This window comes from Molothrus aeneus, unplaced genomic scaffold (genome assembly GCF_037042795.1).
Source record: "Molothrus aeneus isolate 106 unplaced genomic scaffold, BPBGC_Maene_1.0 scaffold_30, whole genome shotgun sequence".
NCBI lineage: Eukaryota > Metazoa > Chordata > Aves > Passeriformes > Icteridae > Molothrus > Molothrus aeneus.
In genome coordinates, this window is record NW_027098964.1 from 2,485,691 (window position 1) to 2,546,638 (window position 60,948).

At 60.8% G+C, this 60,948-nt stretch overlaps 6 protein-coding genes across 9 annotated transcripts in view; 1 reads left to right on the plus strand and 5 right to left on the minus strand.

Annotated features, from left to right (window-relative positions):
* Positions 1-3,168, minus strand: part of MTA2 (metastasis associated 1 family member 2) — a 15,504-nt gene extending 12,336 nt beyond the window's left edge. For both annotated transcript variants that reach the window (XM_066570296.1, XM_066570295.1), the window contains exons 1-5: positions 2,941-3,168; positions 1,862-1,929; positions 1,669-1,762; positions 200-317; positions 8-71 (exon numbers count right to left, since the gene is read on the minus strand). In XM_066570296.1, the coding sequence (XP_066426393.1) occupies positions 8-71; positions 200-317; positions 1,669-1,762; positions 1,862-1,929; positions 2,941-2,968 (372 nt within the window). In that variant the 5' untranslated portion in view covers positions 2,969-3,168. The remainder of the gene's footprint in view (positions 1-7; positions 72-199; positions 318-1,668; positions 1,763-1,861; positions 1,930-2,940) is intronic.
* Positions 3,169-3,454: 286 nt separating this feature from the next.
* EML3 (EMAP like 3) lies at positions 3,455-22,069 on the minus strand. The gene is made up of 20 exons (XM_066570435.1): positions 21,988-22,069; positions 20,652-20,680; positions 20,147-20,173; positions 19,657-19,771; positions 17,744-17,893; positions 17,073-17,142; positions 16,178-16,288; positions 15,550-15,645; positions 13,608-13,742; positions 12,129-12,249; positions 10,668-10,819; positions 7,687-7,812; positions 7,481-7,612; positions 6,777-6,844; positions 5,907-5,995; positions 5,397-5,494; positions 5,237-5,324; positions 4,617-4,715; positions 4,416-4,546; positions 3,455-3,774 (listed from the first exon to the last, which is right to left on the minus strand). The coding sequence occupies exons 4-20, from the start codon at positions 19,752-19,754 to the stop codon at positions 3,631-3,633; spliced, it is 1,908 nt and encodes a 635-aa protein (XP_066426532.1). The 5' UTR covers positions 19,755-19,771; positions 20,147-20,173; positions 20,652-20,680; positions 21,988-22,069; the 3' UTR covers positions 3,455-3,630.
* Positions 22,070-24,968: 2,899 nt separating this feature from the next.
* Positions 24,969-29,585, minus strand: B3GAT3 (beta-1,3-glucuronyltransferase 3). The gene is made up of 5 exons (XM_066570504.1): positions 29,277-29,585; positions 28,612-28,726; positions 27,616-27,946; positions 26,041-26,331; positions 24,969-25,196 (listed from the first exon to the last, which is right to left on the minus strand). The coding sequence occupies exons 1-5, from the start codon at positions 29,356-29,358 to the stop codon at positions 25,098-25,100; spliced, it is 918 nt and encodes a 305-aa protein (XP_066426601.1). The 5' UTR covers positions 29,359-29,585; the 3' UTR covers positions 24,969-25,097.
* Positions 29,586-30,581: 996 nt separating this feature from the next.
* GANAB (glucosidase II alpha subunit) lies at positions 30,582-48,716 on the minus strand. 3 transcript variants are annotated; one of them, XM_066570348.1, is made up of 25 exons: positions 48,686-48,716; positions 47,749-47,844; positions 47,545-47,653; positions 47,070-47,197; positions 46,130-46,309; positions 45,223-45,276; positions 44,666-44,750; positions 44,465-44,549; positions 44,284-44,380; positions 43,324-43,504; positions 42,191-42,311; positions 40,237-40,472; positions 38,829-38,955; positions 38,101-38,180; positions 37,492-37,635; positions 36,450-36,546; positions 36,236-36,337; positions 35,447-35,690; positions 34,765-34,829; positions 34,565-34,641; positions 34,410-34,484; positions 33,818-33,931; positions 33,252-33,364; positions 31,471-31,571; positions 30,582-30,756 (listed from the first exon to the last, which is right to left on the minus strand). In XM_066570348.1, exons 1-25 carry the CDS (start codon positions 48,703-48,705, stop codon positions 30,647-30,649), a joined length of 2,841 nt encoding a protein of 946 aa, XP_066426445.1. In that variant the 5' UTR covers positions 48,706-48,716; the 3' UTR covers positions 30,582-30,646. The 3 variants fall into 3 exon arrangements, with proteins under 3 accessions (XP_066426445.1, XP_066426444.1, XP_066426446.1); XM_066570347.1 differs by having other exon boundaries at positions 42,191-42,344; XM_066570349.1 differs by lacking the exon at positions 45,223-45,276 and having other exon boundaries at positions 42,191-42,344.
* A 626-nt stretch (positions 48,717-49,342) lies between these two features.
* On the plus strand, positions 49,343-51,386 carry ZBTB3 (zinc finger and BTB domain containing 3). The gene has a single exon (XM_066570566.1). The coding sequence runs from the start codon at positions 49,768-49,770 to the stop codon at positions 50,878-50,880; it is 1,113 nt and encodes a 370-aa protein (XP_066426663.1). The 5' UTR covers positions 49,343-49,767; the 3' UTR covers positions 50,881-51,386.
* A 569-nt stretch (positions 51,387-51,955) lies between these two features.
* On the minus strand, positions 51,956-57,331 carry RCE1 (Ras converting CAAX endopeptidase 1). The gene is made up of 8 exons (XM_066570559.1): positions 57,159-57,331; positions 56,548-56,650; positions 56,365-56,448; positions 55,623-55,701; positions 54,541-54,708; positions 53,606-53,677; positions 53,300-53,362; positions 51,956-52,263 (listed from the first exon to the last, which is right to left on the minus strand). Exons 1-8 carry the CDS (start codon positions 57,329-57,331, stop codon positions 52,052-52,054), a joined length of 954 nt encoding a protein of 317 aa, XP_066426656.1. The 3' UTR covers positions 51,956-52,051.
* Positions 57,332-60,948: the final 3,617 nt, after the last annotated feature.

Genomic DNA, 60,948 nt, shown 5'->3' on the forward strand with positions numbered 1-60,948 from the left:
AGCTCACCTCCTTCTCCAGGTACTGGCCCAGGATGTCGGTCTCGTTCAGCAGCGTCACGCTGCACTTCCCCCTGCAGGGAACAATCGGGGAGGGGGTCACCCCAAAACCCCTCGCCATGCAAGGGAACCCCCCCAGAGCCTGTTCCCACACCCCCAGCCCCCTTTCCCAGCCCTCCAGGGGGGTTTTGGGGCCCGGTACCGGATGTGGGTGGCCGGCAGGGACTCGAACTGGCGGGACAGGAACAGCTCCCGGTGCTTGAGTTGGTGCCGCTGCTGCTCCGTCATCGGCGGCTGCTTCGACTCCTCCTCGAACTCGCCTTGGGGGGGCCGGGGGGGTCACACCGGGGTGTCCCCCTCCCCCCCAAAATCCAGCTGGGAGGGCCATTGTTCTCCCAAAAAGCCCAAAAAACCCCTCCGGGATTTTGGCAACGGCCCCGAGGAGAGGGAGGGGCAAAAGGGGGAGGGAGGGGCTGTGAGAGGGTGGGGACACCCCAGGAAGGGCAGGACCCCCCCAAGAAGGGCAGGACCCCCCCAGTTTGATGGGAGGGGTGGGTTGGGGTTCAATCCTTTACCTGTGACCCCCCCCCCCCCGAGAATTGGCAAAGCCCCCCCCAAATCAGCCCAAAGCTTCTCAAACAACTCCACACCCCCCTCCCTTTCAAACTGGGGGTGTCTCTATGGGAAGGTTCATGGACACCCTCCCCCCCCCAGCACCCCCAAATTTCCCAAGTAATGTCAAAAAAGCTCTCCCCAAAATTTGGGGGCACCCCATTGCGATGAGGGGGTCAGAGACAACCCCCTAAAATTCCTGAACCCTCAAAGCAGGAGCAGCACTAAGTAGGGATCTACCCCCCACCCCCTCCAAAACCCCCCAAAAAACCCCCAAAAATTCCTTCAAAACCCCCAAAATTCCTGAACCCCAAAGCAGGAGCAGCACCAACACCGCTCCACTCCCCACCCCTCTCAAAAGTCCCCCAAAACCCCCTAAAAACCCCTCAAAAGCCCCCAAAACCCCCCACCCACGGGCACTGCTGTTGGCCTGGCTTTTAGGGTTGCCCCCCAAACCTCCCAAAATCCCTCAAAAACCCCCAAATCCCCCCCAAAAACCCCCCAAAAGCCCCCAAAATCTCCCACCCATGGGCACTGCTGTTGGCCTGGCTTTTAGGGCAGCCTCCCAAACCCCCTCAAAAACCCCCAAACTCCCCCCAAAACCTCCCACCCACAGGCACTGCCGTTAGCCTGGCTTTTAGGGCTGTCCCCCAAACCCCCAAATCCCCCCCAAAACCCTTCAAAAACCCCTAAATCTTCCCCAAAACCCCCCACCCACAGGCACTGCCACTGGCCTGGCTTTTAGGGCTGCCCCCCAAACCCCCAAATTCCCCTGAAAACCCTTCAAAAACCCCCAAAACCCCCACCCACGGGCACTGCCACTGGCCTGGCTTTTAGGGCTGCCCCTCAAACCCCCAAATCCCCCTCAAAAACCCCCAAATCTTCCCCAAAACCCCCCACCCACAGGCACTGCCGTTGGCCTGGCTTTTAGGGCTGCCCCCCAAACCCCCAAATTCCCCTGAAAACCCTTCAAAAACCCCCAAAACCCCCACCCACAGGCACTGCCATTGGCCTGGCTTTTAGGGCTGCCCCCCAAATCCCCCCAAGCCCCCCACTCACGGGCATTGCTGTCGGCCAGGCTGTTGAGGCTGCTGGAGATGTCGCGCCGCCGGAACAGACAAACCACCTTGGCCTCCACATTGCCATTGGCTGTCTGAGGGGGGGGCACAGGGGGTTAGGGGGGGCCCCCCGGGCTTGGGGACCCCCCTCAGGGCTTGGGGACCCCCCCAGGAATGAGGGGGGGGGGTCTCACCTTGTTGAGCTCCTCGATGCGCCGCACCAGGTAGGGGTTGCTGGAGGAGTTCTCGAAGTAGACGTAGTCTGGGGGGGGGGGAAAAAGGGGGAGCAAAAATGAGGGGGGCATGAGGGGAAACCCCCTCCCCAAAAATCCCTTTCCCCAAAAACCCCTTTCTTTGAATGTGGCAGAATTCCTATTTTATCCTCCCAAAAACCAAAAAAAAAAAAGTCTCGGGGGGTTTTCACAGCCAGATGTTCCCCTCATGGAGGTGGGGGGGGTTCTGGTCCCAAAGCCCCCCTCCCTCCCATTTCGCCCCCATTACAAACCTGGGGTCCCCCCCCCAGCTCAGACCCTCCCCTCACAGATGGGGGGCACAGGACCCCCCCAAGAAAAATTTAGGGTTCCCCATTATGGAGCTCTCCTCTCATCCAAGGCTCCCCCCCCTTTTTTCTTTAGATTTTGCGGGGGGACATCTCCCACCTCCACGCCTCAGGATTTGGGGGTCCCCCCCCTCCATGGACCCTTCCCCATTTCTGGGACCTCCTTTTCCTCACAGAGCCCCAGTTCCCCTCAAAAACACCCCAAATCCCCTCAGGGACCCCCTTAACACCCTCACGGGACTCTTTCGTCTTCGGGACCCCCCAAAATCCCCTCACGGGACCCCCCTCCCATTTCCGGGACCCCCAAATTCCCGCACGGGACCCCCCCGCCCCGTTATTACCTCACAAGACACCCCCGCTGTTCACGGGACCCCCAAATCCCCTCACAAAACACTCTCCCCCTTTCCGGGACCCCCAAATCCTCTCACAAAACCCTTTCCCTCTTTCCAGGACCCCCGAATTCCCTCACAGACCCCCCCCTTTCCGCTGTGGGACCCCCCACTCCCCTCACGCCTCCTCCTTTCCGGGACCCCTCACGGACCTCCCTTAACTCCTCACGGGCACCCCCCAAATCCCCTCACGGCCCTTCCCGCGCCTCAGGGAACCCCCAAATCCCCTCACAGACCCCCCCCCTTGCTTTCCGGGACCCCCTAAATCTCCTCAGGGCCCTCCTGGCCGTCCCTCCCGGAGGTCCGCGACCCCCGGCCCGCTCACCGCCGACGCGGTACATGTTGGCCGCCATGGCCGCTCGTTCGGCCGCGCTACCCCCGGGCCCGGCCCCGGCCGCGCTTCATCGCCGCTCCCGCCGCCTCCGCGCCGGCACGGCCGGTTCGGAGCCCTTCGGGCACCTCCGGAGAGGCTTCGGGCACCCCCGGAGACGTTCGGCAACCTCCGGCAAGGCCTTTCGGGCACCTCCGGAGACTGTTTGGGCACCTCCGGAAAGGCTCGGGTATTGCCGGATTCGTTCGGGCACCTTCGGCACGGCTTCGGCGCCGCCTCGGGCGCTTCCGGCGCGAATTCGGCACTTTTCGGCTCGGCTTCGGAGAAGCCTCGGCTTAGCCTCGGCTCTCTCCGTCACTCCTCGGCTCAACCTCGGCTCTTTCCGGAAGGCGCTCGGCGAGTTCCGCCAGAACCGGAAAGGCGCCGAGGGCGGCCAGGAGGAAGAACCCGCGGCGCTTCCGGGAAGCGGCGGCGGCGATTCCGGGGCGCGGAGGAAACGGCGAGGCCCTACCCTGACCCCAAGGCTTTTATTGACGCCTCTCACAGTGCAGCGCGAAAAACGCGGCCGGGGATGAAGGCTTTCACCGACCCCCGAGCCGCTCTTTGGTCCCAGGAAGGAAGGGGAAAAGGGAAGTGGAGGATGCAGCGAGGAAGAGGAGGAGGAAGAAGAGGCGCGGGGCCTCCTCAGCCGCTGTCGCCGCCGGGCAGGACGCGCCACTGGAAGACGCTGGTGTCCTTCCCGCCCAGCGACACCAGGTGCCCGTCGTCGTGCGTGAAGCGCACGTTGGTCACGTGGCTGCCGTGCCCGCCGTACACGTGACTGGGAGCCTGTGAGGGGAAGGGGGGGGGGGGGGGCCCACACGTGAGGGAGGGGTCACGTGGTCTCACACCCCCACACAGAGCCACGCCCACCTCAAACTGGGGACACCTCCCCCCCCAAATTTGGGGTCTGGACCCTCCCCCCGATACCCCTAAATTGGGGTGTGGAACACACACCCCCCCCCTCCAGTATCCCTAAATTGGGGTCTGGACCCCCCCCAATATCCATAAATTGCCATCGTGGATCCCCCAAAACACTCAGCCTGTGGGTCTGGAGACCCCTGACCTCCAAATCAGAGTCTGGGACCCCCCAAATCAGAGTCTGGGACCTTTCCCCAGCCCCCCCAGCGCCCCCTGCCCACCTTGGGCCGGGCACAGAGGCTTTGGAACAGGTGAACCTTGCACAACCAGGACCCTCCTGACCCCAAACTGGACTCCAGGACCCCCCAAATCAGCGTCTGGGACCCTTCCCCAGCCCCAAGAGCCCCCCAGAGCCCCCTGCCCACCTTGGGCCGGGCACAGGGGTACTGGAACAGGTGAACCTTGCACAACCAGGACCCTCCTGACCCCAAACTGGACTCCAGGACCCCCCAAATCAGCGTCTGGGACCCTTCCCCAGCCCCAAGAGCCCCCCAGAGCCCCCTGCCCACCTTGGGCCGGGCACAGGGGTACTGGAACAGGTGAACCTTGCAGAAGTCGTCGGCCACGGCCACCACGCGCTCGTGGTGCGAGCGGCACAGGGAGTTGATGTCGGTGCCGTCAGACCCGTCCGGCCACACCCCTGGGACAAAGAGGGGGTTCAGGGGGACCCCCAAACCCCCCCCGGGCACCCCCCGAGCCCCCAGACCCACCGAAGACGTGGAAGCCCAGCACGCAGGTGTAGGACGCCCACTCCCGGTCCCGGCTCTCGAAGCGGTTCCGCAGCAATTTGCAGCCCCCGGCCACGTCCCCTGCGGGGGTGAGCGGGAGAGACCCCCAAAATTTGGGGTTTGGGGATGGGAGAGGTTCACCCCAAAATGTGGGGTGGGGGGGGCGGTGAAATCGCTTCGAAATTTGGGGGTGTGGGGCAGTGAAAGGCACCCAAAATTTGGGAGGGGGGGAGAGAAGGAGAAACCCTGAAAATCTGGGAATGGGAAGGGAAAATGAGACCCCCCCCCCAAAATCTGGGAATGGGAAGGAAAAATGAGACCCCCCCCCAAAATCTGAGCAGGGAAGGGAAAATGAGACCCCCCAAAATCTGGGAATGGGAAGGGAAAATGAGACCCCCCCAAAATTTGGGGAGGGGCAGGGAAAGTGAGACGACCAAAATCTGGGGGGGAGGAATCAGTGAGACCCCAAAATTTAGGGGGTTCCAGTGGGGTAAGGGGGTCCTGGCAGGGCCAGGAGGGCCTTGGAAGGATCAGGAAGGTCCTGGCAGGGCCAGGGGGGTCCCGGCAGCCCCAGGAGGAGCCCCCCAAGCCCCCAGACTCACAATAGAGGATCTCATAATCCCCCGAGTTGGACATGATGAAGCGCCCGTCCTTGGACCAGTCCAGGTGGGTGATGAAACTCGAGTGACCCTGGCGGGGGTCAGGAGGGGTCAGGAGGGGTTTGGGGACCCCCGGAGCCCCCCCCAGCGCCCCCAGACTCACGGTGCAGCGGCCAAAGCGGCTGAACTTGCGGCCGCCCTCGGCCACACTGTAAATGTAAATGAAATTGTCGTGGGAGCCGATGGCCAGGAAGGTCCCATCTGAAATAAACGGGGGGGAACGGGGGGGTCAGGGGGGGTCTCACACACATTGGGGGGGTCTCACACACACTGGGGGGATGCAGGGTTGGGGGGGTCCCACACACTGGGGGGGGCCGCACAGGGGGGGTTTGAGGGGGAGTCAGGGGCAGTTTGGGGACAGGGAGGGGTCGGGGACAGTTTGGGGACAGCTGGGGACACTTTGGGGACAGTTCAGGGACACTTTGGGGTCACTCTGGGGACACTTTGGGGACAGTTGGGGACACTTTGAGGTCACTTTGGGGACAGTTGGGGACACTTTGGGGACAGTTCAGGGACACTTTGGGGTCACTCTGGGGACACTTTGGGGACAGTTCAGGGGCTCTCTGGGGACACTTTGGGGACAGTTGGGCCCGGAGGCACGCGCGGGGCTCACCGGGGGAGAAGCGAACCACCGAGAGCTGCTCGTTGCCGTCAGAGCCCCCGGCCAGGAGCTGCCGCGTGCCCGTGTCCAGCACCAGCCACCTGAGGGACACGGGACAGACAGGGGGACACGGGACAGACAGGGGGACAGCGGACAGACAGGGGGACAGCGGACAGACGGGGGGACAGCGGACAGACAGGGGGACATGGGGACAGACAGGGGGACACCGGGACAGACAGGGGGACAGCGGACAGACAGGGACACGGGGACAGACAGGGGGACAGCGGACAGACGGGGACATGGGGACAGACAGGGGGACACGGGGACAGCAGGACAACACAGGGACATGGGGGGACATGGGGACATCAGGGGGACATGGGGGACAGCAGGACATGGACATGAGGACGGGGGACATGGGGGGAGATGGGGGGATACAGGGACGTGGAGGGACATGAGACACAGGGGGGGACAGGAGGGACACAGGGACACGAGGGGACAGCAGGACAAGGACATGGGGACAGGGACGACCCAGGGAAACGAGGAGATGGGGACACAGGGACACAGCCCATGGTCACCGTGTCCCCCCTGTCCTGCTGTCCCCATATCCCCCTCCATGTCCCTGTCCTGTCTTGGTGTCCCCCCATCCTGGTGTCACCCCTGTCCCCGTGTCCATGTCCCCATGTCCCCCCTGTCCCTCCATGTCCCCCTGTCTGTCCCCCCTGTCCCCCTGTCTGTCCCCCCCTATCCCTGTGTGTCCCCCTGTCTGTCCCCCCCTATCCCTGTGTGTCCCCCTGTCTGTCCCCCCTGTCCCCCCTGTCCCTCCATGTCCCCATGTCCCCCCTGTCCCTGTCTGTCCCCCTGTCTGTCCCCGGGGTCACTCACCTCCCGGTCAGCAGCCCCACGGCCACCACGTGTCCCCCGGGGTGGAAATCGGCGCAGAGCCCGGTGTCCTGGGGGGGGGGGGGGACACAGGGGACCCCAAATTGGGGGTACCGCCCCCCCCCCCCGCACCCCAAACCAGGCTCCTGCGCCCCCAGCCCCAATTCGGGGCTCCCCAGCCTGGGCGTGCTCCTGGTCCCCTGTCCCCAGAGCCCCCTGGGACCCCACAGAGCACCCCCTGAACCCCCCAAACTGCCCCCAAGCCCCCCAGATCTCACTCCTGACCCCCCCCACGGGGTGTCCCCCTCCCCAGTTTGGGGGGGTCCCACCCCCACCTCCAGCCAGGGGTGCTCCTGGTCCCTGCTCAACCCTTCTGTGCCCCCATTACCGACCCCAAACCCCCCCAAACCCCCCCAAATCTGACTCCCGCCCCAATTTTGGGGTCCCCGCCCACCTCCAGCGCCAGGCTCCAATCAGGGCTGACCCTGGTCCCTTGTCCCTTGTTCCCAGCCCTTCTGTGCCCCCATTACCGACCCCAAACCCCCCCAAATCTGACTCCGGCCCCAGTTTTGGGGTCCCCCCCCACCTCCAGCGCCAGGCTCCAATCAGGGCTGACCCTGGTCACTCCCCAGCCCTTCTGTGCCCCCATTACCGACCCCAAACCCCCCCAAATCTGACTCCCGCCCCAATTTTGGGGTCCCCCCCACCTCCAGCGCCAGGCTCCAGGCCAGCGCGTGCTCCCGGCCGTCCCACAGGCAGAGCTGCCGGTCGTGGCCGCAGGTGAGGAAGCGGCAGCAGTTGGGGTGCGTGGCCAGGCCCCAAACCTCGTCCGTGTGGCCCTGGGGGTGCCCGGGGAGGGGTCAGCGCCCCGGACACCCCCCCCGGGACCCCCCCCCCGCCCCCCAAATCCCACCTGGACGATGGGGGTGAAGCCGGAGCCCAGCGTGCCCCGGAGCAGCGCGTTCCGCGTGGTCCCGACCAGCAGCTCCTCGCCGGGGCCCTCCGCGATCGTGCGGACGGCGCCGAAGCTCTCGGGGAGCTGGGGGAGCCCCAAAAACCCCGTCAGAAACACCCCAAAGGGTTCAGGGAACGGGGGACCCCAAAAACCCCGTCAGAAACACCCCAAAGGGTTCAGGGAACGGGGGACCCCAAAAACGACCCCAAAAACCCCGTCAGAAACACCCCAAAGGGTTCAGGGAACGGGGGACCCCAAAAACCCCGTCAGAAACACCCCAAAGGGTTCAGGGAACGGGGGACCCCAAAAACGGCCCCAAAAACCCCGTCAGAAACACCCCAAAGGGTTCAGGGAACGGGGGACCCCAAAAACGACCCCAAAAACCCCGTCAGAAACACCCCAAAGGGTTCAGGGAACGGGGGACCCCAAAAACGGCCCCAAAAACCCCGTCAGAAACACCCCAAAGGGTTCAGGGAACGGGGGACCCCAAAAACCCCGTCAGAAACACCCCAAAGGGTTCAGGGAACGGGGGACCCCAAAAACGACCCCAAAAACCCCGTCAGAAACACCCCAAAGGGTTCAGGGAACGGGGGACCCCAAAAACCCCGTCAGAAACACCCCAAAGGGTTCAGGGAACGGGGGACCCCAAAAACCAGCCCCAAATACCCCCTCACAACCACCCAAAGCTCTTGGGAAGCTGGGGACCCCAAAACCAGCCCCAAAAACCCCGTCAGAAACACCCAAGGGAGATTTTTAGGGCGCTAAAAGAGATTTTTGGCTACCCAGGGACATTTTTAGGGCACTAAGGGACATTTTTGGGGTCCCTGGGCTGGTTTTTGAGGCACTAAGGGAGATTTTTGGGGTTCTAAAGGAGATTTTCGGGCACTAAAGGAGATTTTGGGGCTCTAAGGGAGATTTTGGGGCACTATGGGAGATTTTGGGGCCCTAAAGGAGATTTTGGGGCTCTAAGGGAGATTTTGGGGCCCTAAAGGAGATTTTGGGGCTCTAAGGGAGATTTTGGGGCACTAAAGGAGATTTTGGGGCCCTAAAGGAGATTTTGGGGCTCTAAGGGAGATTTTGGGGCACTATGGGAGATTTTGGGGCTCTAAAGGAGATTTTTGGGGTTCTAAAGGAGATTTTCAGGCACTAAAGGAGATTTTGGGGCACTAAAGGAGATTTTGGGGCACTATGGGAGATTTTGGGGCCCTAAAGGAGATTTTGGGGCTCTAAGGGAGATTTTGGGGCACTATGGGAGATTTTGGGGCCCTAAAGGAGATTTTGGGGCACTAAAGGAGATTTTGGGGCCCTAAAGGAGATTTTGGGGCTCTAAGGGAGATTTTTGGGGCCCTAAAGGAGATTTTGGGGCACTAAAGGAGATTTTGGGGCTCTAAGGGAGATTTTGGGGCCCTAAAGGAGATTTTGGGGCACTAAAGGAGATTTTGGGGTTCTAAGGGAGATTTTGGGGCCCTAAAGGAGATTTTGGGGCACTAAAGGAGATTTTGGGGCTCTAAGGGAGATTTTGGGGCCCTAAAGGAGATTTTGGGGCCCTAAAGGAGATTTTTGAGTCACTAAAGGAGATTTTGGGGCCCTAAAGGAGATTTTGGGGCACTAAAGGAGATTTTGGGGCTCTAAGGGAGGTTTTGGGGCACTAAAGGAGATTTTGGGGCTCTAAGGGAGGTTTTGAGTCACTAAAGGAGATTTTTGGGGCACTAAAGGAGATTTTGGGGCCCTAAAGGAGATTTTGGGGCTCTAAGGGAGATTTTGGGGCACTAAAGGAGATTTTGGGGCACTAAAGGAGATTTTGGGGCTCTAAGGGAGATTTTGGGGCCCTAAAGGAGATTTTGGGGCCCTAAAGGAGATTTTGGGGCACTAAAGGAGATTTTGGGGTTCTAAGGGAGATTTTGGGGCCCTAAAGGAGATTTTGGGGCACTAAAGGAGATTTTTGAGTCACTAAAGGAGATTTTGGGGCCCTAAAGGAGATTTTGGGGCACTAAAGGAGATTTTGGGGCTCTAAGGGAGGTTTTGGGGCACTAAAGGAGATTTTGGGGCTCTAAGGGAGGTTTTGAGTCACTAAAGGAGATTTTTGGGGCACTAAAGGAGATTTTGGGGCCCTAAAGGAGATTTTGGGGCTCTAAGGGAGATTTTGGGGCACTAAAGGAGATTTCGGGGCCCTAAAGGAGATTTTGGGGCTCTAAAGGAGATTTTTGAGTCACTAAAGGAGATTTTGGGGCCCTAAAGGAGATTTTGGGGCACTAAAGGAGATTTTGGGGCTCTAAGGGAGATTTTGGGGGCACTAAGGGAGGTTTTTAGGGCACCAAGGGAGATTTTGGGGCTCTAAAGGAGATTTTGGGGCCCTAAAGGAGATTTTGGGGCTCTAAGGGAGATTTTTGGGGCACTAAGGGAGATTTTGGGGCACTAAAGGAGATTTTGGGGCACTAAAGGAGATTTTTGAGTCACTAAAGGAGATTTTGGGGCCCTAAAGGAGATTTTGGGGCTCTAAGGGAGATTTTTGAGTCACTAAAGGAGATTTTGGGGCCCTAAAGGAGATTTTGGGGCCCTAAAGGAGATTTTTGAGTCACTAAAGGAGATTTTGGGGCCCTAAAGGAGATTTTGGGGCACTAAAGGAGATTTTGGGGCTCTAAGGGAGGTTTTGGGGCACTAAAGGAGATTTTGGGGCTCTAAAGGAGATTTTGGGGCCCTAAAGGAGATTTTGGGGCACTAAGGGAGATTTTCAGGGCACTAAGGGAGATTTTCGGGGCACTAAGGGAGATTTTGGGGCACTAAGGGAGATTTTGAGTCACTAAAGGAGATTTTGGGGCACTAAGGGAGATTTTGAGTCACTAAAGGAGATTTTGGGGCACTAAGGGGGGTTTTTAGGGCACCAAGGGAGGTTTTTAGGGCACCAAGGGGGGATTTCGGGGCTCTGGGGCTCTGCCCACCTCAACCTCGTGCAGCAGCTCCAGGCTGGGGCTCCAGCTGAGCACCCTGCGGTCCTTCCCGCCCCCGCTCAGCACGGTCCCGTCCCGGCGGCGGCACAGGGCGAACACGCTGCCCTCGTGCGCCCGCGTCTGCTGCCCGATCTGGTACATCTCTGGGGGGCTGGGTCAGCCCAAAACAGCCCGAAATACCCCAAAAACAGCCCCCGAAATATCCCAAACCCACCCCAAAAACAGCCCCCAAAATACCCCGAATCCACCCCAAAAACAGCCCCCGAAATACCCCAAACCCACCCCAAAACAGCCCCTAAAACCAGCCCCAAATCCACCCCAAAAACAGCCCCCAAAATACCCCGAATCCACCCCAAAAACAGCCCCCAAAATACCCCAAACCCACCCCAAAAACAGCCCCCAAAATACCCCAAATCCACCCCAAAAACAGCCCCCAAAATACCCCAAAAACAGCCCCCGAAATACCCCGAATCCACCCCAAAAACAGCCCCCAAAATACCCCAAAAACAGCCCCCAAAATACCCCAAATCCACCCCAAAAAACAGCCCCCGAAACAGCTCAAACCCACCCCAAAAACAGCCCCCAAAATACCCCAAATCCACCCTGAAACCAGCCCCAATTCCACCCCAAAACCAGCCCCAAACACAGCCAAAAACGAGCCCCAAAATACCCCAAAACCAGCCAAAAACCATCCCCCAAAACCAGCCCCAAATCCATCCCAAAATCACCTCAGACTCCCCCAAACCCCCCAAACCCCAAACCCCAAACCCCAATCCCATCCCAAACCCATCCCAAACCCCCCAAACCCCAAACCCCAATCCCATCCCAAACCCCAAACCCCCCAAACCCCAAACCCCAAACCCCAAACCCCAAACCCCAATCCCATCCCACCTTTGCCCCCTTTGCCCGGGGTGCGGGTCCAGGTGAGGATGTTCCCCTTGAAAACCCCACCCCAAAACCCCACCCCAAACACCCCTAAATCCCCCAAACCCACCCCAAACACCCCCAAACCCCACCCCAAACACCCCTAAATCCCCCAAACCCATCCCAAACACCCCCAAACCCACCCCAAACACCCCTAAATCCCCTAAATCCCCCAATCCCATCCCACCTTTGCCGCCCTTGCCCAGGGTACAGGTCCAGGTGAGGATGTTCCCCTTGAAAACCCCACCCCAAACCCACCCCAAACCCACCCCAAATCCCCCAAACCCACCCCAAACACCCCTAAATCCCCCAAACCCATCCCAAATCCCCCAAATCCCCCAAACCCCAATCCCATCCCACCTTTGCCCTCCTTGCCCAGGGTACAGGTCCAGGTGAGGATGTTCCCCTTGAAAACCCCACCCCAAACCCACCCCAAACCCACCCCAAATCTCCCAAACCCCACCCCAAACACCCCCAAACCCACCCCAAACACCCCTAAATCCCCTAAATCCCCCAATCCCATCCCACCTTTGCCCCCCTTGCCCGGGGTGCGGGTCCAGGTGAGGATGTTCCCCTCCGAGTCCCCGGTCAGCAGCGCCCCGGCCGCGTCGAAGATGAAGCACTGGATGAACTTGGGCTTCTTGTACTTCTAAAATGGGGGAAAAGGGCTCAGCCACCCCAAAAAAAACCCCAAAAAAACCCCCTGATCCCCACAAAACCACCCCGAAAACCCCAAATCCCCACAAAGCCACCCCAAATCCACCCTGGAAAACCCCAAATCCCCTAAATGCCACCCCAGAGATGCCGCGTGTCCTGGTGAGCGCGTCTCGGCTCCAGGTCCGGATCCCCAGACCCCAAAGGATCCCAAAACCAAACCCCAAATGACCCAAATGACCCCAAACCCAAACCCCAAATGACCCAAACGACCCCAAATCCCCCATATCTGACCCCAAATATCCCGCGTTTCTTGATGAGCGCGTCTCGGCTCCAGGTCCGGATCCCCAAACCCCAAAGGACCCCAAACCCAAGCCCCCAGACCCCAAATGACCCTAAATCCCAATCCCAAACCCCAAATCCCCCAAACCCAAATCCCCAAACCCCAAATCCCCCTATCCGACCCCAAATATCCTGTGTTTCTTGGTGAGCGCGGCGCCGCTCCGGGTGCAGATCCCCCAAACCCAAATGACCCGAAATGACTCCAAATGACCCCAAAATGACCCCAAATCCCCCAAATCCCCCAATCCCCCATATCCGACCCCAAAAATCCCGTGTTTCTTGGTGAGCGTGGTGCCGCTCCAGGTCCAGATCCCCCAAACCCAAACCCCAAATCCCCCAAACCCCAAACCCGAAATGACCCGAAATGACCCCAAATCCCCAAATCCCCAAATCCCCCCTATCCGACCCCAAAGATCCCGTGTTTCTTGGTGAGCGCGGCGCCGCTCTGGGTGCAGATCCCCCAAACCCCAAATGACCCGAAATGACCCCAAATGACCCCAAAATGACTCCAAATGACCCCAAATAACCCCAAATCCCCCAAATCCCAAATCCCCCTATCCGACCCCAAAAATCCCGTGTTTCTTGGTGAGCGCGGCGCCGCTCTGGGTGCAGATCCCCCAAACCCCAAACCCCAAAATGTCCCAAAATGACCCGAAATGACCCCAAAGGACCCCAAATCCCCCAAATCCCCAAATCCCCCCTATCCGACCCCAAATATCCCGTGTTTCTTGGTGAGTGCGGCGCCGCTCTGGGTGCAGATCCCCCAAACCCGAAATGACCCGAAATGACCCCAAATGACCCAAAATGACCCCAAATCCCCCAAATCCCCCAAACCCCAAATCCCCCATATCCGACCCCAAAGATCCCGTGTTTCTTGGTGAGTGCGGCGCCGCTCTGGGTGCAGATCCCCCAAACCCCAAATGACTCAAAATGACCCCAAATGACTCCAAATGACCCAAAATAACCCGAAATGACCCCAAATCCCCCAAATCCCAAATCCCCATATCCGACCCCAAAGATCCCGTGTTTCTTGGTGAGCGCGGCGCCGCTCCAGGTCCAGAAGAACACGTGGGATTTGCCGCTGCTGACGATGCTGCTGCTGTCGCGGGGGTTGAACTCCACCGTCAGCACCGACTCGTTCGTGCTCTGCGCGTTCGGGGTTTTGGGGCGGCATTTGGGGTTTTTTTAGGGAGTTTTAGGGGGTTTGGGACAGTTGGGGGTTTTTGGGGTATTTCGGGTGGGATTTGGAGGTTTTGGGGGGGGGTTTTGGGGGGAATTGGGAGGGTTTAAGGGGGTCAGGGGTTTTTTGGGGGATTTTAGGGGATTTGGGGGGTTTTGGGGTGGGATTTGGGGTTTTTTTGGGGGGATTTTAGGGGTTTGGTGTGGGTTTGGGGTGGGATTTCGGGGGATTTGGGGTGGGTTTGGGGTGGGTACCAGGTGGGATTCAGGGGTTTGGGGGTATTTCAGGTGGGATTTGGGGGGGGTTTTATGGGTTTTTTGGGGAGACTTGGGGTGGGATTCAGGGTTTTTTGGGGGGGATTTTAGGGGATTTGGGTTTCTTTGGGGGTTTTGGGGTGGGATTTGGGGTTTTTTTGGGGGATTTTAGGGGTTTGGTGTGGGTTTGGGGTGGGATTTCGGGGGATTTGGGGTGGGTACCGAGTGGGATTCGGGGGTTTTGGGGTATTTGGGGGGGGGTTTATGGGTTTTTTGGGGAGACTTGGGGTGGGATTCGGGGTTTTTAGGGGGTTTGGGGGGTTTGGGTTGAGTTTGGGGCAGGATTTGGGGTTTTTGGGCGGGTTTAAGGTGGGGTTTGGGGGATTTGGGCTGGGTTTGGGGTTTTTTGGGGGATTTTAGGGGATTAGGGTGAATTTGGGGCGGGCTTGGGGTGGGATTTGGAGTTTTTAGGGGCTTTTGGGGTGGGGTTTGGGGTATTTTGGGCGGGTTTTGGGGTGGGTTTTGGGGTATTTTGGGGTTGTTGGGGTATTTTGGGTTTTTGGGGTGGGTTTTGGGGTATTTTGGGTTTTTGGGGTGAGGTTTTGGGTTATTTCGGGTTTTTGGGGTGGGTTTTGGGGTTTTTAGGGGCTTTTGGGGTGGGGTTTTGGGGTACTTTGGGGTTTTTGGGGTGGGTTTTGGGCTATTTTGTGGTTTTGGGGTGGGTTTTGGGTTATTTCGGGGTTTTTGGGGTAGGTTTTGGGGTTTTTTGGGGTTTTTGGGGTGGGTTTTGGGGTTTTTTGGGTAGGTTTTGGGGTTTTTTGGGGTTTTTGGGGTGGGTTTTGGGTTATTTCGGGGTTTTTTGGGGTGGGTTTTGGGGTATTTTGGGGTTTTTGGGGTGGGTTTTGGGGTTTTTTGGGTTTTGGGGTGGGTTTTGGGCTATTTTGTGGGTTTTGGGGTGGGTTTTGGGGTTTTTTGGGTTTTGGGGTGGGTTTTGGGATATTTTGGGGTTTTTGGGGTGGGTTTTGGGTTATTTTGGGTTTTTGGGGTAGGTTTTGGGGTTTTTGGGGGTTTTTGGGGTAGGTTTTGGGGTTTTTTGGGGTTGTTGGGGTTTTTGGGGGTTTTTGGGGTGGGTTTTGGGGTTTTTTGGGGTTGTTGGGGTGGGTTTTGGGGTATTTTGGGGTTTTTGGGCTGGGTTTTGGGGTATTTTGGGGTTTTTGGGGTGGGTTTTGGGTTATTTTGGGGTTTTTGGGGTGGGTTTTGGGTTATTTCAGGGTTTTTTGGGGTGGGTTTTGGGGTACTTTGGGGTTTTGGGGGTGGGTTTTGGGCTATTTTGTGGTTTTTGGGGTAGGTTTTGGGGTATTTTGGGGTTTTTGGGCTGGGTTTTGGGGTATTTTGGGGTTTTTGGGGTGGGTTTTGGGGTATTTTGGGGTTGTTGGGGTGGGTTTTGGGTTATTTCGGGGTTTTTGGGGTGGGTTTTGGGTTATTTTGGGGTTGTTGGGGTGGGTTTCGGGGGTCCCACCTTGACCTCGGCCTGTTTGGTGCCGCGGGCGCAGTCCCACACCGACATCATGTGCTCGTTGGAGTCATCGACCACGCACAGGAACGCGCCCTGGTCCTGGGGCACCCCAAAAAAACCCCAAAATGTGGCTGTTTGGGAGGTATTTGGGGTATTTGAGATGTTTTCGGGGGGTTTTGGGTGTTTTGGGGTGGTTTTGGGGTGGTTTTGGGGGGGTATTTTGGGGTGGTTTTGGGGTATTTTGGGCGGGGTTTTTTTGGTGTTTTGGGGTGGTTTTGGGGGTGGTTTTGGGGAGGTATTTTGGGGTGGTTTTGGGGGTGGTTTTGGGGAGGTATTTTGGGGTGGATTTGGGGTATTTTGGGGCGGGTTTTTTTTGGTGTTTTGGGGTGGTTTGGGGGGTGGTTTTGGGGGGTATTTTGGGGTGGTTTTGGGGTATTTTGGGGTGGTTTTGGGGGTGGTTTTGGGGTGGTTTTGGGGGCGTATTTTGGGGTGGTTTTGGGGTATTTTGGGCGGGGTTTTTTTGGTGTTTTGGGGTGGTTTTGGGGGTAGTTTTGGGGGAGTATTTTGGGGTGGTTTTGGGGGTGGTTTTGGGGGGGTTTTGGGGTATTTTGGGGTTTCTGGGATCCCTCACAGCCGTGGAGAAGGCGAGCGAGCCCACGCCGCGCTCGAAGGAGCCGAGGCCAATCTGCTGCAGGGTCTGGAGCGTGGCCGAGTCCCAGATGTGCACGATCGGCTGCAGGGGCTGCGCGTTTGGGGGATTTGGGGCCATTTTAGGGGATTTTGGGTGATTTTAGGGAGATTTTAGGGGGATTTTTGGGAGGATTTTAGGGGGATTTTTGGGAGGATTTTAGGGCATTTTTTGGCCGATTTTGGGCGATTTTAGGGAGATTTTTAGGGGGAGTTTTGGGAGGATTTTGGGGCATTTTTGGGAGGGGTTTTGGCGTTTCACATCATGGTGGGGAGGGGGTTTGGGGGCCTGTCCCCTGTCCCCAGGGGTGTCCCCAAGGTCCCAGAGGTGTCCCCAATGTCCCCAAGGTGTCCCCGGGGGTGTCCCCAGGGGTGTCCCCAAGGTGTCCCCAGGGTGTCCCCAGGGTGTCCCACAGGTCCCAGAGGTGTCCCCAATGTCCCCAAGGTGTCCCCAAGGTGTCCCCAGGGTGTCCCAAGGGTCCCAGAGTGTCCCCAGGGTGTCCCCAGCGGTGTCCCCAAGGTGTCCCCAATGTCCCCAAGGTGACAGGTCCCAGAGTGTCCCAGGCTGTCCCCAGCGGTGTCCCCAGGGGTGTCCCCAAGGTGTCCCCAATGTCCCCCAGGTGTCCCCAGAGGTGTCCCAAGGTTCCAGGGGTGTCCCCAATGTCCCAGGGGTGTCCCCAGGGGTGTCCCCGAGGTGTCCCCAATGTCCCCCAGGTGTCCCCAGGGGTGTCCCCAAGGTGTCCCCAGAGGTGTCCCAAGGTTCCAGAGGTGTCCCCAATGTCCCCCAGGTGTCCCCAGGGGTGTCCCCAATGTCCCCAATGTCCCCCAGGTGTCCCCACCTTGCCGTCCTTGTCCACTCCGGCCGCCTGCCCAGTGGCCACACGGAGCCGGTCGGGGTGCACGGCCAGGCTGGGGGGACAGGGGGGACACAGGGGGGGACAGGGGGGGACACAAATTTGTAGAGAATTCCTCGAGTCTGATCGAAGGGGATTTGGGGATTTGGGGGTTTTTGGGGGGATTTTTTGGGGTTTTTTTAGGGTCGCTCACCACCTGGCCAGGCAGTGGCACAGGGGGCCTATGGGGTGGTACAGGGGTGCTTCCAATGGGGGTTTTTGGGGGGATATTTTGGTATTTTTGGTTCTTTAGGATTATTTTAGGATTATTTTAGGATTATTTCAGGACAATTTGGGGTCCCTCACCACCGGACGCAGTCGCTGTGCCGCAGGCAGTGGCGCTGGCACAGTACAGGGGCAGCACGGGGTTGTACGGGGGTGTTTCCAACGGGATTTTTGGGGGATTTTTTGGGGATTTAGGATTATTTCAGGACAATTTGGGGTCCCTCACCACCGGACGCAGTCGCTGTGCCGCAGGCAGTGGCGCTGGCACAGTACAGGGGCAGCACAGGGGGTGCACGGGGTTGTACGGGGGTGTTTCCAATGGGATTTTTTGGGGATTTTTTGGGGATTTAGGATTATTTTAGGATTATTTCAGGACAATTTGGGTCCCTCACCACCGGACGCAGTCGCTGTGCCGCAGGTAGTGGCGCTGGCGCCGCGCCGGCAGCTGCAGCAGCACCACCACGCAGGCGATGAAGTAAACGAGCTCCCCCGAGCCCAGCACGTGCAGGTTGGAGCGAGAGTCACGGCCCCGGTAGCCGTAACTGGGAGGGTCAAGGAAACTGGGGGGAAACTGGGGAAACTGGGGGGAACTGGGGGGAAACTGGGGGAAAACTGGGGAGAAACTGGGAGGGAACTGGGGAAAAAACTGGGGGGAAACTGGGGAGAAACTGGGGGAAAAACTGGGGGGAAACTGGGGAGAAACTGGGGAAACTGGGGGGAAACTGGGGGAAAAACTGGGAACAAACAGGGGGGAAACTGGGAACAAACTGGGAACAAACAGGGGGGAAACTGGGGGGAAACTGGGGAGAAACTGGGGAGAAACTGGAGGGGAAAACTGGGAACAAACTGGGAACAAACTGGGGACAAACTGGGGGAAACTGGGGGGAAACTGGGGGAAAACTGGGGAGAAACTGGGGAGAAACTGGGGGGAAACTGGGGGGAAACTGGGGGGAAACTGGGGGGAAACTGGGGAAACTGGGGGGAAACTGGGGGGAAACTGGGGAGAAACTGGGGGGGAAACTGGGGGGAAACTGGGGAAACTGGGGGGAAACTGGGGGGAAACTGGGGAAACTGGGGGGAAACTGGGGGGAAACTGGGGGGAAACTGGGGAGAAACTGGGAATAAACAGGGGGGAAACTGGGGGAAAAACTGGGAACAAACTGGGAACAAACTGGGGAGAAACTGGGGACAAACTGGGGGGGAAACTGGGGGGAAACTGGGAACAAACTGGGAACAAACTGGGGACAAACAGGGGGGAAACTGGGGGGAAACTGGGGGAAAAACTGGGAATAAACTGGGAATAAACAGGGGGGAAACTGGGAACAAACTGGGGAGAAACTGGGGGGAAACTGGGGGGAAACTGGGAACAAACTGGGGGGAAACTGGGGGGAAACTGGGGGGAAACTGGGGAGAAACTGGGGAGAAACTGGGGGGGAAACTGGGGAGAAACTGGGGGGGAAACTGGGGGAAAAACTGGGAATAAACTGGGAACAAACTGGGAACAAACTGGGGACAAACAGGGGGGAAACTGGGGGGAAACTGGGGGAAAAACTGGGAATAAACTGGGAATAAACAGGGGGGAAACTGGGAACAAACTGGGGAGAAACTGGGGGGAAACTGGGGGGAAACTGGGAACAAACTGGGGGGAAACTGGGGGGAAACTGGGGGGAAACTGGGGAGAAACTGGGGAGAAACTGGGGGGGAAACTGGGGAGAAACTGGGGGGGAAACTGGGGGAAAAACTGGGAATAAACTGGGAACAAACTGGGGACAAACAGGGGGGAAACTGGGGGGAAACTGGGAACAAAGTGGGAGAGCTGGGAGAGCTGGGAATTTTGGGCCCTTTCTGGGATTTTTGGGATTGCCCAGGATTTCTGAAAATCACCTGGATTTTTGGGGTAGGTTTTGGGTTTTTTAGCAGAGGATACACCCAGTGTCCCGGATCCCCCAGGATTTTGGGATTTTGGGGCAGTTTTGGGGCGGTTTTGGGGCAGTTTTGGGGCAGTTTTGGGGTGTTTTTTGGCAGAGGATACACCCAGTGTCCTGGATCCCCAGGATTTTGGGATTTTGGGGCAGTTTTGGGGCAGTTTTGGGGCAGTTTTGGGGTTTTTGGCAGAGGATACACCCAGTGTCCCGGATCCCCAGGATTTTGGGATTTTGGGGCTATTTTGGGGCTGTTTTGGGGCTGTTTTGGGGTTTTTGGCAGAGGATACACCCAGTGTCCTGGATCCCCAGGATTTTGGGATTTTGGGGCTATTTTGGGGCTGTTTTGGGGCAGTTTTGGGGTGTTTTTTGGCAGAGGATACACCCAGTCGAGCTGCAGGCGCTCCGGGGGCAGCTCCGCCCTGAGCGGGCCCAGCCCCGAGGGCACGTACATGGTGATGGGGCGGCCCCGCAGGAACATCTTCACCGACACCCCCTCTATGGGGGAACGGGGTCACCCCAAAAACCCCGGGGTCACCCCAAAACCCCCGGGGTCACCCCAAAACCCAGCAACCAACGGGGTCACCCCAAAAACCCCCAAAAAACCCGGGGTCACCCCAAAAACCCAGCACCAACCGGGGTCACCCCAAAACCCAGCAACAAACGGGGTCACCCCAAAAACCCCGGGGTCACCCCAAAACCCCCGGGGTCATCCAAAAACCCCCAGCACCAACCGGGGTCACCCCAAAAACCCCCGGGGTCACCCCAAAACCCCCAGCACCCCCAAAAACCCCAAAGTCACCCCAAAACAACCAGGTCACCTCAACACCAACCGGGGTCACCCCAAAACCCCAAAACCCCCACGAGCCTCACCCAGGTTGTAATTCCCACGGCGAGAGGCTGGAAAGGAGAAAAATGGGAAAAAAATTGGGGAAAAATGGGGGGAAATTGGGAAAAATTGGGGGGGGAGGGGAGGAAAAAATGGGGGAAAAGGGGAAAAAGGGGGGGAAATTGGGGGGAAAAGGGGAAATGGGGAAAACGGGGTTCCAGCCCCAAAATGAACCCACTGAACCCCCAAAATAAATCCCCATAAAGAACCACCCCAAAGTCATCCACAGAACCCCCAAAATGGAGCTGCTGAAACCCCCAAATGAACCCCAAAACGGATCCTCTGAACCCCCAAAACAAACCCCCAAAATAATTCAGTGAACCCCCAAAAGGAACTCCAGAACCCCCCCAAAAAAACCCCAAAATAAACCCACTGAACCCCCAAAAAAACCCTCAATGAAGCCCCAAAATGAAGGCCCTGAACCCCCAAATTTCCCCCCTGAACCCCAAATTTCCCCCCCCGAACCCCCCAAATTTCCCCATCCCCCACCTGGGCTCAGGGTCGGCTCCTTGGGGCGGCTGCGGGAGAGGAGGAGATCGGGGGGGTTGGGATTTGGGGGGAAGGTTTTGGGGATATTTGGGGGATATTTGGGGATATTTGGGGGATATTTGGGGATATTTGGGGATATTTGGGGATATTTGGGGATATTTGGGGGATATTTGGGGGAATGTTTGGGGAATATTTTGGGTATATTTTGGGGATATTTTGGGGATATTTGGGGAATATTTGGGGGATATTTTGGGGGATAGTTGGGGGAATGTTTGGGGGATGTTTTGGGGATATTTGGGGGATATTTGGGGGATATTTTGGGGGAATGTTTGGGGGATATTTTGGGGGAATGTTTGGGGGATATTTTGGGGATATTTGGGGAATATTTTGGGGGAATGTTTGGGGATATTTCAGGGATATTTTGGGGGATATTTGGGGAATATTTGGGGGATATTTTGGGGATAGTTGGGGGATGTTTGGGGGATATTTTGGGGATATTTCAGGGATATTTTGGGGAATATTTGGGGGATATTTGGGGGAATGTTTGGGGAATATTTTGGGGATATTTTGGGGATATTTTGGGGACTATTTTGGGGATATTTGGGGGATATTTGGGGGAATGTTTGGGGGATATTTTGGGGATATTTCAGGGATATTTTGGGGAATATTTTGGGGATATTTGGGGGAATGTTTGGGGGATATTTTGGGGGATGTTTCAGGGATATTTTGGGGATATTTTGGGGATATTTCAGGGATATTTTGGGCATATTTGGGGAATATTTGGGGAATATTTTGGGGGATATTTGGGGGAATGTTTGGGGGGATATTTTGGGGGATATTTCAGGGATATTTTGGGGATATTTTGGGGGATATTTTGGGGGTGTTTAGGGGATATTTTGGGGGATATTTCAGGGATATTTTGGGGGATGTTTGGGGGATATTTAGAGGAAATTTTGGGGGATGTTTTGAGGATATTTTGGGGAATATTTCAGGGATATTTGTGGATATTTTGGGGATATTTCAGGGATATTTTGGGGGATGTTTTGGGGATATTTCAGGGATATTTTGGGGAATATTTGGGGGTATTTTGGGGATATTTTGGGGGATATTTTAGGGATATTTTGGGGGATGTTTTGGGGATATTTCAGGGATATTTTGGGGAATATTTGGGGGATATTTTGGGGATATTTTGGGGGATATTTTGGGGGTGTTTAGGGAATATTTTGGGGGATATTTTGGGGGATCTTTTGGGGGTGTTTGGGGGATATTTTGGGGGATATTTCAGGGATGTTTGGGGGATCTTTTGGGGGTGTTTGGGGGATGTTTGGGGTCCCACCTCTCGGGGCTGCCCTGCAGCAGGTTCGCTGACGACGCCGCTTTGCGGCTCAGGCGCTGCCGGGGGCTGGGGGGGCCCGAGGAGGAGCTGTGGCGGCGCAGCCTGGGGGGGAGGGGGGGTTTGGGGGGGTTTGGGGAGGTTTGGGGGTCCCGGGGGGTTTTGGGAGGGGTCAGGAGAATTTGGGGGCAATTTGGGATTGGGGGCGTTTGGGGGGGGATTTGGGGAAAGGGGGGGGGGATTGAGAGGTTGGGGGGAAAGGATGAGGAAATTTTGGGGTGGGGAAATTTGGGGGGGACACAGGGGATGGGGGGGGAGACACCATCAGTGAAGGGGGGGGGGACAGCCCCAACCTCCCCCCCCAACCTCCCCCAGCCCCCCCAAAATCCCACCCAGGCACCCCCAAACCCTCCCGGCCCCCTCCCCCCATAAGGACCCAAGTTCCCACGGGGGGGTCCTGGGTGGGGGGGTCCCAAAAGGTTTTGGGGGGTTCTGGGGGGGTCCTGAAGGATTTGGGGTGGTTTTGGGGGGTCAGGGGGGTGGATCTGGGGGTCCCGGGGGGGTTTTGGGGTGTCAGGGTGACCTAGGGGGGTCCCGAGAAGTTTTGGGGTGACCTGGGGGGGTCCTTGAGGATTTTGGGGGGGCTCCTGGGGGGGTCCTTGAGGATTTTGGGGGGGGTCCTGGGGGGGGTCAGGGGGTTGATTTGGGGGTCCCGGGGGGGTTTTTGGGGGGGGTCCCCGCAGCCCTTCCAGGGGTCCCAGGGGTCTCTCCCGCCCATCCCAGCCCCCTCCCCACCCCCCCACGCCCCCTCCCCAATTTGGGGGTGCCCCCCCGCCCCCCCCACTCACAGCTCCTTGCGGGGGCCCCTCGGGGCCGGGCTGGGGGGCGCCGGGGGGGTCTCGGGGCTCGGGGGGGGCTCCGGGGACCCCGGGGCGGGGGGCACGGGGGGGACCCCGGCGGGGGCGGCTCCGGGGGGGCCCCGCCGGTCCCGGGGGGCTCCTGGGGGGGGCTCGGGGGGCGCGGGGGGGGCTCCTCCGTCTGGGTGCCCACGCTGATGCCGCGGGGGGGCTCCGGGGGGGGCTCCGGGGGGGCTCCGGTGGGAGCTGGGGGGGAAAGGGGGGGTCAGGACCCCAAAAAGCCCCCCCGGAACCCTGAGACCCCCCAGGAGCCCGAGCTGGGGCGGCAGGGGGACCCCAAAAAGGGACCCCCAGATGGAGACCCCAACCCCATTTCGGGGGTCCCAGACCCATTTGGGGGAGTCCCAGCCCCACTTTGGCGGGGGGGGGGGGCTCGCAGCCCCATTGGATGGACCCCAACCCCATTTGGGCGAGACCCCAGCCCTATTTCAGGGGGTTCCAGACCCTCTCGGGCGGTCCCATCCCCATTTCGGGGGGCTCCCAGCCCCATTTTGGGTGGTCCCAGCCCCATTTTGGGGTCCCAGCCCCATTTTGGGGTCCCAGCCCCATTCCGGGGGGCTCCCAGCCCCATTTTGGGGTCCCAGCCCCATTTCGGGGTCCCAGCCCCATTTCGGGGTCCCATCCCCATTTTGGGGTCCCAGCCCCATTTCGGGGGACTCCCAGCCCCATTTCGGGGTCCCAGCCCCATTTTGGGGTCCCAGCCCCATTTCGGGTTCCCATCCCCATTCCGGGGGTCCCAGCCCCATTTCGGGCTCCCAGCCCCATTTCGGGGTCCCAGCCCCATTTTGGGTGGTCCCAGCCCCATTTTGGGGTCCCAGCCCCATTTCGGGGTCCCGCCGCCCCTCCCGGGGGGTCCCCGCGCTCACCGAGCCCCCCGGGGGGGTCGCACCCCCCCAGCCTGCGCAGGGTCTCCCCCAGCGCCGCCTTGACCAGCGCCAGCTCCTGCTCCACGCGGCGCAGCCGCGGCTCCAGCGGCCCCGGGGGGGGGGGCCCGGCCTCCCCGGGGGGGGGTCCCGCCTCACCTGGGGGGGGGCAGGGTCACATTGGGGGGGGGGGAGGGGGCGGGGCCGTCCGAACATGGGGGGGGAGGGGGGAGGGGTCACCCCCAGCTCAGCGCCCCCCGCACTTTGGGGACCCCCCCAGGTGTGACACGCGACCCCCCCCAACTCCTGTGACCCCCACACCCCCCCGTGACCCTCAGGGACCCCCCCCGGGACCCCCCCCAACTCCGGGGACCCCCCCGTGCCCCCCCCAGGGGTTGGGACCCCCTCAGATGTCACACGGGACCCCCCCCAAAACAGCCGGGACCCCCCCAAAAACAGCCGGGACCCCCCCCAAAACACCTGGGACCCCCCCCGAAACATCCGGGACCCCCTCAAAAACACCCGGGACCCCCCCGTGCCCCCCCCCCCCCCTTCCCCGTCCCGTTCCCGGCTCCGCCGCCGCCGCCCCGGCCCGGGGGGTTCCGGGGGGGTTCCGGGGGTTTCCCGGGGGGGGTCCCGGGGGGGGCAGTCCCGGGGGTCCCCCCGCCCCCCCGGGGGTCTCACCGCGTTCCGGGGGGGGCTCCATGGCCGGGCCCGCGGCCGCTCCGACACCGCCCCAGGAAGCGCGGCCGAGTCACTTCCCCCGCGGGGGGGGCGGCCCGGGGGGGCCCGGACACCCCGAAATGGGGGGGGGGGGAATCCCCTGGGGGGGGCGAGACCCCCAAAATTGGGGTTTTGGGGAGGGGGGGGCAGCGCAACGCCCCCAAATCAACGGGGACACCCCTAAATCGCCCCCCCCGCCACCCCGAAATGAGGGGGGGCTGTGACCTGACCCCCCCACCCCAAATATTGGGGGGTTCTGCTGCCGCCCCCCCCCCAAAATTCTGCGGGACCCCCCCCCAAAATCCCACCGGGGTCCTCAGTGCTTCCCCCTCCCCAAAATTGGGGAGTGGGTGACCCCAAACCCCCCCAGTTCCCCCCCCCCCCCCCCCAGTTCTGGGGTCCCCCAAAATTTGGGGTGACCCCCCCCAATGGAGACACCCCCCCCCCCCCAAAAAACAACAGACGAGGCTGGGAGGGAGATTTTATTGCAGAGAGGGGACCAGGGGGGGCCCCCAAAAAACGGGGGGGTCCTGGTGATAAATAAAGGTCTGGGGGGGTCCCGAGAGGGTCCCGGGGGGTTTGGGGTGGTCCCGGGGGGGTCGGGGCCCCCCTAAACTTCAATATCGGGGTCGGAGCCGCGGCCCTGGCGCTGCAGCTGCTCCTCCTGGCGCAGCTTCGGCTTCTCGGTGCGCGTGTGCCACACCAACACCTGGGCGAAAAACACCCCAAAACCAGCCCTAAAACACCCCAAAATCACCCCAAAATCATCCCGTGTGCCACACCAACACCTGGGCGAAAAAACACCCCAAAACCAGCCCTAAAACACCCCAAAATCACCCCAAAATCACCCCAAAATCATCCCGTGTGCCACACCAACACCTGGGCGAAAAACAACCCAAAAACCAGCCCTAAAACACCCCAAAACCAGCCCTAAAACACCCCAAAATCACCCCAAAATCACCCAATAATCGTCCCACGTGCCACACCAACACCTGGGAAAAAAAACGCCCCAAAACCAGCCCTAAAACACCCCAAAACCAGCCCTAAAACACCCCAAAATTATCCCATGTGCCCCACCAGCACCTGAGTGCCAAAAATACCCCCAAATCACCCCAAAACCAGCCCTAAACCAGCCCCAAATCATCCTGAAATCAGCCCAAAATCATCCCGTGTGCCACATCTGTACCTGTGCCCCAAAAGCAGCCAAGATCACCCCAAAAACCCCTCCAGGACACCCCAAAATTCCCCCAATCCCCACCCGTGTGCAGTTATCAGCCCCCCAAACCCCCCAGGACACCCCAAATTCACCCCAATTCCCACCTGGGTGCAGTCGTTGGCCCTCGGCTCCAGCTGCCCGGGGGTCACCAGCCCCAAAACACCCCAAACCCCTCCAGGACACCCCAAATCCCCCCAGGACAGCCCAAATCCCCCCCAAACTCCCCCATTCCCCACCTGTGTGCAGTTATCAGCTCCCAAACCCCCCAGGACACCCCAAAACCCCTCCAGGACACCCCAATCCCCCCCAAACCCCTTTATGACACCCCAATCCCCACCTGGGTGCAGTTATCAGCCCGTGGCTCCAGCTGCCCGGGGGTCACCAGCCCCCCCAGGAAGGAGCTCTCCAGGAACCCCCTCTCGGCGCGGGGGTCGAAGCGGGCGCGGGGGTGGGCGAGGAGCAGCCTCAGGGCCACGGCGAACCCGGCCATGTCCAGCGGGAAGGGGCGCTCGGGGCGCCAGCCCGTGTGGAACCCGACCACGCGGCCCCCGGACACCAGCGGCCGCTCCAGGCGCAGGCCCCCGACCAGCCCCACGGGCCAGACGGAGACGCCGCGGGTGCTGCGCATCTGGGCAGGGGAAAAATTAAATTTATTGGGGATTTATTGGGGATTTATTGGGGATTTATAGGGGATTTATTGGGGATTTATTGGGGATTTATAGGGGATTTATTGGGGATTTATTGGGGATTTATTGGGGGTTTATAGGGGATTTATTGGGGATTTATTGGGGATTTATAGGGGATTTATTGGGGATTTATTGGGGTATTCCAGCCCCACGGGCCAGACGGAGACGCCGCGGGTGCTGCGCATCTGGGCAGGGGAAAAATTAAATTTATTGGGGATTTATTGGGGATTTATTGGGGATTTATAGGGGATTTATTGGGGATTTATTGGGGATTTATTGGGGATTTATAGGGGATTTATAGGGGATTTATTGGGGATTTATTGGGGATTTATAGGGGATTTATAGGGGATTTATTGGGGATTTATTGGGGATTTATACGGGATTTATAGGGGATTTATAGGGGATTTATAGGGGATTTATTGGGGATTTATTGGGGATTTATTGGGGTATTCCAGCCCCACGGGCCAGACGGAGACGCCGCGGGTGCTGCGCATCTGGGGGGGAAAAATGGGAGAAAAACAGGGAAAAATAGCATTTTATAGGGCATTTATTGGGGATTCACTGGGGCATTCCAGCCCACAGGCCAGACGGAGACGCTGCAGGTGCTGCGCATCTGGGGGGGAAAACGGGGAAAAATGGGGAAAAATTGGGAAAAAACGGGGGAAAAATGGGGTTTTATAGGGGATTTATAGATCGGATTTTTTTGGGGATTTTTGAATTTTTTCGGGGATTTCCTGGCTGGCTCGGGGTGGCTCAGGTGAATTTGGGCTTTCCCAGGTCGTATTTTTTTCAGGATTTTTGGATTTTTTTGGGGTTTTTTTTTTGTCTTTTTTTCCAGGGATTTTTTTTTTGGGGGGGGATTTCAAGCCCCACCTCCTCGAAGAGCCTCAGGCTGTGGATGTTTAGGAGAATTTGAACAATTTTGGGGGAATTTGGCTGAGTTTAGGATGGCTCGGGGTGGCTCAGGTGAATTTGGGCTTTCCCAGGTCGTATTTTTTTCAGGATTTTTGCATTTTTTTGGGGTTTTTTTTTGGGATTTCAAGCCCCACCTCCTCGAAGAGCCGCAGGCTGTGGATGTTTAGGAGAATTTGAACAATTTTGGGGGGAATTTGGCTGAGTTTAGGATGGCTCGGGGTGGCTCAGGTGAATTTGGGCTTTCCCAGGTCGTATTTTTTTCAGGATTTTTGCATTTTTTTGGGGTTTTTTTTTGGGATTTCAAGCCCCACCTCCTCGAAGAGCCGCAGGCTGTAGGTGTTGTCATCATCAGCGAAATAAACCACGCCGGGCTCGTCGCCGCCCCGCGTGTCCCGCAGCCAGCGCAGGGCGCGGTTCCGCTGCTCCGCCCCCCTCGGGAACAGCCAGGACGGGGCCTCGGGACCCCCCCTCAAATCCGGGGGGGTCTCGGCGTTCAGGTGCGTGAACGAGACCCCCGAGGCCGCCAGGACCCCCCCCACCAGCGCCGAGGGGGCGGCGGCGTCCTCGACCACCACCCAGTGCAGGGCGGGGACGTGGAGCAGGGTCTGGGACAGGCGAACCAGCTCCGCCTTCTGCACCGGCCTGCGGGGAACGAGGGGTTCAAATGGGGCTGGGGGCGGCCCGGGGGTCCCAGGGGCTCGGGGGGGATCGGGGGTGGTCGGGGCAGGGGGCTCAGATCGGGTTAAGGGGGGTAAATGGGGCTGGGGTTTGGGGCGGCTTTGCCTTGTGCAGCAGAACGGGGGGAAATGAGGGGGTCAAAATGGGGCTGGGGGCTTTGGGGGGGTTAAAATGGGGCTGGGGGCTTTTGGGGGGTTAAAATGGGGCCGGGGGCGGCCTGGGGGTCTCAGGGGATCCAGGGGGTGGGGAGGAGTCGGGGGAGGGGGGCTCAGGTCGGGTTATGGGGGTAAATGGGGCTGGGGGCTGCAGTAGCTCTGCCTTCTGCACTGGCCTGGGGGGTCAAAATGGGGCTGGGGGCTTTGGGGGGGTTAAAATGGGGCTGGGGGCTTTGGGGGGTTAAAATGGGGCTGGGGGCGGCCTGGGGGTCTCAGAGGAGGAGAAATTGGGGCTGGGGGAACCCAGAAAGGATTTGGGGTCTGGGGGCTGCAGCAGCTCTGCCTGGGGGGAAGATGAGGGGCTGTAAATGGGTCTGGGGGCTCTGGGGGGGGTGTAAATGGGTCTGGGGGCTCTGGGGGGGTTATTTTGGGTCTGGGGGCTCTGGGGGGGTTATTGTGGGTCTGGGGTCTCACCTGGCGTAGGTCGGGGTCACCACGTAGATCGGGGGCAGCCCCTCCCCCCCCGCGCCCCCCCCGGGGCGGCCCCGGCGCCGCTCGGGCTCGGGGGGGGGGCAGGGACAGGGCCGGCCTGGGGGGGAGGGGGCGTCAGGGACCCCCAAAATCCTCCCCAAATCACCCCAAAATGGCCCCCAGAGCCCCCAAATCCCCTCGGACCTCCCCAAATTCCCCTCAAATCCCCCCGAACCTTCCAGATCCTCCCTCAGAGCTCCCCCCAGACCCTTCTGGACGCCCCCAATACCCCCCAGACCCCTCTGGATCCCCCCAAAATTGCCCCCAGACCCCCAAAATCCTCCAGATCTTCCCCCAAATCCTCCAGATCTTCCCCCAAAATCGCCCCAGATCCCCCCAAATTCTCACAAACCCCTTTAGAACCCCCAGATCCCCCCCAAAATCACCCCTAGAACCCCAAATCCCCCCCAAACCACCCCAAATTTCTCCAAATCGTCCCCAGAGCCCCCAAACCCTCCAGATCCTCCCCCGAAATCCCCCCCAGACCCCTCCGGACCCCCCCAAATCCCCTCTGGGCGGGCTCAGCCCAGCCCGAGGGGGGTCCAGAGCCCCCCAGACCCCCCTAAAGCCCCCCAGACCCCCCCAAATCCCCCTCCCCCGGCTCTCACCGAGCTCCCGCAGGGCGCAGTAGAGCCCCACGAGCGACACCACGAAATAAACGAGGAAAACGTTCCTGAGGCGGAGCCGCATCGCGGGGGGGTCCTGGGGGGTCCCGAGGGCTCTCAGGGGGTCCCGGGAAGGTCTGGGGGGGTCGGGGAGGGTCCTGGGGGCTCTCGGGTGGTCCTGGGGGGGGTCCCCTCTTTCACATCCTCCCCTCCCGGGGGTCTTCAGCGGCTCTTCCCAGTGCTCCCAGTCGCCCCCCCCCGCTCCCAGTTCACTCCCAGTCGCCCCCCCTCAATCCCAGTTCCCCCCCCCAGTGCTCCCAGTCCCGCTTCACTCCCAGTGCGGACGTGGCGCTGCTGCCGGCCCGGTCTCGGGGGGGTGTCCGGGGGGTTTCGTGCCCTGCCGGGGGTCCCTGGGGAGGGGTCGGGGGGTCCCGGGGAGAGGGGGGGTTCCGGTGAGGGAGGGGCGGGGCCGGCGCCGCTTTCGGGGGCGCGGAGGCTCCGGTGGGGCAGCACTTCCGGTCTGACAGCGACTTCCGGTCCGCCCTCATAATATTCCCCCCCTTGCCCCGGGTCCCGCGGGTGAAAAGTTCCGGGGGTCGCAAGAAAGGTTCCGGCATCCCCCTCACCCCGCCGTTCGGGATCCCAAAAATTGCCCAAATTCCCGATTTTTATTTGGTTTTATTTCGTGTTTTATCAAAACTCCGCGCGGCGCTGCGCCTCTCCCCCACCCCCACCCGGCTCTGCCCCTCCCCCCACCCCAAAAAGAGGGGGAGGGGTCCCCAAACCCCCCCCCGAGACCCTCCCGGGGGTGGGGGAGGGGCAGAAAAAAGGGGAGGGGGCGCGGGGGGGGCGCACGCACAGCCTTGGTCCCCAACCCCCCCCCTCGACGCGACCCCCACCCAAATTTGGGGGACACACACCCCAATTTAGGGGGTTTCAGACCCCTCCAAACCCCCCTAATGTGGGGGGGGGGGGGGGCGAGTCACCCCCCAACCTCAAATTTGTGGGCTCAGAGACCCCAAAGTCCCCCAAATTTGGGGTAAAATGGGGGGGGCTCAAACCCTGATTTGGGGTGGGTCTGACCCCTCATTTGGGGGGGCTCAATCCTCATTATGGGGGGAGGGACTGACCCCTCATTTTTGGGGAGGTCTCAACCCCTAATTTGGGGGGACTCAATCCTCATTTGGGGGGGGGCTCCCCCCTCATCCTGGGGGACTCAAACCCCAACCCCCACCCCCAGTTCTGGGCTCCTCAAACAGCAGCAGGGGGTTTTGGGGGGGAGGGGGGATTTGAGGTTTTTTGGGGGGCTCTGGGGGGGCCCGGGGGGTTCAGGGGGGATTTTTGGGGGGGGGTCCGGGGGCCCCCCCCATCCATTATCGAAGGGAGATGCTCCAGTCGGCCCCCATGGGGACCCCCGGGCGCCGCAGGGTCAGCACCGAGCGCTCGGGGTCATACTGGAACTGCAGCGGGGTCTGGGAACCGTCTGGGGAGGGGGACACAGAATTCGGGGTCAGGGATCTCAAATTTGGGGTCAGGGATCCCAAAAATCCACCAGGAACACAAAAGCCCTGAGGAATCCTAAAGCTCCAGCTCACAGAGCCCAAAATCCCATCAGGAAAAACCCAAACTGCTCCTCAGAATCCCAAAATGCTCCTCAGAAACCCAAAATTCTCCATGAGGGACCCTGAATTCACCTCAGGGACTCCAAATTCCCCTCAAAACCCCAAAATGCTCTAAAGGACAACAAAATCCCCTCAGGGATCCCAAATCTTCCCTCAAAGATCCCAAATTCCCCTCAAAAACCGAAAACTCTCTCAAGGACAATAGGGATCCCAAAATCCTCCCTCAGGGACCCCCAAACCCCCCCCAGAAACCCCAAAATCTCCTCAGGATCCCCCAAAATCCTCCCCCAACCCCTCATTGTCCATCCTTAGCCAGGTGCTCTCCGGCCTCTCCACACTCCCAGGATGACCCTTCCAAAATCCCCCAAAATCCCCCCAAATTCCCCTCACCATTGATGGTCAGCAGGGCACTGTCCGGCCTCCCCCACCCATCAAAAACCCCCAAATCCACCCCAAAAAAACCCCAAAATCCACCCTAAACCCACCAAAAACCCCTGAAACCAGCCCTAAAGCCCTCAATAAAATCCCCAAAATTCACCCAAAACCCCCAAAATCCCCCTAAAATCCCCTCTCACCATGGGTGGTCAGCAGGGCGCTGTCCGGCCGCCCCACCCCAAGGATGACCACTCGCTCCAGCCAGGCCGGGCTGGACATGGACCCGCGAGGGTCAGCAGAGCTGGGGGGGACAAAGGGGTCAAAGGGGGGGTCCCAGACCCCCAAAAATTCCCCCAAAATCTCCCCTGATCCCTCAACACCACCACAGACAGGGCGCAGAAGAAATGGGGATTTGGGGGGCTCCCGGGATATTTTTGGGGTATTTTGGGGCTGGTTTTGGGCTATTTTGGGTACCTGACCATGAGGGTTCCTGGGAAGGGTTTGAGGTGAGTTTGGGGTATTTTTAGGGTATTTTTGTGCACCTGGCTGTGAGGGTGCCTGATGGCTGTTTTGGGGGTATTTTTGGGCTGTTTTGGGGATATTTTAGGACCATTTTTGGGTACCTGACCATGAGGGCTCCTAGGAATTGTTTTTGCATGAATTTGAGGGGTATTTTCAGTAATTTGGGTTATTTTCGGGGTCGTTTTCTTCCCCTCACATTTTCCCGCTCTTTTCGTCCCCTCACGTTTTCCCGCCCTTTTTTCCCCCTCATGTTTTCCTGCCCTTTTTTCCCCCTCATGTTTTCCCGCCCTTTTTTCCCCTCACGTTTCCCGCCCTTTTTCTCCCCTCATATTTTCCCACCTTTTTCTCTCCTCACATTTCCCTTTTTCCTCTCACATTTTCCTTTTCTCCCCTCATGTTTCCCTTTTCCCCTCACGTTTCCCACCCTTTCCCCTCTTATGTTTCCCTTTTTCCCCTCATATTTCCTGCCCTTTTCTCCCCTCATGTTTCACTTTTCCCCCTCACATTTCCCTTTTCCCCTCACGTTTCCTGCCCTTTTTGTCCCCTCATGTTTTCCCGCCCTTTTCTCCCCTCACGTTTCCCTTTTTTCCCCTCATATTTCCCTTTTCCCCCTCACATTTCCCCCCCTTTTTCCCCTTTGGTTTTGGGGTGTTTTGGGTACCTGCCTGTGAGGGTACCTGGGAGGTTTTTTGGGGCAGTTTTGGGGATATATTAGAACCATTTTTGGGTACCTGACCATGAGGGTTCCTAGGGGTTGTTTTGGGGTAGATTTGAGGGGTATTTTTCAGTATTTTGGGGCCGTTTTTTTCCCCTCACGTTTTCCCGCTCTTTTTCTCCCCTCACGTTTTCCTGCTCTTTTCGTCCCCTCACATTTTCCCGCCCTTTTTTCCCCTCACGTTTTCCCGCTCTTTTTCTCCCCTCATGTTTTCCTGCTCTTTTTTCCCCTCACGTTTCCCGCCCTTTTTCTCCCCTCATATTTTCCCACCTTTTTCTCTCCTCACATTTCCCTTTTCCCCTCACATTTCCCACTCTTTTTTCCCCTCACATTTCCCTTTTCCCCCTCACGTTTCCCGCCCTTTTTTCCCCTCACATTTCCCTTTCTCCCCTCATGTTTCCGCCTTTTTCCTCCTCTCACGTTTCTCGCCCTTTTCTTCTCTCATGGTTCCCTTTTTCCCCTCTCATTTTCCAGCCCTTTTTGTCCTCTCACGTTTTCCCACCCTTTTCCCCCCTCATATTTCCCTTTTCCCCTCACATTTCCCCCCACTTTTTCCCCTTTGGTTTTGGGGTGTTTGGGGTACCTGCCTGTGAGGGTGCCTGGGAGGTTTTTTGGGGGGCAGTTTTGGGTGTATTTTAGGGTATTTTCAGGTACCTGGCAATCAGTGTACCCTGGGGCTGTCTCAGGCGGTATGTTTTCAATATTTTAGGATATTTTGGGCTATTTTGGGGATATTTTGGGTACCTGGAGGTGAGTGTGCCATTGGCAAAGCTGAAGTGCCGGTGCAGGAATGCGTTTTTGGTGGCGTAGTCGAAGCTGACCCCATCATCCAGGTACAGATCCCCCTGCGCCGTGCCCTGGGGGACAAAACGGGGTTTGGGGGGGTCCCAGAAAGATTTGTGGAGGTTTTGAGGGATCCCAGAAAGGTTTGGGGAGGTTTTGGGGGGTCCCAGAAGAGTTTAGTGAGGTTTGGGGGGTCCTAAAGGGTTTGGGGAGGTTTTGGGGGGGTCTCAGAAGGGTTTGGGGAGGTCCTGGGGGGTTTGGGGGGGTCCTGAGGGGGTTTGGGGGACAAATGAGGGGGTCTGGAAGTGACTCGGAGGGGTTTTGGGGGTCCCAGGAAGAGTTTTTGGGGTCCCTGGGGGGAATTCGGGGTCCCTGCACTCACCTGGAAGGTGTTTGAGGGAATTTTGGGGTTCCTGGCAGGGGTTTTGGGGTTCCTGGAGAGGTTTTGGGGGTCCCCACGTTCACCTGGGAGGGGTCTGGGGAGGGTTTTGGGGTTCCTGGGGAGGTTTTGGGGTCCCCACGCTCACCTGGGGGCTCAGGGCCACGTAGAGGGTGAAGGGGTCGTTCCTCATGGCCTCGGTGGAGCGGCGAGGTCGGTCCTGGCGTGGGATCACCGTCCCCCCCCGCTGGAACACCGGGATCTGGGGGGCACGGAGGGGTCAGCACCCCAAAAACCCCAATAAAAAAAACCCCAAATCCCCTCAAACCCCGCCCAAAAAACCCCAGAACACCCCAGGCCATCCCCAGTGCTTGGGGGGTCACCCCCACTGTCCCCCCCACCATTGGAACACAGGGATCTGGGGGGGATCCAGGAGGGTTTGGGGGTCTCCAAGGGGATTTTGGGGTCACCATGGAAGTTCTGGGGTCTCCAGGGAGGTTTTTGGGGTCCCAACCCCCTCCCCAAACCCCTTGAGCCCCCCAAAACCCCCTCAAACAACAACCCACGGTGCTGAGGGTGACGGGCACCACCCTCCCCATGCAGGAACAGGGGGATCAAGGGGAGGATTTTGGGGTGTCAAGGGCAAATTTTAGGGTCTGCAGGAGAAGTTTTAGGGTCTCCCAGGTGTTTTAGGGTCCCAGCACCCTCCCCAAACCCCTTGAGCTCCCCCAAAAACCCACGGTGCTGAGGGTGACGGGCACATAGAGGGTCTGGGGCGCCCGGTGCTGCTCGTGGGTCTCATCATTGTACCAGACCTGGGGGAGGTAAATTTAGGGTTCAGAAGGGTCCTGAACCCCAAAAAAACCTAAAAAAAACCCAAAACCCCCTCACTCACCTCTCCCTCCCCAGGCAGGTACACGTTGACCCCACGGGCGCCCGGTTCCGTCACGGGGTGCACCAAGAGCACCCAGTCTGGGGAACAGGGGTCAGCAAGGGGAAAACCCCAAAAATGACCCCAAAAGGGATCCTAAACGGGGTCAGGGACCCCAAAAAGGGAGTCAGGGACCCTAAAAAGGGTCAGGGACTCCCCCTCACCGATCATGTATTGGTCATCCATGGCGAAGGTCTGGGGGTCATCTGGGAATTCCATCCACAGGGGTCTGGGGGGACAGCGGGGTTTGGGGTCAGGGGGTTTGGGGTCATTTTGGGGCTTTGGGGTCAGGGGGGTTTGAGGTCAGGGGGTTTGGGGTCAGGGGGTTTGGGGGCATTTTGGGGGTTTGGGGTCAGGGGGTTTGGAGCCAGGGGATTTGGGGTCAGGGGGTTTGGGGGCTTTTGGGGCTTTGGGGGCATTTGGGGGGTTTGGGGTCAGGGGGTTTTGGGGTCAGGGGGTTTGGAGTTATCCTGGATGGATTTAGGGTTATCCTAGGTAGGTTTTTGGGGTGGATTTGGGGTTATCCTGGGTAGGTTTTTGGGGTAGATTTGGGGTTTTTTGGGGTCCCACACCTCATGACGGGGATGCCCTGGCGGTGGCAGCGGTAGAAGGCCGTGTACCACGTGGGCAGCAGGGTGGATTTGGGCTGGATTTGGGCTGGATTTGGGGTTACCCAGGTGGGTTTGTGGGGTGGATTTGGGGTTTTTGGGGTCCCACACCTCATGACGGGGATGCCCTGGCGGTGGCAGCGGTAGAAGGCCATGTACCACATGGGCAGCAGGGTGGATTTGGGGTTATCTCAGGTGGGTTTTTGGGGTGAATTCGGGGTTTTTTGGGGTCCCACACCTCATGACGGGGATGCCCTGGCGGTGGCAGCGGTAGAAGGCCGTGTACCACGTGGGCAGCAGGGCGTAGCGGCGCCGCAGCGCGGCCCTGACCATGGCCAGGTGCTCGGGGCTCAGCAGCCAGGGCTCGCGCCGCGCCGTGTCCAGGTGCGCGTGGGCGCGGAAGAAGGGCTGGAAGGCCCCGGCCTGGTACCAGCGCACCTGCAGCTCCGGGCCAGGGTTCTGGAAAAATCCGCCCACGTCCGCTGCCAACGGGGCAGGGGGGGGCAGTGAGCCCGGATCCTGAGCCTGATCCCGGTCCCAGATCCCAGTGCTGGTTCTGATCCCAGCCCTAAGCCCAGTTCTGGTCCTGATCCCAGGCCTGAGCCCAGATCCTGGTCCTGATCCCAGACCTGAACTCAGATCCTGGTCCTGATCCTGGCCCCAGCCCTGATCCTGGCTCTGATCCTGGTCTGAGCCCTGATCCCAATCCTGGTCTTGGTCCTGATCCCAATCCCAATCCTGATGTCAATCCCAGTCCTGGTCCCAGTCCTGATCCCATTCCTGATCCTGCTCCCAATTCTGATCCTAGATCCTGGTTCTGGTCCAGACCCTAATCCTGGTCCTAAAACTTTACTGATGCTGGTCCCATTTGTATTCTGGATCCCATCCCTGACCCTATTCCCTATCCCATAACCCAATCCCTGACCCCATTCCCTATCCCATAACCCAATCCCTGACCCCATTCCCTATCCCATAACCCAATCCTGGACCCATTCCCAGTACTCCCAGTGCTCCCAGTTTGGCTCACCCCCACAGAACGCCAGCCCAGCCAGCCCGAAGCTCAGGCACATGGGGATGGAGATCCTCAGGTGCTCCCAATCGGCCGTGTTGTCCCCGGTCCAAACCGCACCTGGGGGGGTTTGGGGGGGGTCTCAGCTCAGGGGGGGTTCCCCTCCATCCTGGCCCACCCCCCAGAATTCCAGGATTTGCCCAAATTCCCGGGATTTGCCCCCAGTCCTCACCGTAGCGCTGGGAGCCGGCGAAGAAGGCGCGGCTGAGCACGAAGGGCCGGAGCCGCCCCCCCGAGCGCCGGATCTGCCCCTCAGCCGTGGCCTTGTGCTGGCAATGGGGAAAATGGGGTCAGGCACCCCCAAAAACCACCCCAAAACCCACCCAAAACCCACCCAAAACCCACCCAAAACCTGACCCCAAAACCCACCCAAAACCTGACCCCTAACCCGATCCCAAACCCCACCCCAAAGGGATTGGAGAGAGCCAAAGGGGTTTTGGGGGAAATGAAGGGGGGGAATTGAGAAGGTTTGGGGGGATCTTAAAGGAGGTTTCAGGCGTCTAAAACAGGTTTTGGGGAGGCTAAAGGGGTTTAGGGGAAAATGAAGGGGGAATTGAGAAGGTTTGGGGGTTCCTAAAGAGGGTTTGGGGGGCCTAAAAGGAGATTTGGGGGGGCCTAAAAGGGGTTTGTGGGGATCTAAAACAGTTTTGGGGGTCCTAAAGGGGTTTGGGGAGAAATGAAGGGGGGATTGAGAGGGTTTGGGGGGTCCTAAAGGGGGTTTGGAGGATCTTAAAGGGGGTTTGGGGAGGTCTAAAACAGTTTTGGGGGTCCTAAAAGGGTTTGGGGGGAAATGAAGGGGGAATTGAGAGGGTTTGGGGGGCAGCTAAAAGGGTTTGGAGGATCCTAAAGGGCTTTGGGGGGCCTTGAAGGGGTTTGGAGGGAAATGAATGGGGAATTGGAGGGGCCCAAGAGGGGTCTTAAAGGGGTTTGGGGGGCTCTGGGAGATCGGGATTTTTTTGGGGGTCCCTGTGGGGTTTTTGGGGTGTCCCTGTGAGGATTTTGGGGTCTCCCAGGAGATCTGGGGGGTGTCCCAGAGGATTTTGGGGGGGGGTCTCACCACAAAGAGCCCACAGGTGCTCCCAGCCCTCGAACCACCCAAGGTTTATGGGGGTGCCTGAAGGGTTTGGGGGGGCTCAGGGAGATCGGGATTTTTTTGGGGGGTCCCTGTGGGGTTTTTGGGGTGTCCCTGGGGGGGTTTTGGGTGGGGGTCTCACCACGTAGAGCCCGTAGATGTTGTGCAGCTCCCGGTGCTCCCAGCCCCCGAAGTGCCGCGCGTCCTTGTGCATCGTCACCTCGGGGCCGCTGAACACCGACGGCTCGTTCATGTCGTTCCACGTGAACAGCGCCTCCGTGGAGCCCTGGGGGGGCCCCAAATCAGCGGGGGGACCCCAAAAATACGGGGGGGTTTTAACACCCTCCCAAGGGATCCCCAAAATTGGGGCAGAAAGCCAAGGCGGGGTCTCCAAAAAGGGTGAGAGGGAGAAAAAAAAGGGGTGGGGAGGGATTTGTGGGGGTTCCCTAAAACTAGGGAGGGCTTGAAGCTCAGGAGAACCCCAAAAATCAGCAGGGAAATCCCAAAATATGGGAGGGGTCCTAAAATCTTCAGGGGGTTCCCCCAAATCCTCCCCAAAAAGATGGGGGGGGTCTCCAAGGGGAGGAGGAGAAGCCCCAAGGGAGGAGGGTGAGGGGGGGAAAAGGTGGGGAGGGGAATTTGGGGGGTGGTCCCAGGGTTCTGGGAATGCTTTGAGGGGATCCTGGGGCTCTGGGGGGGTCTGATGGAGATTTTGGGGGGGGGGTCTGACAGAGATTTTGGGGGTCCTCACCTCGTACTGGTCGTAGGCAAACATGTTCGCCCACCACTCGCGCATCTCGGGGTTCGTGAAGTCGGGGTACGCTGAGGAGCCTGGTGGGGGGGGGGCACAGGGGGGCTTGTGACCTCCCTGGAGACCCCAAAACCACCCCAAAATCCCCCCAAACCACCCCAAAATCCCCTCAGCCCCCCTGACTGAACCACCACCACCACCCTTTGTAGCCAGACCATCCTCGGTCTTGATCTGCGACTCCCCAAGCATTCCCAGACACCCCAGAAATCCCTTCAGGAGCCCCCAAACCCCTCCAAAATCCCCCAAAACCCCTCGAGGACCCCCACAAAATCCCCTAAAAGCCCTCGAGGTCCCCTCCCAGCCCCACTGACTGCTCCAACACCACCCTTTGTAGCTGGTGCCATTCTCAGTCTTGACGTGCAGCTCCCCAAGCACCTGAGACCTCCCCAAAATCCCTTCAGGAGCCCCCAAAACCCCCCCAAACCCCTCGAGGACCCCCACAAAATCCCCTAAAAGCCCTCGAGGACCCCTCAAGGACCCCCCCAGCCCCACTGACTGGTCCAACACCCCCTGTTGTAGCCAGACCATCCTTGGTCTTGATGTGCAGCTCACCGAGCACCCCGACACCCCCCAAAATCCCTTCAGGAGCCCTCAAAACCCCCCCAAAATCCCCTAAAACCCCTCGAGGACTCCCCCAAAACCCCTAAAAACCCCCCAGCCCCACTGACCGGGCCAGCACCAGCCCTCGTAGTCGTTGCCATCCTTGGTTTTGACGTAGAGGCCCCGCGCCCGCAGCTCCGAGTGCACCCGGTACCCCCCGTCCACCTTGATGTGAGGGTCCACGATGCTGACCATCTGTGGGGGGAGTGACCACGGGGAGTGACCACGGGGAGTGACCACAGGGTGAGAGTGACCACGGGGAGTGACCACAGGGTGGGAGTGACCACGGGGAGTGACCACGGGGTGAGAGTGACCACGGGGAGTGACCACAGGGGAGTGACCACAGGGAGTGACCACAGGGAGTGACCACGGGGAGTGACCACAGGGTGGGAGTGACCACGGGGAGTGACCACGGGGAGTGACCACAGGGTGAGTGACCACGGGGAGTGACCACAGGGTGAGAGTGACCACGGGGAGTGACCACAGGGTGAGTGACCACAGGGTGAGAGTGACCACGGGGAGTGACCACAGGGTGAGAGTGACCACGGGGAGTGACCACGGGGAGTGACCACAGGGGAGTGACCACAGGGTGAGAGTGACCACGGGGAGTGACCACGGGGAGTGACCACAGGGTGAGTGACCACAGGGTGAGAGTGACCACGGGGAGTGACCACAGGGTGAGAGTGACCACGGGGAGTGACCACAGGGTGGGAGTCACCACGGGGGAGTGACCATGGGGGAGTGACCACAGGGAGTGACCACAGGACAGTGACCACGGGGGAGTGACCACGGGGTGAGTGACCACAGGGAGTGACCACAGGGGAGTGCCCCCCCCCAGTCCCATCCCCATCCCCACCCTGCGTTTCCGGCCGCCAGGCGCTCCAGCATCCCCCGAGAATGGGGGAATTTTGCAGGATCCCATTCCCAATCCCATTCCCACCCCAATCCCAATCCCAATCCCATCCCAATCCCAATCCCAATCCCATTCCCACCCCAATCCCATCCCAATCCCAATCCCAATCCCAATCCCACCCCATTCCCAATCCCAACCCAATCCCAATCCCACCCATTCCCACCCCATTCCCAATACCATCCCCATCCCCACCCTGTGTTTCCGAGCCGCCAGGCGCTCCAGCATCCCGCGAGAATTGAGGAATTTTGCAGGATCCCATTCCCATTCCCACCCCATTCCCATTCCCATTCCCATTCCCATTCCCATTCCCAATCCCATCCCAATCCCAATCCCACCCAATCCCACCCCAATCCCGATCCCATCCCCACCCATTCCCACCCCATTCCCAATCCCAATCCCATCCCATCCCCACCCTGCGTTTCTGGGCCGACAGGTGCTCCAGCATCCCGCACGGGTTGGGGAATTTTGCAGAATCCCATTCCCACCCATTCCCAATCCCAATCCCACCCCATTCCCAATCCCACCCCAATCCCAATCCCATCCCAATCCCATCCCATCCCCACCCTGCGTTTCCGGGCCGCCAGGCGCTCCAGCATGCCCCGCGGGTTGGGGAATTTGGCGGGGTCCCAGGTGAAGTAGCGTTTGCCGTCGGCGTGCTCGATGTCCAGCCAGAGCACGTCCAGGGGCAGCTCGTGCTCCTCAAAGCCCCTCTCCACGGCCTCCACGTCCGCCTCGTCCTGGTAATTCCAGCGGCTCTGGTGGTAGCCCAGGGAGAACAGGGGGGGCAGCGCCTGCGTGCCTGGGCAAGGGGCAGAAACGGGAGTGAAACAGCCCAAAACGGCCCCAAAAATGGGGATGGGGCAGGGCCAGATGGGAGAGATCCCTTAAAAATAATCCTAAAAATGGGGTAGGGTGGAAATGCCCTGAAAATAACCCCAAAAGTGGGAATGGGGTGGGAATTCTCTGAAAATAATCCTAAAAGTGGGAATGGGGTGGGAATCCTCTGAAAATAATCCTAAAAGTGGGAATGGGGTGGGAATTCTCTGAAAATAACCCCAAAAGTGGGAATGGGGTGGGAATTCTCTGAAAATAACCCCAAAAGTGGGAATGGGGCGGGAATCCTCTGAAAATAACCCCAAAAGTGGGAATGGGGTGGGAATTCTCTGAAAATAATCCTAAAAGTGGGAATGGGGCAGAAATAACTCTAAGAACAAAAAAACTGGGCAAGATCAAACTTGAGAAAACCCCCAAAAATCCCCCTGAGGATGGGAACGGGGCTGAGGGAGAAAAATTTGCGGTGTCCCCAGTGTCCAGTACTGGTCAGGGCTCTGTACTGGTGTCCCTGTCCCCATCCCAATGTCCCATCCCAGTGTCCCCAGTGTCCCCGTACTGGTCAGCCTCCCGTACTGGTGTCCCCCTCCCAGTATCCCCAGTGTCCCCAGTGTCCCCAGTGTCCCCGTACCGGTCAGCCTCCTGTACTGGTGTCCCCCTCCCAGTATCCCCAGTGTCCCCAGTGTCCCCATACTGGTCAGTCTCCCATACTGGTGTCCCTGTCCCCACCCCAGTGTCCCCAGTGTCCTGTACCGGTCAAGTCTCCTGTCCTGTACCGGTGTCCCTGTCCCCATCCCAATGTCCCACCCCAGTGTCCCAATCCCAGTGTCCCCAGTGTCCCTGTACCGGTCAGTCTCCCGTACCGGTGTCCCCATCCCAGTGTCCCCAGTGTCCTGTACCGGTCAGCCTCCCATCCCAGTGTCCCCAGTGTCCCCGTACCGGTCAGCCTCCCGTACTGGTGTCCCCATCCCAGTGTCCCCAGTGTCCCCAGTGTCCCCAGTGTCCCCGTACCGGTCAGTCTCCCATACCGGTGTCCCCATCCCAGTATCCCCAGTATCCCCAGTGTCCCCGTACCGGTCAGTCTCCCATACTGGTGTCCCCATCCCAGTATCCCCAGTGTCCCCATCCCAGTGTCCCCAGTGTCCCCAGTGTCCCCGTACCGGTCAGTCTCCCATACTGGTGTCCCCATCCCAGTGTCCCCAGTGTCCCCAGTATCCCCAGTGTCCCCAGTGTCCCCAGTGTCCCCAGTATCCCCATCCCAGTATCCCCAGTGTCCCCAGTGTCCCCATCCCAGTGTCCCCAGTGTCCCCAGTGTCCCCGTACCGGTCAGTCTCCCATACTGGTGTCCCCATCCTAGTATCCCCAGTATCCCCAGTATCCCCAGTGTCCCCAGTGTCCCCAGTGTCCCCATCCCAGTATCCCCAGTGTCCCCATCCCAGTGTCCCCAGTGTCCCCAGTGTCCCCAGTGTCCCCAGTGTCCCCAGTGTCCCCATCCCAGTATCCCCAGTGTCCCCAGTGTCCCCAGTGTCCCCAGTGTCCCCATCCCAGTATCCCCAGTATCCCCAGTGTCCCCAGTGTCCCCAGTGTCCCCAGTGTCCCCATCCCAGTATCCCCAGTGTCCCCATCCCAGTGTCCCCAGTGTCCCCAGTGTCCCCAGTGTCCCCAGTGTCCCCAGTGTCCCCGTACCGGTCAGTCTCCCGTACTGGGCGGTGACATCGGCGGGCCCCGGCCCCAGCAGCAGGAAGACGTCGATGACGCCGCTCTCGGACATCCAGCGCACCTCGGTCTGGGGGGTCTCACCCCCCCCCTGCATGTAATCCAGGAGCTTCCCAAAAAGGGTCTGGGGGCGGCACAGGGGGTCAGCAACCCCAAACTCCCACTGGGATAAACAGAGACCCCCAAATCCCCTCCCAGTGTAATCCAGGAGCTTCCCAAAAAGGGTCTGGGGGCGGCACAGGGGGTCAGCAACCCCAAACTCCCACTGGGATAAACAGAGACCCCCAAATCCCCTCCCAGTGTAATCCAGGAGCTTCCCAAAAAGGGTCTGGGGGTGGCACAGGGGGTCAGCAACCCCAAACTCCCACTGGGATAAACAGAGACCACCCCAGACCCACCAAATTCCCCTCTTGGACTTTCCCGGTGGTCTTGGAGCTGACGTCCACCCTGGTCTTGGCCTCTCAAAGACCCCAGACCCCCCAAATCCCCTCCAGAACCCCCCAAATCCCTCTTGGATCTTTCAGCGGTGTTGGAGCCAATGTCCCCCCAGAAACCCCCAAATCCAGCTAGGACCCCCCAAACCCCCCCAGCCAGACCTTCCCGGCCATGTTGGAGCCGATGTCCACCCAAGAACCCCCAAACCCACCCAGGACCCCCAAAACTCCCCCAAACCTCCCCCAGACCCCTCTGCCGGACCTTCCCAGGCGTGTTGGAGCCGATGTCCACCCAAAACTCCCCAAACTTCCCCAAACCCAACCAGGACCCTCCAAACCTCCCCCAGACCCTCGTGCTGGACCTTCCTGGCCGTGTTGGAGCCGATGTCCACCCAGGAACCCCCAAACCTCCCCAGACCTCCCCACCAGACCTTCCCGGCCGTGTTGGAGCTGATGTCCACCCAGGACCCCCCAAAACTCCCCCAAACCCCCCAAACCCCCCCAGCTGACCTTCCCGGCCGTGTTGGAGCTGATGTCCACCCAGGACCCCCCAAAACTCCCCCAAACCCCCCAAACCCCCCCAGCTGACCTTCCCGGCCGTGTTGGAGCCGATGTCCACCCAGGACCCCCCAAAACTCCCCCAAATCCCCCCAAAATCCCCCAGCTGACCTTCCCGGCCGTGTTGGAGCCGATGTCCACCCAGGTCTCGGCGGCGTTGAGCCAGAAGAGGCCGAGGCTGAGGCGGGGCCGGTGGGCGAGCAGCAGCGGCACGGAGCCGTACAGGGCCATGGGCGTGAACACCTCGTACTGGAACACGTCCAGGTTGTACAGGCGGTACGGGTCACCCCCCCTGGGGACACGGGGACACTCAGGGACACTGCCAGGGGGACGGGGACACTGCCAGGGGGACGGGGACGCTGCCAGGGCGACAGGGACACTGCCAGGGGGACGGGGACACTGCCAGGGGGACAGGGACAACCCTCCAGGGGACACGGGGACACTCAGGGACACTGCCAGGGGGACGGGGATGCTGCCAGGGTGATGGGGACACTGCCAGGGGGACAGGGACACTGCCAGGGGGATGGGGACACTGCCAGGGGGACGGGGACACTGCCAGGGGGACGGGGACACTGCCAGGGGTGTTCAGGCTCTATGGATCACCGCCCTGGGGACATGGGGACATTCAGGGACACTGCCATGGGGACAGGGACATCCCCAGGGGTGTTCAACCAGTACGGGTCACTCGCTCTGGGGACATCAGGGACACGGGGACAAGGTTAGGAACACCCCCAGGATGTCACTGTCACCCCAGGAAGCCACCATCGCTGCTGCCACCCGCACGCAGCATCGCTGTCGCTGTCACTGCTGTCGCTGTCACTGCTGTCGCTGTCACTGCTGTCACTGTCACTGTCACTGCTGTCACTGTCACTGTCACCCCACAGCGCTCCTGTCCTCCCACGGTGACACCACCGTCCCCTCGGTGCCACCATCAGCCCCCGCCATGCTCCTGTGCCCCCACATCCTCGTGTCCCTCCGTGTCTCTGTGTCGCCCCAACGTCCCTGTGGTGTCCCCAGTGTCCCCACAGTGTCCCCAATGTCCCCACAGTGTCCCCAGTGTCCCTGGCTCACTCGGTGGGCCGCAGCCGCAGGTTGTCGGCGTGCTCGGGGATGCCGTACACGTGCTCGAATCCAGGCAGGGAGAAATCCAACCCCACCGAGGTGGGTCCTGTGGGGAGAAGGGGTTTGGGGGGGTCACAGGGGTCCCCCCGTGTCCCTCCCAGTGTCCCCAGGTGTCCCCAGGTGTCCCCACCGTAGGGTTTGCTGTCCGTGTGCGTTTTGAACGTCTCCTCCCACGCCCCCGGCTCCTCCTCGGGCTCTGCCGGGGGCTCCGTGGGCTGGGGGGGGGACAAATCCAGTCAGGAATGGGGGGACCCCTCCCCAAAAAAGGGGTGTGGGGAGGGGTTTAATTTGGGGGCGTCCCACCCCAGTGTCCCCCCCTTGTCCTTGTCACCTTCTCGCTCTGGGTGCTGCCGGCGCCGTCCTCGGGTCCCTCCTGCGCCGCCCCCTCCTCGCCCGGGGGGTCCTTGGGGGGGTCCCTGTGGGAATTTGGGGTCCTGGGGTGCCCCAAAGGGGGGGGGGGGGGGGGGCAGGGACAAGGGGCACCCCCAGGACCCCGAATTTTGGGGGGGACCCCGAATTTTGGGGGGACCCCGAATTTTGGAGCTGCTCCTGCCCGCTCTGGGGGCGGGGGTGTGGGGGGGGAATCTCCTCATTTTTGGGGTGTCCAGACCCCCCCTGGCTACACCTGACCCTTCAATTTGGGGAGGGGGGGGGGGTTGGGGGGCACAGACCCCCCCTGGCTACTCCAGCCCCCTCCCCGATTTTGGGGGGCCACAGCGACTCCCCCCAAGCTGCTCCTGCTCCCTTTTTTGGGGGGGATTCCAAGCCCCCCCAGCTACTCCTACCCCCTCCCACTGTGAGAAAGGGGGGGGGTCCCTTTTTGAGGGAGGGTCCGGGGGGGGGGGTTTTGGGGGGGGAAGTTTTTGGGGGCGCATTCCATGGATTTACCTACGGAAAAGGCTCTTGATCTTATCCCACACAGAACTAACTTTATCCGCCAGACTGGGGGTGGGGGGCACCAAAACAGAAACACAGAGAGTCAGCGCGGCCCCCCCGGGCCCTGGGGACCCCCCCTCAGCTCGGGGGGCGACCCCCGACCCCCTCTGTGCCTTGGGGGGGGGGGACACCCCCCACCCCCCCCCTTGAGCGCTGCCGGCCCCGCTCCCGCTGCAACCAACGGCCTGGGGGGGAGTTGGGGGCTTCTGTGGGGTTTTTTTAATAATTTTTTTGGCATTTTTGAGGGTTTTTTTGTGAGGTTTTGAATGGTTTTTTTGAGGGTTTTTTAATGTTTTATTTGGGGGTACTTTGAGGCTTTTTTGAGGGTTTTTGTGAGGTTTTTTAAGGGTTTTATGGAGAGTTTTTCAAGGGTTTTTTGGGGGACGTTTTAAGGGGTTTTGTGGATTTTATGAGGGTTTGAGAGGGGTTTTTTGGGGGGATTTTGAGGGTTTTTAATACGTTTTTGAGGGGGTATCTTGTGGGTTTTTGAGAGGTTTTTGTGGATTGTTAGAGGATTTTTTCAGAGTTTAAGAATTTTTTGAAGGTTTTTAAGGGCTTTTTGAACTATTTTAAGGAATTTTTACATGAACCTTGGAGGTTATTTTGAAGGGTTTTGAGTAATTTTTAAGTGGTTTTTGGAGTTATTTTGAGGGGGTTTGAGTGATTTTTATGTGGTTTTTTGTGGGTTATTTTAAGGAGGTTTTGAGGGATTTTAACACATTTTTGGGGGGTATTTTGAAGGTTTCTCAGGGGTTTTATGGGGTTGTTATTTTTGCAGAGGCTTGAAGGTTCCTTGAGGATTTTGGAGGGGTTTTGAGGGTTTTGAAGGGTTTTTTTAGGGCTCTTTTAGGTCACTCACGAGTCCCGGCGGCGCCGCTGGTGCTCGAAGACGAGGAGGCCGCGGGCGTTGACGGAGCAGAGCAGCTCCCGGTGCCGCAGCAGGTCCAGGCGGAACGGGCGCTCTGTCACCAGCAGCCGGTGCCCCCCGGGGCCCAGCGCCAGCTCCAGCGTGCCCTCGTCACGGCCCGTCACCTCCAGCCTGGGGACAGAGGGGATGGGGACAGTGTCACCATCCCAGAGTGCTGTGAGTGCCACCCTGGGACAGCTCCAGGGTGCCCTCGTCACGGCCTGTCACCTCCAGCCTGGGGACAGAGGGGTTGGGGACAGTGTCACCATCCCAGAGCATCCCTGGATCATCCCAGAGCACCCCTGGGACAGCGCTAGGCTGCCCTCATCACAGCCTGTCACCTCCAGCCTGGGGACAGAGCGGATGGGGACAGTGTCACCATCCCAGAGTGCTGTGAGTGCCACCCAGGGACAGCTCCAGGGTGCCCTCGTCACGGCCTGTCACCTCCAGCCTGGGGACAGAGGGGTTTGGGGACAGTGTCACCACCCCAGGGCACCCAGGGACAGCTCCAGGGTGCCCTCATCACAGCCTGTCACCTCCAGCCTGGGGACAGCAGGGATGGGGACAGTGTCACCATCCCAGAGTGCTGTGAGTGCCACCCTGGGACAGCTCCAGGTGCCTTCACCACAGCCTGGGGACAGTGGCCATCAGGGGGTGGCTGTGCCCACCCTGCTCCCTCGCCTGTCAGGGGTGGCCGTGACCCCCTCCTGTGTCCCCATTGTCCCCATTGTCCCCATGTCTCCTCACCTCTCAGCGGATGGCTCTGTCCCCATTGTCCCCTCACCTCTCAGCAGGTGCCTCTGTCCCCATTGTCCCCATTGTCCCCATGTCCCCTCACCTCTCAGCGGGTGCCTCTGTCCCCATTGTCCCCATTGTCCCCATGTCCCCTCACCTCTCAGCGGGTGGCTCTCCCAGCAGCACATCGGGCACCTGGTACCGGGGTCGCAGCGGGTTCAGCTCCTGGATGCGCAGGCGGGTGACGTTCCCAGAGAGCCCCCACAGCTCCAGCAGCAGCGGCACCTGCATGAGGGGGGACATGGGGACACGGTCACCTGGGGCAGGGGACACGGGGACAGGGACACCTGGGGCAGGGACACCTGGGGCAGGGACACCTGGGACAGGGGACACGGGGACAGGGGCAGCTCAGGGCCCCCACAGCTCCAGCAGCACCTGGGGAGGGACAGCGTCATCTGGGGCAGGGGACACGGGGACAGGGACACCTGGGGGCCCCCACACCTCCCACAGCAGCGACACCTGCACAGAAGGACCCCAGTGTCCCCTCACCTGGGTGGCCTCATCGACCAGCCGCATCCTGTGACCCTTCTGTCCCCTCCTGTCCCCACAATGTCCCCCCAGTGTCCCCTCACCTGGGTGACCTCATTCACCAGCTGCATCCTGGCCACGTCAGGGCCGAGCTCCAGCGACTCCAGCAGGGCCCGGTACGGGGAGTTCCCGGGCTGGATCCGCCGCTGCCGCCTGGGGGGGGGACGGGACCCGGGCCCTGAGTGACCCCCCGGGCCGAGCCCCCCCTCCCCCCCCACCCAGGTGTGCCCCCCCTCCCCTCCCCACACCTGCAGAAGCCGCTCTGCTCGCACGTCTTGAAGTTGCCGCGGTCGACGGCGAGCGAGGCCCCAAGGAGGCAGCACAGGGTGAGCCCGAGAGGCCACCTGGGGGCACGGGGGGGTCAGGAACACAAAAACAGTCGGGGACCCCCCCCAAAATACCCCCCAAACCCCAGCTGGGGGCATGAGGGGGTCAGGAAACACAAAACAGGGGGAGAACCCCCCCAAAATACCCCACAAAATCCACCTGGGGGCACGGGGAGGTCAGAAACCAAAAAACAGACAGAGAACCCCCCCCCAAAATAACCCTCAAATCCCAGCTGGGGGACATGGGAGGGTCAGAAACCCAAAAACAGACAGGGTCCCCCCCAAAATTCACCTGGGGGGTACGGGGGGTCAGGAACCCAAAACAGGGGGAGACACCTTCCCCCTCCCCCCAAACACCCTGCAAACCCCACCTGGGGGGCATAAGGACACCCCAAACCCAGCGGGAGACCCCCCCTAAACCCCACCTGGGGGGCACAAGGGGATCAGCACCCCAAAAGCAATGCGAGACCCCCCCCAAACCCCACCTGGGGGCACCGGGTCACCCCAAGGCCCCCTCAGGTGGGCGGGGGGGGTTCGAGAGCCCCCAATCCCATTTGGGGGGCAGCAGGGAGGGGAATGGGGGGGTCACAGAGCAGATTCGGGGGGGGTCCCGGGCAGTTTTGGGGGGGGAGGGTCCCACAGGGGGTGGGGGGGCTCGGGGGGGGTGTGGGGGACTGGGAGGGGGCTGGGCCGCAGCCCAGGCCCGAGGCCTTGGGGGGGTCCCGGGCGCTCAAGGCCCGGCCGGGGGGTCTCGGGGGGGTTTTTGGGGCGGGGGGGTCCCGTGGGGGGGGGTCGGGGGTGACCCCGGGGGGATCCCATGGGGGGGGAAGGGGGGGGTCGGCCCCTGGCGCGCGCTCACCGCCCCAGCGCCGCCGCCATCTTGGATCCGGCCTGACCCTTGACCCCGCCCCCGGCCCGACGCCACCGCTTCCCATTGGCTGTGAGGAGCCCCGCCCTCCGTCCCTCCCCGGCCACGCCCTCTCGCGGAGTTCCCGCCTTACCTGGTTGCCGGAGAGACGGAGGCCCCGCCTCTCACGTGTTGTGATTCGCGTGCGAGGCTTGAGCGATGTCAGCGCAAACCAATCAGAGCGCGGCTCCGGGAAGAGGTGGGAACGCACCGTGAGGGCAGGACGGAAACCCAATGAAAGCGCGGGAACGCTGACTGACACCCCATCATGTCCAATCAAAATGCTGCTTTCAGCCGGTGCCCCGCCCCCGAGGGCTTCCGTGGCAACGCCCCGCCTCCACGCTCATGGCAACCTCCGCCCCGGCGACCGCGGCCCGTCCTTTTCCGAAGAGCCAATCATCAGCGCGTATTCCTGAGTGGCGGCAATAACAGCCAATCAACAAACGTCTCTGACCTGCTCGGCCCGGTCACATTGACTGACAGGTAAATTAACCAATGAGAGCGGAGTGGCGGGCACGCCAGGACTGCCAATCAGCGCGGGGAGGCGGGGCGTCAGCAGGCCGCGGCTTTGTGGTGAGCTGGGCCGGGGGCGCTGGGGGGGAACTGGGACAAACTGGGACAAACTGGGACCAATTGGGGCCGAGCGGGACGTGTGGGGCCGTGCTGGGATGGACTGGGGCTCGCCGGGATTGACTGGGATGGGCCCCTCTGGGATTGCCTGGGACGCGATGGGTGACAGGGCCGGACTGGGATTGGCTGAGGGGGGGACACTGGGATGGGCTGGGATGGACTGGGCCGCACTGGGATTGCCCGGCTGCGCCAGCCCCGTGTGTCCCCTCCGCCCCCCGGAATCCTAAACCGCTCTCGTTCCCCCTTCCTCAGTTCCATCACCCCCAGCCCGGTGGAGTTCCCCGAGCACTGACTCCCCATTTTTCCTGGCTTTCCCCATTTTTCCCTCTCCAGCCCGATGGAGTTCCCGGAGCACTGATTGATTGCCCATTTCCCCCCGTTTTTCCCTCATTTCCCGCAGCCCGATGGAGTTCCCCGAGCACAGCCGGCAGCTGCTGCGGGGGCTGCGCGAGCAGCGCTCCCGGGGGATCCTGTGCGACTGCACGGTGCTGGTGGGCACCGCGCCCTTCCCCGCGCACCGCGCCGTGCTGGCCGCCTGCAGCTCCTTCTTCCACCTGTGCTACGCCGAGCCGGGCGGCGCGGGAGGAGCCCGGGGCGCCGTGGTGGCCCTGAACAGCGACATCGTCACCGCCCCGGCCTTCGCGCTGCTGCTGGAGTTCATGTACGAGGGGCGGCTGGCGCTGGCGGCGCCGCTGGAGGACGTGCTGGCCGCCGCCTCCTACCTGCACATGAACGACGTGGTCAAGCTGTGCAAGAAGAAGCTGCAGGCGCGGGGCCCCGCCGAGGCCGACAGCACCAAGCGGGAGGAAGAGGAGGAAGAGGAGGACGCGCCCAGCCCGCCCCCGCCGCAGCCCCCGCCGCAGCCCCCGCAGCCGCTCCCCGAGGAGGCGCCGGAGCCGCCGCTGGTGGACGCGGCCGACACGACCCAGCCCGGGGTGGGGGTCGGGGCAGAGCGACCCCCGCCCAGCCCCAGCAGCTCCAGCGAGGCCGCGCCGGGGCCCGGAGCTGCCGCTGCCGCCGCTCCCCCCCTTCCGTCCGCGGGCGGGGGTCCCTGGGCCGCGCCCCCCGTCCCCATCAAGGCCGAGGCCATCGTGATCTCGGACGAGGAGCCCGACGGCGCCCGCCGCCCCCCCGCGCCCCCTCCCCCGCCGCCGCCGCCGCCTCCAGCCCCGGCCCGAGCGGCGCAATTCGGGGAGGGGGCGGCGCTGGGCCCGGGGGCGCTGGGGGGGCTGCGGGAGCCGCTGTTCCTGGCGCCGCTGGAGCCCCGCGGGAGCTTCGGGCTGTTCGCCGAGGAGGCCCCGACGTGTCCGACGTGCGGGAAAACGTTCTCGTGCTCGTACACGCTGCGGCGCCACGCCACCGTGCACACCCGCGAGCGGCCGTACGAGTGCCGCCACTGCCTGCGCTCGTACACGCAGTCCGGGGACCTGTACCGGCACGTCCGCAAGGCGCACAGCCACGGCGGGCCCGCCCGCGGCCACCGCGACCCCGCCCGCGACGGCGACAACCCGCCCTGACCGCCGCAGCCGCCCGGGGCACCGGCACGGAGCGAGCCGAGCCGAGCCGAGCCGGCGGCGGGGCTTGGATGGGGACAGCGGGATGGGGACAGCTGCTGTCACCGGGGACACCGGGATGGGGACAATGCTCTGAGCGGGGACACCGGGATGGGGACGGCCGCTCTCACCGGGGACACCGGGATTCGGACAACTGCTGTCACCGGGGCCACCACCGGGACTGCGACACCCGTGCCGTCCTGAGCTGAGCCAGCGGGATGGGGACACCTGCCCTGAGCGGGACCCCCGGGATTGTGACACCGGCTGTGACCGGGACCGCGACCCCGTCCCGGGGGAACCGGAGGGACGCGGGGGCGTGGCCTCGCGGTGGGGGCGTGGCCTCGCGCGGGTGTACGGGGGTCACGCGCGAATAAAGCGACGCTGGACACGGGCGGTGCTTGAGGGGGCGTGGCCCAGCGTGACAGCGCCCCCCGGCGGCCGGGAGGACCTCGGCGTTACCCCAAACCCCACTCGGTGCCGTCCCAGTTCGTCCCAGTCGCTTCTGTTCCCCTTCCAGTCCATCACGGTCATTCCCAGGCCCCTTCCATTCCCTCCCAGTTCCCCTAAACCCATCCCAATCCTTCCCAGTTCCCCTAAACCTTCCCAGTTCCCCTAAACCCATCCCAATCCCTCCCAGTTCCCCTAAACCCATCCCAGTCCCCCCCATTCCCATCCCAGACCCCCCCATCCCCCCCACTCCCATCCCAGTCCCTCCCACTCCCATCCCAATCCCCCCCATTCCCATCCCAGTCCCCCCCATTCCCATCCCAGCCCCCCCAGTCCCATCCCAGTCCCCCCCATTCCCATCCCAGCCCCCCCAGTCCCATCCCAGTCCCCCCCACTCCCATCCCAGTCCCCCCCACTCCCATCCCAGTCCCCCCCATTCCCATCCCAGTCCCTCCCATTCCCATCCCAGACCCCCCCGTTCCCCCTATTCCCATCCCAGTCCCCCCCACTCCCATCCCAGTCCCCCCCACTCCCATCCCAGTCCCCCCATTCCCATCCCAGTCCATCCCAGTCCATCCCAGCACGCCCCACAAAGCCTTAAACCACTTTAATCACAAAAATAGACTCTGTGCGGCGGCTCCTATAAAAAGGGGGGGTTTTGGGGAGGGGCGGGCGCCCCCCGCCCGTGTCAGGAGCAGGCGGGGCGGTCGCGGCACGGGGGGCGCGCCCCGAAGAAGGCGGGCTCGGTCAGGGGGTGCAGCAGCAGCAGAAAGCCCAGAACCCCCAGCAGGTACGCGGGGAGCAGCGCCCGGCGCCGCGGGTGCCCCAGGGCCGCGCCCAGCGCCGGGAACCCCATGGAGTTACAGAAGGAGTGGCACAGGACCGGCCCCGCCAGGTGACCTGGGGACAGCGGGAAATGGGGATTGGGGACACCAAATAAAACACCTGGGGACAGCGGGAAATGGGGATTGGGGACACCAAACACACCGGGGGATGGGGGAATGGGGATTGGGGACATCAAATAAAACACCTGGGGACAGCGGGAAATGGGGATTGGGGACACCAAAAACAGCTGGGGACAGCGGGAAATGGGGATTGGGGACACCAAATAAAACACCTGGGGATGGGGAAATGGGGATTGGGGACATCAAATAAAACACCTGGGGACAGCGGGAAATGGGGATGGGAACCCCAAAAACACCTGGGGACAGCGGGAAATGGGGATTGGGGACACCAAATAAAACACCTGGGGATGGGGAAATGGGGATTGGGGACACCAAAAACACCTGGGGATGGGGAAATGGGGATTGGGGACACCAAATAAAACACCTGGGGATGGGGGGAAATGGGGATTGGGGACACCAAAAACACCTGGGGATGGGGAAATGGGGATGGGAACCCCAAAAACAGCTGGGGACAGCGGGAAATGGGGATTGGGGACACCAAATAAAACACCTGGGGATGGGGAAATGGGGATTGGGGACATCAAATAAAACACCTGGGGACAGCGGGAAATGGGGATTGGGGACACAAAAAACACCTGGGGACAGCGGGAAATGGGGATTGGGGACACCAAAAACAGCTGGGGACAGGGGGAAATGGGGATTGGGGACACCAAACACACCTGGAGATGGGGAAATGGGGATTGGGGAACCCCAAAAACAGCTGGGGATGGGGAAATGGGGATTGGGGACCCCAAATAAAACACCTGGGGATGGGGAAATGGGGATTGGGGACACCAAATAAAACACCTGGGGATGGGGAAATGGGGATGGGAACCCCAAATAAAACACCTGGGGATGGGGGGAAATGGGGATGGGAACCCCAAACACACCTGGGGATGGGGGGAAATGGGGATGGGAACCCCAAACACACCTGGGGACAGGGACACGGGGACTGGGCCCCCCCAAACCCCCCCCGGGCCCCCCAAACCCACCGGTCCTGAGGAACAGGAAGGCCGTGTAGGCCCCGAACACGGCCGTGTAGGAGAACTGGAATGCTGGGGGTGGAAAAGGGGGGTCAGGGGCACCCCAAAATCCCCCAGGACCCCCAAATCCACCCCCCCACCCCTGGCAGAGGCTCAGAGGCACCACAAGAGCCCCACTGGCCCCAAAAATCCCACCCTGGGCACCCCAAATCTCATCCTGGGCACCCCAAATCCCACCCTGGGCACCCCAAATCCCACCCTGGACACCCCAAACTCCCTCAGGACCCCCCAAAATTCCCCCCAGGCCCCCCTCACCTGCTGCCATGAAGATGCTGCCCACGGAGCCGTGGCGGAAGCGGAGCTGCTCAATCACGTGGTGGAAATGGGCTGGGGGAGCAGGATTTGGGGGTTTTGGGGGGGTTTGGGGGGTTTGGGGTTTTTGGGAGGATCAGGGGGCATTCAGGGGTGCAGGGGAGGGGGAGTCAGTGGGAGTTTTGGGGGGATTTTGGGGTTATTTTGGGGTCCCACTCACGCACCCCAAGGAACAGGGGGCAGGTCAGTATGGGGGCGTTTTGGGGTGGGTTTTGGGATATTTTGGGGGTTTCAGTCACCAACCCCAAAGAACCAAGGACACCCCAGCATTGGGAACTTGGGAACTGGTTTGGGGCGTTTTTAGGGTTTCACTTACCAACCCCAAAGAAGAGGGGGCAGGCCAATAATAGGGGGGTTTTGGGGTGGGTTTTGGGGTATTTTAGGGTTGCACTCACTGACCAGAAAGAACAGGGGGCAGACCAGCATGGGGAGGAGTATTTTAGAGTATTTTTGGGGTATTTTAGGGTATTTTTGGGATATTTTAAAGTTCCACTCACTGACCCCAAAGAAGAGGGGGCAGGCCAATATTGATCAGGTTTTGGGGTGGGTTTTTGGGATATTTTGGGGTATTTTAGGGTTCCACTCACCGACTCCAAAGAAGAGGGAGCAGGGATATTTTAGGGTATTTTTAGGAGATTTTAGGGTTCCACTCACCGACCCCAAAAAAGAGGGGGCAGGCCAATATTGATCAGGTTTTGGGGTGGGTTTTTGGGGTATTTTGGGATATTTTAGGGTTCCACTCACCGACCCCAAAGAAGAGGGGGCAGGGATATTTTAGGGTGTTTTGGGGATATTTTAGGGTTCCACTCACCGACCCCAAAGAAGAGGGGGCAGGGATATTTTAGGGTATTTTTAGGATATTTTAGGGTTCCACTCACCGACCCCAAAGAAGAGGGGGCAGGCCAGCACGGCGGGGCCGGGCCCCGTGCAGGGCACCAGCATGGGCAGCATGCAGGCCCTGAACACCAACTCCTCTGTCAGAGGTGCCACCACCTGGTTCCGCAGCCAGCGCACGTCCCCCAGGCACAGCGCCCACACCCGCGGGTCTGGGGGACCCCAAAAACCCCACAGAGCTGAGCCCCAAAACCCCATTAAACTGAGCCCCAAAATCCCATAAAACTGACCCCAAAATCCCACAGAACTGAGCCCCAAAACCCCATGAAACTGAGCCCCAAAATCCCACAGAGCTGAGCGCCAAAATCCCATAAAAATGAGCCCCAAAAACCCCACAGAGCTGAGCCCCAAAATCCCAAACACGACAAACCCCAAAAAATCCCAAAAACCCCCCAAAAAAATCCACCCCTGGTTCCACAGCCCATGCACCAAAAATCCCACAGAACTGAGCCCCAAAATCCCATAAAACTGAGCCCCAAAATCCCATGGAATCGATCCCCAAAATCCCATAGAATTGATCCCAAAAATCCCACAGAACTGACCCCAAAATCCCATAAAACTCAGCCCAAAAATCCCATAAAACTGACCCCAAAATCCCATAAAACTGAGCCCCAAAATGCCACAGAACTGAGCCCAAAATCCCATAAAATTGTGCCCCAAAATCCCACAGAACTGAGCTCCAAAATCCCATAAAACTGATCCCCAAAATCCCAGAGAATGATCCCCAAAATCCCATCAAATTGACCCCAAAATCCCATTAAATTGACCCCAAAATCCCACAGAACTGACCCCAAAATCCCACGGAACTGAGCCCCAAAATCCCACAGAACTGAGCCCCAAAATCCCACAGAACTGAGCCCAAAATCCCACAGAACTGACCCCAAAATCCCAGATTCCCAGAGGCTCCCCAAACCCAATAAAAACCCCAACGCCCCCCAAAACTCCCTCATTTCACCCCCTCATCCCCCCCAATTCCACTCCCTGTATTGGGGACCCCCAGCCCCCCCCAAACCCCAATTCCTGACCCCCCAAATTGGCGCCCCCTCCCCAAATTGTCCCCCCTTACCCAGGGCCACCCTGATGCCATCGAGCCAGCGCCAGGGACAGTCCATGGACAGCTGGATCAGAGGGCCCAGGAACAGGATCTGGGGGGGCAGGGGGGTTTGGGGGGGTCAGGGAGAGTTTTGGGGGTTCCTTAGTGGGTTTTGGGGGGTCCCAGAGAGGTTTTGGGGGGTCCCAGAGGAATTTTGGGGGGGGTCCCACACCCTCCCTGGTGAGCCAGATCTGGGGGGGTCAGTGAATTTTGGGGGGATCCTGAAGGTCAGGGGGATTTTGGGGGTCCCTAGGGGGGTCCTGAGGGGATTTTGGGGGGTCCTGAGGGGATTTTTGGGGGTCCTGAGGGGATTTTGGGGGTCCAAGCCCTCCCACACCCACCACACATGAAAGGCCCAGGAAAAGCACTTGAGGGGGGGAAGCTCAATAAATTCTGGGGGGGGTCCTGGGAGTCAGGGGGATTTTGGGGGTCCTTAAGGGGGTCCTGAATGGGTCTGGGGGGGTCCTGAGTGGATTTGGGGGGGTCCTGAGTGGATTTGGGGGGGTCCTGAGTGGATTTTGGGGCGTCCTGAGTGGATTTGGGGGGTCCAAGGGGTGTCCCAAGCCCTCCCATCCCCACCGCACATGAAAGGCCCAGGCAGAGCATTTGGGGTGGGGGGCATCCAATAAATCCTGGGCGGGGTCCTGCGGGTTCAGGGGGATTTTGGGGACCCCCCGGGGAGGCTTTTGGGGCTCGCAGTCCCCCCCAGACCCACCATGGTGAGCAGCAGAGGCAGCAGCGTGGCCGGGACCAGCCCCTCGAGGCGCAGCCCCAGCAGCGCGGGCAGGGGGGTGTCAGCCTGGGGGGGGGGCGGGAAATGGAAATGGGGGGGGGTCAGCGTGGTCTGGGGGGGGCTCCGAGACCCCCCCTCGGTTTTTGGGGACCCCCCTGAGCTCACCTTGACCCCCGTGAGCTCCTTCCAGAGCCACACCAGGGCTGGGGACAGCCCCGACACCACCAGGACGCTCGTGAAGCGACGCTTGATCACCGAGGGGTGGTCCCTGGGGAGGGGGCCCGGGGGGGTCTGCACCCCAAAATCCCCCCCGGGATCCCCCCCGACACCCCCAGGCACTGAGAGACCCCCCCAGCCCCTCCTTATGCACCCAAAATCCGCCCAAAACACACAAGGGCCTGTCCCAACCCCATGGACACCCCAAGGAGCAGAGACCCTCCCCCACCAAGGGACCCCAGACCCCCCAGTTTCCCCCAAATCCACCCCAAACCCCCTAAATCCCCTCCAGACACCCCAATTCCCCTGCAGACCCCTCAGATCCCTCCCTGACCCACCGTGCTCGCCCCCAGGCACCCAAATCCCCCCCGGATCTCACCAAATCCCACCCAAACCCCCCGAATCCCCCCCAAGTTTCCCCCAGACCCCCCAGATCCCCCTCAAACCTCCCGAATCCCCCCCAGATCGCCCCCCAGACACCCCAATTTCCCCGTAGGTGCCCCTCAGAGCCCTCAGACCCCTCTCCGGTCCCCAAATCGGCCCGAGCCGCCCCGCCGTACCTGGGCAGGGGGCTGCCCCACACGTACAGGCTCCCCACGTAGGAGCAGGCCAGGCTGAGGCAGCCGAGCACGGCGGCCCAGCACGGCCCGGCCCGGGCGGCTCCGGTGCCTCCGGGGGCCGCTCCCGACCCCGGCCCGGCCCAGAGGGAACCGGGGGGCTGCGGGGCCGCCATGGCGGGGGCGGGGCCTAAGCGGGAGGGGCGGGGCCGGCGCGGGGGGCGGGGTGAGGGGCGGGACGGGGGCGGGGTCTGCGCTGAGGGGGCCTGTGCTGGGGCGGGACGAGGGGCGGGACAAGGGCGGGGCTATTGAGCCGCGTGGGCGGGGCTTAGGGTGGTGGGTGCGGTTATGTAAATGAGGAGGGACGGCCGTGAGGGGCGGGGTGATGGGGGTGGGTGGGAAACTGGGAGGACTGGGAGAAACTGGGATGGACTGGGAAAATGGGATGGACTGGGAAACTAGGGGGGACTGGGCGAAACTGGGGGGGACTGGGAGAAACTGGGGGGGACTGGGATGATCTGGGAGAAACTGGGATGGACTGGAGGGGACAGGGAAACTGGGATGGACTGGGAAATTAAGAGGGACTGGGATGGACTGGGAAACTGGGAGGGACTGGGGGGGACAGAGAAACTGGGATGGTCTGAGAGGGACTGGGATGAACAGGAGAGACCAGGAATGACTGGGATAACGGGGAGTAACTGTGGGAAACTGGGAGCACTGGGGGAACTGGGAGTGACTGCGTGAACTGGGACTGGTGGGAGAACTGGGATCGATGAGGACAATCAACATGAACTGGGAGAACTGGGACTGACTGGGAGGACTGGAGGAAATGAAACCCATGAAAGGAACTGGGGCCAACTGGCGTAACTGGGATGAGGCAGGACTGGGTGAACTGGGAGCACTGGGATGGGAGGGGGCTCTGTCCTGTCCCTCAGGGTGTCCACTCGTCGGGGTCCTGCAGTTGGGGGGTCCTGGGGGTTACTGGGAGGGTCCTGGGGGTCCCCAGAGGAGGGAGGGACCCCCAAACCTCACCTGGCCCTGGCTGCTCCAGTGCCCTTCCTCCTCCTCCTCCTCCTCCTGCTGCTGCTGCTCCTCCCTCCTTCCCCGGCGCTGCTTTTGGGGTGTCCCTGTGGAGCACAGGAGGGGGCGTTCAGTGCCCGGGGGGGATTCTGGGGACCCCCCACCCCCCATTTCCCCCTCACCCCCGCGGGGCAGCCCCGGCCGGCGCGAGACCTCGGCCCATCTGCAGCGCGCGGCCACCGCCAGGGCCGGCGTGTCCTGCACCTGGTGGGGTGGGGGGACACGGTGACACTGGGGACACCCCCAAACCCCCCCCCCCAGCCCCGAGGGGACCCCCCCGAACCCCCAAACCTGCAGGGCGCCCAGGCAGGCGCTGCGGAAGCGGCCGCTGGAGCTGGCGGCCACCACGGCCGTCACCGCGGCCACCGCCAGGGCCTGGGCTCGGGCCACGCTCTGCTGGGCCTGCAGGGGGGAATTTGGGGGGTCACGGGGGCTTTGGGGGGGTCGGGGGGACCCCAAAGTCCCGCACCCACCTGGTGCTGGCGGTGCAGCCCCGCCAGGAGGGGGCGCAGGAGGTTCTGGAGCCCCCGGGCCAGCGCGGGGCGGCCGAGGCGCAGCGTGGGCTCCAGCTGGGCCAGCAGCAGCCGCCGCATCCCTGGGGAGGGGACCCCGGATTTTGGGGGGGGGTCCTCGAACTGTGGGGACCCCCCCCCGGAGCGGGGGGACCCCCCTGAACCACGGGGATAACCCCTAAGCCATGGGGATGTCCCCAAACCTTGGGGTCACCCCCTAAACCTTGGGGTCAGCTCCCAAATTTTGGGGTCAGCCCAGCTCGGGGGCTGAGCTGGAATGGAGGGTCTGAGGGAGGGGGGCACCCCAAAACCGTGGGGACACCCCCAAAATCTTGGGGACGGCCCACAGGGACACCCCCAAAGTCATGAGGAGACCTCACAGAACTTGGGGACAGCCCAAGAGCTCAGGGACAGCTCGAAAATTTGGGGACCTTCTGGAGCCACGGGGACACCCCCAAAATTTGGGGACAGCCCAAAATCGGGCCCCCCCCCCCCCCTTACCTGTGTCGTACCCCCCAAAGGGGTCCCGGTGCCGCAGGAAGAGGAAAACCAGGAGGGTTTTGGGGTCCCCCTCGGGGGAAATTTGGGGGTCCCCATCCCCCTCGGGGGGGTCCCAGCGCACCCCAAAGGTGACATCGGGGGGCACCGGCTCTGTAGGGACAACACAGGGGGGCTGAGAGAGGGGGAACCCCGAAATTCCCCCTGAAATTCCCCCCAAAAAACCCAGGAACTCCACAGACCTTCCTCATCCTCACTGGAGCCTCGGGGGTCCGGGGGGGTTTTGGGGTCCGGGGGGGTTTTGGGGTGCAGGGGCGTTGCAGCCAGGCCGAAGCCCCCCCAGTCCCCCAGCACAGAGGGGTCCCGCAGGGTTGGGGGGGCCGGGGGGGGCACGGGGACCCCCGCGGGGTCGAACAGGTAAAGGTGGGGAGGTCAAGGAGAACAACGGGGGGGGATGGAGCCCCCCAAAATCCCCCAGAACCCCAAATCCCACCTGGGCATCCTGAGATCCATCAGGGAACCCGAATTTCCTCCCCTGCAGCACCCTGAGACCCCCCTGGATAACCCAAAACTCCCCCTGGGCACTCTGAGACCCCTTCTGGGCACCCCAAATCCCACCCCAGGACCCCAAGTCCCCCCAAACCACCCCAAATCCCACCCTGGGCACACCTAAACCCGCTCAGGTTCCTCAAAACCCCCACAAACACCCCAAATCCTCCCCCAAACCGCCCCAAGTCCCACCCTGAGCACCCCAAATCCCACCCCAGGACCCCAAATCTCCCCCAAACACCCCCACAAACACCCCAAATCCCACCCCAAACACCCCAAATCCCACCCCAGCCACCCCGAATTGCCCCCCAAACCCCCCGGTGCCCCCAGCCCGGATATCTGCACTCGGCTGAGGGGGGGTCCCTGCCCGGGGGGGGTCCCGAGGGCGCAGACCGGGAGCAGCTCCAGGTCCCCCCCGAATCCCGCGGCCGCCAGCGGGGGCGGCACCGGCAGCGGCAGCGGCGGCCCCGGGCACGGCCGGAGGCGGCTGCAGGGCGGCCTGGGGGGGACGGACCAGTATGGACCAGTATGGACCAGTTCGGACCAGTACGGACCAGTATGGACCAGTATGGACCAGTATGGACCAGTTCGGACCAGTACGGACCAGTATGGACCAGTATGGACCAGTATGGACCAGTTCGGACCAGTACGGACCAGTATGGACCAGTATGGACCAGTTCGGACCAGTTTGGATCAGTACAGACCAGTCTGGACTGGTCCGGATCAATCTATCCCAGACCTACCCCTGCCCCATCCCAGTTCATCCCAGTTTGACTCTGTACTACCCCCGTGCCCCATCCCAGTTTATCTCTCTCTGTTCTGACCTGTCCCAGTTCATCCCAGTTCATTCCAGTCCTGTCTGAGTCCCCTCAATCCCATCCCAATCCCATCCCAATCCCATCCCAATCCCTGTCCCATCCCAGTCCCATCCCAGTCCCCCCCAGTCCCTCCCAGTCCATCCCAGTCCCATCCCAATCCCCCCCAGTCCATCCCAGTCCCATCCCAGTCCATCCCAGTCCCCCCCAGTCCATCCCAGTACCCCCCAGTCCATCCCAGTGCCCCCCAATCCCCCCCAGTCCCCCCCAGTCCCCCCCAGTCCATCCCAGTCCATCCCAGTCCCCCCCAGTCCAATCCCAGTCCATCCCAATCCCTCC

What these genes read in the sequence shown, in the direction of transcription:
- EML3 (XM_066570435.1), bottom strand. Translation starts at nt 19,754, where the DNA reads ATGTTCCTGCGGGGCCGCCCCATCACCATGTACGTGCCCTCGGGGCTG. An exon ending in CGCTCGCCTTCTCCACGGCT is followed by an intron (nt 15,646 to 16,177) that starts GTGAGGGATCCC and finishes GGGGTGCCCCAG; the next exon opens with GACCAGGGCGCGTTCCTGTG. An exon ending in AGCTGCTGCACGAGGTTGAG is followed by an intron (nt 7,813 to 10,667) that starts GTGGGCAGAGCC and finishes GGGCTCCCCCAG; the next exon opens with CTCCCCGAGAGCTTCGGCGC.
- B3GAT3 (XM_066570504.1), bottom strand. Translation starts at nt 29,358, where the DNA reads ATGCGGCTCCGCCTCAGGAACGTTTTCCTCGTTTATTTCGTGGTGTCG. An exon ending in CTGCGCCCTGCGGGAGCTCG is followed by an intron (nt 28,727 to 29,276) that starts GTGAGAGCCGGG and finishes CCTCCCCCCCAG; the next exon opens with GCCGGCCCTGTCCCTGCCCC. An exon ending in GGGCTGATAACTGCACCCAG is followed by an intron (nt 25,197 to 26,040) that starts GTGGGGATTGGG and finishes TTTTTCGCCCAG; the next exon opens with GTGTTGGTGTGGCACACGCG.
- GANAB (XM_066570347.1), bottom strand. Translation starts at nt 48,705, where the DNA reads ATGGCGGCGGCGCTGGGGCG. An exon ending in CTGCGGCTGCGGCCCACCGA is followed by an intron (nt 43,505 to 44,283) that starts GTGAGCCAGGGA and finishes CCGTGTCCCCAG; the next exon opens with GGGGGGTGACCCGTACCGCC. An exon ending in ACCTGCCTGGGGAGGGAGAG is followed by an intron (nt 34,485 to 34,564) that starts GTGAGTGAGGGG and finishes TACCTCCCCCAG; the next exon opens with GTCTGGTACAATGATGAGAC.
- ZBTB3 (XM_066570566.1), top strand. Translation starts at nt 49,768, where the DNA reads ATGGAGTTCCCCGAGCACAGCCGGCAGCTGCTGCGGGGGCTGCGCGAG.
- RCE1 (XM_066570559.1), bottom strand. Translation starts at nt 57,331, where the DNA reads ATGGCGGCCCCGCAGCCCCCCGGTTCCCTCTGGGCCGGGCCGGGGTCG. An exon ending in TGCCTCTGCTGCTCACCATG is followed by an intron (nt 55,702 to 56,364) that starts GTGGGTCTGGGG and finishes CTGCCCCCCCAG; the next exon opens with ATCCTGTTCCTGGGCCCTCT. An exon ending in CCCCCTCTTCTTTGGGGTCG is followed by an intron (nt 53,678 to 54,540) that starts GTGAGTGGAACC and finishes CTGCTCCCCCAG; the next exon opens with CCCATTTCCACCACGTGATT.